Source organism: Neoarius graeffei, chromosome 13 (assembly GCF_027579695.1).
Source record: "Neoarius graeffei isolate fNeoGra1 chromosome 13, fNeoGra1.pri, whole genome shotgun sequence".
NCBI lineage: Eukaryota > Metazoa > Chordata > Actinopteri > Siluriformes > Ariidae > Neoarius > Neoarius graeffei.
The window spans coordinates 4,747,814-4,811,228 of NC_083581.1; the positions used below are offsets into that span (position 1 = coordinate 4,747,814).

Genomic DNA, 63,415 nt, shown 5'->3' on the forward strand with positions numbered 1-63,415 from the left:
TTACGCAGATCCAAATCAAGAGCTTCAGTTAATGTTCAAGCATCAGAATGGAAAAAATTGTGATCTCACAGTGAAGTGTGACTTTCACTGTGGCATGGATGTTGGTTTGAGCCAGAATTTCAGAAACTGCTGATCTCCTGGGGTTCTCACACACCTCTAGGAGTTTATACAGAATGGTGTGAAAAACAAAAAACATCAACTGAATGAGTGAGTAGGGAGTTCTATAGGTTTGGAGAGAGAGAAAAAAAAATGCACACCTTGTTGATAAGAGAAGTCAGAGGAAAATTGAAAAGAGGAAGACTGGTTTGAGCTTTTTTTTTTTTGCTAGGAAGGATATCGTAACTCAATCACTCTACAACCGTGGTGAGCAGAAAAGCATCTCCGCATGCAACAGAACACCACGTTTGGTTCCACTCCTGCAGCCAAGAACAAGTTCCTATTAAAGTGGCCGGGGAATGTGTGTACGTGTGGTGTGTCCATAGATTCAGTCGCCTCTATAAACAAGCAAGCGGTCACTTAAACTTGACATGATTCAATTTGAAAATTTAAACAAGCAGGAAATCTGAGTAAATTAGTCTCCATCATATTTAAACAATCGCCAGAACTGTCTTTTGCACCATAAAGGAAGGAAAGTAAGGATTCAAGGTACTGTAATCACATGATATCTTTTAATGAACACGTTAGCAATGAAAAAATGCTTCATTTACTTCTAAACCAGCTCAACACTACACATTAATAAATCCACATTTATAAAAAAAAAAAAAAAATTCAAAGCAACACTATATTCTAATATTTAAAAAGAAACAGTGCAAATACAGCATCACCAACAAAATATCACATCATGCTACACAAAAAAAAACAAAAAAACAAACAAAAAAAAAACCCAAAACAGTAATTCAATTAAGAAAAAAAAAAATTCCCCAAAGAGAAACAGATCCTTCTTTAAATACAGTACATTACGTTAAATGTCTCTCATCACTCAAGATTTATCTTCAGGCTTCATGAACACACACTGCCATAAAATACCAAAACAAAACCACGAACGTGATCAATAAATAATATTCAAGAAACGTGAGAAGTCAGTCAGCATCCAGCAACATTCCAGAAAAAAACAAAATGACCACCAAGTTAAATAATTTCCATCATATCATATTAAATAACTTCAAAATAACCCAAATAATCAGCTTTGTTCTTTAAAATATAAAAAAAAAAAAAAAAAAATAAAATAAAAAACCCTTGCACGTTCATTTACAAATATAAATACAAGTTTGTCCTCAAAAAAAAAAAACCACAAGAAGCAAACCACACCCTAATATTAATATTTAGTGTATGTAAATATTGGTGGCTGTATTGAAAAGGGGTGGAGCTTAAGTTACATTACTCAGATTTGCAGGTGTGATTATGCGACATCACCGCCATGGAAATAATTTTTTGTAACAAGACGACAAAATTCATATTTTTCCATCATGATACATCAAATGCGCAACACCAGCCGTGATTTTTCTGTCTTCAGATTTTTTTTTTTTTTTACGTCACAAAACACTCGCACGTCATATCATTAGCGCCTTCACTCGCGTTACAGAAGAGAAATGCGTTTGAATTGCAATTTCTCAAAATATTCCACTAGTGAGGTCTTATCAGAGAGTCTGGATGATCATACTGAACTTAAGCTCCTCCCCTTAACAACTCTTCACTTCTGTATTGGGAAAATTCGTACGAGTGTTTATATATTTAAAAAAAAAAAAAAAAAAAGACCGGGGCTCTCCGAGAGCCTGTTCAGACCTGGTGTTAACGCACATCTTATTTTACTGGATTTGATTTGAACTGGAATAGAAACTTGAATCCTGGATTCTGATTAGTTGTGGGGGGGAAGACACCTCCCCCAAAAAAAAAAAAAAAAAAAAAAGTGTTGATTAGTTTTCTAGAGCGGCTGGTTTAGATGAATGGGAAATGTTATTTCTATAGTAACAGCTCATTCAGAGGCACCACGTAAACGGATTTTAAAGAGTGGTGATAAATGTGAAGTCATTTTATAGGTGCTATACTCTACAGGCCAGTGCAGATGCTGGGGGCGGAGCTTCATAAACATGGGCGGGAATCATAATCATGAACCCACCTAACCATAAGAGACCTGATCTGAGGTGTGTGTGTGTGTGTGTGTGTGTGTGTGAGTGAGTGAGTGAGTGAGTGAGAGAGAGAGAAAGACCAATCTTACCTACTGCACCTTTAAAATCATTTCTGTAAGGAAACATTTATGGAAGGAGTCTCCGGTGTCAGGACAGAGGAGTTTACGCTTTTACACAGGAACGAAGATGTTCCACAATATGAAATGTAACTACAAATGGATTTAAAAAAAAAAAAAAATTACGGCATTGTTCTTTGATAAATTTGGTATAGGAGAGAATTAAACACCTCATGAATCATGCGCTAGTTACGTAGTTTTCTTTCCTTTGCTTACTCAAATCATTTGGATACAAACTTTCATTAATATTTATTTTTTAACCTTAAATTTAAATCTTAATATAATCTTACATTTTTTTGATCTTTCACCAACTATACAGGATTTAAAAGGTGCAGTCGGAAAGTTTAGACTCCCCCCAAGATTAGGCGTCTTAATGATTATAATGATTCCCACCCATGTTCACAAAGCTCCGCCCCCAGCATCTACACTGGCCTGGAGTATAGTGTCTAAAATGATCGACAGGAGGCACATCCAAATGCAAACAAGCACCCCGGACAGGAAGTCAATTTTCCAAATGGACTTAATTCACGTTTTTCCAAAGGCCATGCCTTAATCCATGGTGACAGCCTTTATAAAAAAAAAAATTGCCTATTGCAGCTTTAAGTGATCAGATCACCTGAGACAAAAGTAAATACCAGGTCTGAACTGAACTGAACCATAAGCAGCCTGGGCAACATGTAGTTCAGTTACTGCTAGGTGTGAGCATGCCATGTGTGTGCATGGTTTATTCAGTGCCATTCTCCCCCAGTGTCAGTAGTGTACATTCAGCCTATGTTTGCGTTATTGCACACACCGTAGAGTGGAGCGGTGGGGGCGGGGTCATTAGGGCATGGATGTGAACATGGTGAGTGCCGAGGCGTCGACGCTGCGAGGGTCCTTCACTCCGATGATTACGTCGTTGGTTCTCCTGGTTCCTTCCACCAGCGAGATGACCTCCACCCTCTGAACATCGTGGCCTTTCTGCTCCAGCGTCTCCACATCCGCACTCTGAAACTCCGCTAGTGAGAGAGAAAGGAAAATTTCCCCTGACCTCTTTACACAGTATTGAGAAATTTCAAAATCTAAGACGTGGGTGGGGCTCTCGCTCCAGACACGCCCGTACTGCTCGGAAACAAGGGTGATGAAAGTCAGATCTCACCATCTACCAGGAGTGTGTTGGGCTGGAGCTGAGGGTGGAGCCGGCCAATGGTCAGACTGTCGCTCAGATTCTTATGCAGTGACAAGACATTCAGCAAAACCTGGAGAGACGGTAAAGAAATACTGAGGGAGTGCATTGTGCATCGTGAATTTAGCTCTCGGAACAGTTAGCAATTTCCTTACAGTGTTAAAATAAACGATGATGCACACAGGTGCAAAAATTTACATCAATTTCTCAGTGGATTTAAAAAAAAAAAAAAAAAAAAAAAAACCAAAAACAAAACCCAAGAGCGCTCTGAGAGCACAATATCCCCCGCTGGCAACTCAGCCATAACTCTGGTAAAATGCAACTGAACTGAATGAAATTACAGTATGCATATTACTGTCACACAGAATCCTGCCAGGGCGGCACGGTGGTGTAGTGGTTAGCGCTGTCGCCTCACAGCAAGAAGGTCCGGGTTCGAGCCCCGTGGCCGGCGAGGGCCTTTCTGTGCGGAGTTTGCATGTTCTCCCCGTGTCCGCATGGGTTTCCTCCGGGTGCTCCGGTTTCCCCCACAGTCCAAAGACATGCAGGTTAGGTTAACTGGTGACTCTAAATTGAGCGTAGGTGTGAATGTGAGTGTGAATGGTTGTCTGTGTCTATGTGTCAGCCCTGTGATGACCTGGTGACTTGTCCAGGGTGTACCCCGCCTTTCGCCCGTAGTCAGCTGGGATAGGCTCCAGCTTGCCTGCAACCCTGTAGAAGGATAAAGCGGCTAGAGATAATGAGATGAGAATCCTGCCAAGTTTCATGAAATTCCTACAAAAATCGTGAGAGGAGTTGATTTCAGAAGGTGAGTACCTTTCCCGGGGCGGACAGAGACATCGCCATGACAATCCCCCTTTGGGCCTTTCGGCCAGCGGGGGATAAAAATTGTGAGGGAAGTTGATTTCAGAAAGCAAGCACACCTTGATGAACTTGCCAAAGTCCAAGTTTGTTAATAATCAAGGGCATAACTCTGGTAAAATTTGCGCAAATTAAACAAAATTTCAATCTGCGTATAACCATCATACAAGAAAGCCTTTTGCCAAGTTTGGTGAAATTCATCCAAAAATTGTGAGAGGAGCTGATGTCAGAAGGCGAGCACACCTTCAGGAAATTGTCAAAGTACAAGGCTGTTAAATCAAGGGCTGGAACTCTGGGGAAAAAGTGACTGAATTTAACGAAATTACAAATATGCGTATTACCGACAGAGAACAAAGAATCCTGACAAGTTTTGTGAAATTCCTCCAAAAATTGTGAGTTGATTTCAAAAGGTGAGCACCCTTCCTGGGATGGACAGACATCGCCACAACATAAACTCCACCACCCCCCCCCCCCCCCCCCCCGGGCCCTTCAGCCAACAGGGGATAGTTAAAAATAAATAAAATAAAAATAAAAGGGGGGGGGGGGGGGGGGGACTACATACTGCAGCAAGATAAAATTGTTTTTGATTAACACACAAAAAAAAATGAACTAAACGTTTGTGCTGAAAAAAATAAAAAATTTATATACATTAGTGCTCTCAAAAATGTCGCGTTATCATCGCGTTAACTTGACTCAATTTTAAACGGCGATAATTTTATCGCGAGATTAACGCTCTGTGACATGATGTAGGTTTTTCATAAGCTTTTGAAACTGCCAGGAACTTGGAACAGAACAGAGACTTTGCTTAGAAAAACGATAGCAGCTAGACTGTAATGCCACGCCCCGCACAGCCAGAGTCCTCTGCCCTCCCCCCAAAGAACCAGCGCGGGCAGCTCGCGCTGCCGCGCCTCGGGACGAAGAGCCACGGTGCTCGGCTTAGGTTTCGTTTTCCCCATCAGCGGCTTCAGCCCCACTTTGCAGTGGCTGTGACAAGACGTGTTATACGGAGCCGTAGTAACTCGTCCCCTCAGTTTTAATTACCCGAGCGCACGCCTTAACGCAAAGTGTGCGCAGGGGTTATAACTCGTGCGTGCGCATTAATATCTCGTGCACACGCCTTAAGTCGTTCCCACGTTTTGTTATTTTTTTTATTCACCATGTCCCCTCTACGGCTCCGTAGTGTTATGCTCTGCAATTAAAAAAATAAAAAAATAAAATAAATAAATTGGTACAAAGCAAGCCCATTCACTTTATGCTGATAAGAGAATTACAAATGGTTTTTCATGTGACACAAATGTGCGATTAAATTGCGATTAATCGCGAGTTAACTATGACAGTCGCGACATTAATCGTGATTAAATATTTTAATCACTTGACAGCACTAATATATATATAAAAATCCAAAATGTTACAACTAAATCATTTTAATATTTATTAATATAGTTGATATTAAATATATTCACCCAACTATTGGAAGTATCATAATAACAAATATTGAAATTGAATCAGACATTATTTGCCCCCCAAGTTTCAACTTAATCATGGTCTTGTTTTTTTTTTCCCCCTTTAAGAATTAAAAAAAAAAAAAACCCCCACACAAACACCGTTATATTCCTGAGCTAAAAGTTAGAGATGCTCCTTAAATATAAATCATTTTAGAAACACCTTACAGCACGTTTCCTTTCACAGGCTGCTTTCCAGAAGCTACATGAACCGACAGTGAAGTAGTGTGTGTCGTGTAACGAAGCTGCTGAACCTGTGTGATGCCGCTGAGCGCGCGGTCGCCGTTAGAGGAGCCGAGTGCCACGTAAGTGCCACAGACGCCCAGCGAGGGTCTGACGGCGGTGGGCATGAGGAATGAGAGCGGCCTCTTCCCGGGCTGAACGATGTTGTGCTGGAGACGAGCAGAAACACCACACACACACAAAGAAATGTGAAACAGAATATAAAGCATGACCAATAGGAAATACTTGAAAATAAATGGGGTGTGAGACGAGCCAATCTGTAGATTTCACTGATGAATCTTAATTTAACAAAAGATTTACCTTGGCGAGTCATCATGTACAACTGTAAACAAACAAAGTGAATTCTGAGTACCGGATTGGGTGGGGCGAAGCTGTGGCTCTTATTGGGCCAGGAAAAGTCCAGAATTTGGCTGTTCAGGAGGATTCCAGAGGGCGTCACGATACGGCTGCCAAAAGGCTGATTCATGGAGCTAACCCAAACAAAACATGATTGTTAACTTTTTCAAGAATTGTAATGTAAAACATCAGCACTGTGCAATGTGTCATGAAGGAAACCGATCTAAAAGGAAGCATGTTGTTACAGAAAAACAATCCACGATGTGGTGGTGCGAAGGGGATTATTTTCCTAGAACTGCACATCTTGAAGTGCTTTCCGACTACTGCATTTAAACATTTTGTTGAAAATATTTCACGTTTTACGTCGCCATGAATGTTTTTTTCATGCTTTTCTTTTTACAGTCTGGTTTTCTGAAATCAGTTGATGATTAATCTTTGATTATGCAGAGTGTCCTATGTTCCACATACGCACACTTTCCCTCATCCCGTTTACCTCGTAACAGAGACGATGAAGTCATCAGGACCCATGACCATGACCTGGCTGACCCCCGTGCCCTCCTCCAGAGCGTAACTGGGCGAGTAGTGGCCCGGAGGGGAGGAGTGCGAGTCGTTGATCATCTGACGGAACTGAGCAGCCTGACTTTTACTGGAACACACAAACACACGGGTGTTTAACACACACACAGTCATGGAGAACAGTTTATTCCCACATCTCACCTGGATGCTGCAGATTTCTAACTAAGAACTGCTGCAGTAATCATAAAACCCCATCCTGGACTCATCCCAGGCCTCTTACACCACTACACACACGTCTATTTAACAGAAAACCTATGAGTGAGTACCGTATAAAGTGACTGAATGAGCAGATCTCATCCAAATCTTCTGGATAAGTCAGCCTTGGTTGAGTAGTTTACACTTGTACGTATGTGTGTATTATTATTTGACAGCTAATGTTTACAGCAGGGGTGTCAAACATACAGCCCGTGGGCCAAACAAAGATTCCAAACAGCCCGTGAGGTCATACGCGGGTCAGAGGTCGCAACCATGGAGCCACAGCAAACATGGTGGATCGCCCAGATCGAACAAACACTCCTATTTTAAAATAAATAAATAAATAAAACCCCAACGATTTTAAAGGAGAACTGAAGGCAAATTTTTATCATCAAAATTCTATTTCTCATTTTATTAAATATCAGAATGCATGTTTGATTGCTATTTTGTCACTGCTATAGCAAGTTACGAGTGTTTGAAATATATTACAGAGCATATCAGTCCATATGTCAAAGCAATGGGCGTAAATGAGATTCGTTGAGACCTGTGCGAGACATTGTAGGATGGAAGTAAAACGTACAGCAGAAATCAAAGTGACCAACATCTGCCAACGTTCCCTGTCTCCGAAATCGCTCACTCGTTCACTATTCCCTATATAGGGAATTACTCTATAGAGGACTATACAGTGAGCTCATTGGTAAAATTATAAAAACGCTTTCGGACACTCGTCCGTCGCGCTGGTATTTACGTCATTACTGTCGCACAGTTAAAACGTGCCAGATCAGTCGGCTAGTGGGTTTCAAAATAATAAATACATGCGTGTGTTTTTGTGATAAATCCATATTATACTGAGCGCATTTCACACATTAATCAACACAAAGTACCTGCAGCTTTCAGTTCTTTTAAATCAAGCCGGAATACTTTTTCTTCTTTGCCGCTGCATTTTATTAAATCAAATCTGAGACTTTTAATTTGATTTCTTTCAGCGGGACTGCAATGCATGATGGGATATATCGCTTTGGTTAGTGACCATCGTTGTACACTACTTTTCGTGATGCATCGTGGGACACTGGGTGCACTATATAGGGTGTAAATAATCCTCACCAAGGTTTCGGACACCACTACAAAATGGCGTCCTCACTATATAGTGAGTAGGGAGCGATTTCGGACACAGGGGTTGTCAAGACGCGCACGCCCTCTTTCGAATGCTGACGTAATCAAGCCGGAAGTTTGTTTTGTTTTGATAGCAATCAGGAAAGTTTGTTGGCAGTAATCGTCATTTAAACTCGGTTTCTGTGCAATATTTCGTTTGGAAAACAGTTTTCAAAATGGCGGCACTGACACCTGGCTGACGCTTCACGCTTCGAAGTCTCGCACAAGTCTCGTGAAGATCGCGCGGATAAGCGACGCCTGCTGTGGACCAAACGAACTAAATTCAACACGGCTACAAACCGAATACGCCGATAAGTATCATATTTAATTGTGATTAGTTGCCAATACGAGTCACGATATAAGGTTACAAAAACGGAATTGAATAACACGTTAATTAAGAAATAAAGCAAGTTTAAAAATGACTTCAGTTCTCCTTTAAGGATGTATGAGACATCTGCGCCAGAAAAGAGGGGGAAAAAAAAAAAAGTCACGGCAGAAAAGGAGAGTAAATATTGTTGGTCAGCCTTCCCGATGGAGGGCCGAAAACAAATGTGGCAGCTGAATCCAAATCTAAACCCACCTGAGAGCTTGAAGGCTCTCGAGCGCTCGCTTATGTGTCGGAGGCTGCCAGTTACGCCATGTTTGTTGCGACCTCGCTCGTTACAACGAGGATAAACTTTGGCTGTTTCCGTACCCAAGTGTAAATATTAGCACGCAGTGTTTTTCCAGCTCATTCTCCTTCACAGGTGGGTAATACAGCATGTGATTCCAGTACCTCGGGGTTATTCTAGCGCCACAGGGTACTATCCAGCTTTTTAATACGTCGACCTGGGTCACTTAGAACAAACAAAACACACTGGAATATACTTGAATATATTCCACCCTGGTGATGACGGGCGAGATCACACCCTACTGACATACTGAATGTAAATTGCTGACTGCACTCACTCATTTTCTTCATGTTTCGATGTTTTTTAAAAAAAAAAAAAAGTTGGACGTGTACTGAAATTGAACTGAATTAAAGAAACGGGACATTAGCCTTGTCGGAGTTTTACGGATTCCCTATGAAACATGATTTTGCCGTGCAGGTTTCATAGTCACCCTTTTTAAAACGAGGGTTATGTATATAACCGCGGTTCTATGAGTTTCGGATGACCGCCAGAGGCGGTGCTTTCAGCACATGGATATCCATCACACGAACGTGCAGGTCGAGTAATAGTAACAACAAAGTCACGTGTGACCTGGGTGACGTCACCCCGTGACCCCGGCATAAAAGACCGGTAAACCCAGGAAGTGACCTCTTGGCAAATCTTCTCGTGTACACTCCGAGTGACTGCCAAGCTCTGGCGGTCATCCGAAACTCATAGAACCGCGGTTATATACATAACCCTCGTTCTATTTCGTTTCTACTGACCGCCAGAGGCGGTGCTTTCAGCACATGGATGACTAATACCAACCAGGTCATGAGGAGTGCCTACCCGTACCCAGTGCTGCTGCGACGGGCCTGGAATGACAGCCGTCGCCACAGGATTATGTGGGACGACATTAAGACGGTAAAACCTGGTGAAGGTGCAGCTGGAAGCCCAGGAGGCTGCGCTGCATATGTCTGAAAGGGGCACGCCCTTCAGTGATGCCCATGAGGCTACCACGCCCCGTGCAGAGTGCGCCCTGGCAGCCGGAGGAATCGGGAAGCCACTGTGCCTGTAGGCATGTAACATGGCCTCGACTATCCACTTGGATAGCCTCTGCTTAGAGAGCGCCAGACCCCTCGACGGTCCTGTGTGGCACAGAACAGGGCGTCACTCCTACGGAAGCCCTCTGTACGCGACACGTACACCCTGAGGGCGCGAACTGGGCACAAAAGTTCCGACCTCTCACCATGGCCCGCCTCGAACGCCGCAAGGCTAAGGGGCTGGTTGACGAAGGTAGCAGAGAGGGTCTTTGGGAGGAAAGAGGGGTTAGGCCACAGGGTGACCCCACTGTCGCCGGAGTGCCACTGCAGGCACTCCCCACTGACTGACAGCGCGTGTAGTTCCCCGATGCGCCTCATCGATGTAATGGCCAGAAGAAAAGCAGTCTTCAGGAAGAGCCATGAAATGTCTGCCGTGAGCAGGGGCTCAGAACGGTGCGTCGCAGAGAGCCTGCAGCACCAATGAAGGTCCCATGTGGGTACCCGGCTCCGTCAGGGGGGTCTCAACCGGAGAGCACCCTTCAAGAAACGTGCCACCAAGGCGTGGGACCCCACGGTCCTTCCCCCAACTCTGGCATGCTGAGCAGAGATGGCAGCTGCATAGACCTTGATGGTGGCAGGGATAAGACCCTTATCAAAGCAGAGACTGGCGGAACAGTCAAATGGTCGGCAGGGGGCAGCATGTAGGCTCCTCCCCCCGAGTTAAGCACCAGTTGGAGAAAAGCCTCCATCTGTTGGCACAGAGGGCATTGGTGGGGGGTGCCCGAGAGCTTGCAATGGTATTGACCACTGCCGGCTCACAAGGACCTCGCAGGGGGTCCGGCCCTTCAGCGGCCATACCCAGAGCTGCAGACGGGCTGGATCCGGGTGCCAGATCTGCCCTCCCAGCTGTGATAGCAGGTCAGTCCCCACTGGCAGGCACCAGGGGTTGCCGTTCAGAAGTTGCAGCAACTTGGGAACCACACTCTGCCCGGCCACCGGGGGGGGCGACAAGCAGCAGCCCGTGGTGGTCCATCGCAACCCTGTGTAGGGTTGGCACGATCAGCAGCAGAGGGGGGGAGGCATACAGCAGTTGCCTCGGCCAAGCATGCGCCAGCGCATCCTGGCCCAGGGGACTGGGGCCATGGAGGCTGAACCACAGAGGGCAGTATGTCGACTCCTGGCAGGCAAAGAGGTCCACCTCTGCCCTGCCAAAACGTTCCCAGATGGCGAGAACCACCGCTGGGTTGAATCTCTATTCCCCGGGATCGGGGTCCTGGCGGGACAGCAGATCTGCTGCCCTGTTGGCAGTGCCTGGCAAGTACATGGCACACAGGCTCAAGAGATGTCGATGGGCCCACCGCAGAAGTTGGCCAACCACTTCCAAGCACTGGAGGGACTTTGTGCCTCCCTGGTGGTTGATGTGGTACACTACCGTAGCGTTGTCCGTCCGCACCAGAACGTGTCTGCCGGTCAGGCCTAAGAGGAAGTGCTGTAGGCCGAGGAACACAGCCCGTAGCTCCAGCACGTTGGTGTGCTGCGCCCGTGCAGCACCGGGTGGAGGTGGAGACCGTTGAACCACCTCTGAAGCGGCATAAGTCCAGAAGTCCCAGCGGGACCAGAGAGGAGGCTGCCGTAAGCATGCCCAGCAGGCGCTGAAAGGTCTTCAGGGCGAGTGACCTACCCCGTCCGAAGCGGCCAAGCAGTAGGCGGATGTTGTGGATCCTGGTCTGGGAGGGAGTTACCATCAACGACCTCGAATCCAGGTGCATGCCCGAGAAAGTCGTCTCCCGGCTGGGCACCAGCGAGCTCTTCTTGTAATTCACCCTGAGCCCCAGCTCTACGACATGCGAGAGCACAGTCGCGATGTTGGTGCGGGCCTGAGCTGCTGACCGTGAACAGACAAGCCAGTCGTCCAGGTAGGGCAGGACACGCAAACCCCTTGCCTGAAGTAGTGCCGATGCCGCTGCCGCACATCCGGTGAACACACGGGGTGCCAGCGGTATCCCAAAGGGCAGAACATTGAACTCGAAAGCCTGGCCCTCGAAGGCAAACCGCAGGAACTGCCTGTGGTGTGGCACAATGGGAGCATGGAAGTAGGCGTCTTTCAGGTCGAAGGTGACAAACCAGTCGCCCGCCTGGATGTGGTGTAAGACATCCACTGTACGCAGCATGCGGAACCTCATGGTCCTCAAGTGGGAATTGAGGGACCTCAGGTCGAGGATCGGGCGGATACCGCCATCCTTCGGAACCAGAAAATACCTGGAGTAGAACCCACCTTGCTGTCTCTGCCTGTCGACGGGAGAGACTGCTCCTTTCTCCAGGAGGGTGGCAATTCCCTGCCGGGGGACGAGGGACTTCCCCGGATGGCTCACGGTGGTGTTTGACCCCATGAGACGTGGTGGACGGCGGCAGAAATGGATGCGGTAACCCTCGGTGAGGGTCACCAGCACCCAGGGGTCAACGCTCTCCAGCTTTGGAGCTGTTCGCTGGAAAAGTGGCCGACCGCCGGCGCGCTGATATCAGCGCCGTCCAGAGCGCCCCCGTCGGTCACCATGGGGGCGACGAGGAGTGGACTGGGTGTAGGAGGCGGCACCGCAGGTCCGGGAGGTGGTGGGGTGGCGAAAGTCATCAACCCGTCTGGTCTCCTGGCGGGTGCGTGGCCGAGACAGAGTCGGTGTGGGCCCCCTGAAGGACTGGGCAGCATTGCCATGGTGGTGGGCCTGGCGGGGGCCAGCGAACTGCTGTTACGCCTAGATGACCTGGGCACTCCGATCCAGGGCTTGCTGAGTGGCTTCGCCAAACAGCTCCCCGGGGACAACAGGGAGAGAGTGCAGCACACGCCGGTCGGGCTCGGCCAGAGGGGACTGTGCCCGCCATATCTGCTGGCGGCCGAGGGTGAGATACGACATCAGCCGGCCCAGTTCCCGCGACGAGTAGGCAAAGGCCTGGAGCCGCGTCACACAGCTCCCGTGATGCCGCGCTCGTCCCCTCCAGCGTCTGGGGGTCCATGACCCCTGGCTGGCAGAAGGGAACTTAAATAGGGCGAGAACGCTCCAAGTAAGTAGCCCAAAATAAACTATCAGGCGGAAATAAAAAATAAACGACCGGGCGAACACACCCGTGGTCGGGAATATTAACAAGGATGGCGCCGTGCGCTACAGAACTGATAAACAGCGGCGAGAAACACCGCTTTAATTTAAATGAATGAAGACCGCTTACCTGAGCGATAACAAACCGGCCTCCAGCAGCGAGGACACGCCTCGGAGGGCTAGTCAGCTAACTCCACCGAGCGAGAGCACTCAGCTTAACGGAGTAACAAACAATACGAATATAACACACAAGACAGCCGGCCCGTGAGCAGGCCGGACCATAGGTAGGGGTGTCCTGCATTGCCGCCAGGGCCCTGCAGCGGGAACACTGCCCCCTGTGGCGGAGGCTGAAGATTCGCCAGCAGGGCCTTCATCTCCTCCAGCTCGGTGGACATCACCTCCACCTTCTGAGCCAAATCGCCCGAGCGCTTCTTTTTCGCCTTAAAAGCGAAGACGTGTGGGGGAACCCACGGCGCTTGCTGGGCCCCGCTGCTGCAGCCGACACCGTGTCCTGTCCCCCCGAGGCCCGGGGGATGTCAGACGGAGAATCCAGCCGAGCCAGCCCGGCGGTCCGCGCAGCCACGCCCAGGCACATGCAGTCTGCGCAGGCCATGTCCGTCAGCCCCTGCCGCAGGTGATCAATACCCAGGCATGAGGGGCACTCGCGGTGGCCGTCCTCCGGTTCGAGGGGGACCGGCAGTTGGCGCAGCGAGAGAGAGGTCCATGACGCCTGGCTGGCAGAAGGGAACTTAAAAAATAGGGCGAGAACACCCCAAGTAAGCAGCCCAAAATAAACAATCAGGCGGTAATGAAAAACGACCGGGCGAACACACCCGTGGTCGGGAATATTAACAAGGATAGGCGCCGTGCGCCACAGCACTGATAAGCAGCGGCGAGAAACACCGTTTAATTTAGATGAATGAAAACCGCTTACCTGGGCGACAACAAGCCAGCCTCCAGCGGCGAGGACACCGCCCCGGAGGGCTAGTCAGCTAACTCCACCGAGCGAGAGCGCTCAGCTTAACGGAGTAACAATACGAATACAACACACAAGGCCGCCGGCCTGTGAGCAGGCCGGAGACAAGGCTACACAAATAAGGCGGTTAATAATATTAACAAAGATAGGCGCAGTGCGCCACAGAACTGATAAACAGCGGCGAGGAACACCGCTTTAAATTAAATAAATGAAAACCGCTTACCTGAATGAGGACAAGCCGGCCTCCAGCGGTGAGGACACCGCCCCGGAGGACTAATCAGCTAACTCCACCGAGCGAGAGCGCTCGGCTTAACGGAGTAACAAACAATACAACACAAGACCGCCGGCCTGTGAGCAGGCCGGAGACAAGGCTATACAAAATAAGGCGGTTAATAATATTAACAAAGATAGGCGCAGTGCGCCACAGAACTGATAAACAGCGGCGAGAAACACCGCTTTAAATTAAATGAATGAAAACCGCTTACCTGAATGAAGACAAGCCGGCCTCCAGCGGTGAGGACACCGCCCCGGAGGACTAATCAGCTAACTCCACCGAGCGAGAGCGCTCAGCTTAACGGAGTAATAAATCAATACGAATACAACACACAAGACAGCCGGCCTGTGAACAGGCCAGCGGCGAGGCTACACAAAACAAGGTGGTTAATAATATTAACAAGGGTAGGCGCCGAGCGCCGCAGAACTGATAAACAGCGGCGAGAGGAACGCCGCTTTAATTTAAATAATGAAACCCGCTTACCTGAAGCGAAAACAAGCCGGCCTCCAGCGGTGAGGACACCGCCCCGGAGGGCTAATCAGCTAACTCCACCGAGCGAGAGCGCTCAGCTTACGGAGTAATAAATCAATACGAATATAACGACAAGAGTTGGTGGACTTAGCGCAGTTTCTTGGAGGGTGCATAAGCACAGCCCCAACCCTACGGGTAACGAAACTACCTCAGCGCTTTGTCCAAATTTCAACCCAACTCGCAACCTGCAAACGCGAGAAGATGTAAGAGGTCACTTCCTGGGTTTACCGGTCTTTTATGCCGGGGTCACGGGGTGACGTCACCCAGGTCACACGTGACTTTGTTGTTACTATTACTCGACCTGCACGTTCGTGTGATGGATATCCATGTGCTGAAAGCACCGCCTCTGGCGGTCAGTAGAAACGAAATAGAACGGATGTTCAGGGATTATTTGGCCCTCGATGACCTGCAGCGACGTGGCCCTCCGTGAGAATGAGTTCGACACCCCTGGTTTACGGTGTTGTGTGCTGGTGAGCCGTTTTACCTTAACATCCGAGCCACACCTTCAGAGACGGACGGGTCAAACACGGGGTCTCCGAGAGCACTGGCCAGAGACAAGGAGATCTTCAGAGTCTAAAAAGACAAAAAATAAATCAAAATCATGTGAAAAACAATGCTCTTAATTTATCAAGGTGGATACAAAAAAAAAGTGGATAATTCACAGGAGCATTTACACATGAAAATCCAGTTTGTTTCAATACTGTATGTACAGTATAAGGAGAGTCACTGATCAGAACTTTGATGACTGCAATTTTAATAATAGACATTCGTAGTGCACAGGCTGCATGAATAGGATCACCTGCGCATTACAGAACTGACTAGCAGTTATTCCACGAAATCGAGTCGTACATGAGCTGATAGCCGATGAGGCGCGTAGCACCGAGTTGTCTACAATCGATGTACGACAAAATTGAGTGGAAAAACTATTTTCTTCTATCCATATTCACTGGATTTTGAGAAAGAGCATTTTTATTTTTGGCAAATTCGATAAATAAAAACTTCGTAGAAAACGCCCGACAAAATAGTTTCCGCGTAGAATGTAAACAAACCGGCGAAATTACAGGAGCAATTTGTGAAAAACGCAATAACAATTCGACACCCGTTCTCAAGCCCGGCACACATGGGTGATTTTTTCCGTTGCAAGCATATTGCAATTTTTGGACAAAAGTTCCCCCTCTTGTGTACGTTATTTGCAACCAGTAGGCGATTTGGGGAGGGGGATGCAAGTCATGTGGAAATCACATGACTACTTTGTGGGCAGGGATTGGCTTAGCCTTTGGAGGTGATCGCTTCTTTATTGCAAAAGACATGCAGCGATATCTCTGCAACAAGTCTGACTGGCGATTTTCTGGTGCAGAATATCAAACATGTTTGATACCTGCGATCCGTCACAAGCCAAAAAAAAAATAAAAAATCCACACCACAAAACCCGCCGTCGCAAATATCCGCACATGAAGTGATTTTCGCCCGTGTCAAAAAGTTGTGACCACCCGATGGACAATCACCCGTGTGCACCAGGTTTTACCATCAAATAATTTAATTCCATATTTTGTTGCTTTTTTGTATTTTTTTGGGATTTTGTTTCCAAGTTGAGTTTTTACTTCATCCTTGGTTGGTTCAGTAACACACTCCGCCATTTTCTTCTTCTTTAGGGTTTTTTGGTGGCTGGCAAACCAACTTAAAGGTGCATTACTACCACCGACTGGGCTGGAGGGTGGAACAGGAGGGTTTTTTTTTTTGGGGGGGGGGGGGGGGGGCGCCTTCAAAAAAAAAAAAAACCCAAACAGATTCTTTTAGCCATTTGTTTCTTTTAAAATACTTGATAAAATGATGTCTCACGGTATAGTTTAGTAGTCGAGTAGCCAAATCAGAGTGCGTGATTGCTCATAGAATATTTACAACCCCGATTCCAAAAAAGTTGGGACAAAGTACAAATTGTAAATAAAAACTGAAGGCAATAATTTACAAATCTCAAAAACTGACATTGATTTCACAATAGAACATAGACAACATATCAAATGTCGAAAGTGAGACATTTTGAAATTTCATGCCAAATATTGGCTCATTTGAAATTTCATGACAGCAACCACATTTCAAAAAAGTTGGGACAGGGGCAATAAGAGGCTGGAAAAGTTAAAGGTACAAACAAGGAACAGCTGGAGGACCAAATTGCAACTCATTAGGTCAATTGGCAATAGGTCATTAACATGACTGGGTATAAAAAGAGCATCTTGGAGTGGCAGCGGCTCTCAGAAGTAAAGATGGGAAGAGGATCACCAATCCCCCTAATTCTGCACCGACAAATAGTGGAGCAATATCAGAAAGGAGTTCGACAGTGTAAAATTGCAAAGAGTTTGAACATATCATCTACAGTGCATAATATCATCAAAAGATTCAGAGAATCTCTGTGCGTAAGAGTCAAGGCCAGAAAACCATACCGGGTGCCCGTGATCTTCGGGCCCTTAGACGGCACTGCATCACATACAGGCATGCTTCTGTATTGGAAATCACAAAATGGGCTCAGGAATATTTCCAGAGAACATCATCTGTGAACAATTCACCGTGCCATCCGCTGTTGCCAGCTAAAACTCTATAGTTCAAAGAAGAAGCCGTATCTAAACATGATCCAGAAGCGCAGACGTCTTCTCTGGGCCAAGGCTCATTTAAAATGGACTGTGGCAAAGTGGAAAACTGTTCTGTGGTCAGACGAATCAAAATTTGAAGTTCTTTATGGAAATCAGGGACGCCGTGTCATTCGGACTAAAGAGGAGAAGGACGACCCAAGTTATCAGCGCTCAGTTCAGAAGCCTGCATCTCTGATGGTATGGGGTTGCATTAGTGCGTATGGCATGGGCAGCTTACACATCTGGAAAGACACCATCAATGCTGAAAGGTATATCCAGGTTCTAGAGCAACATATGCTCCCATCCAGACGACGTCTCTTTCAGGGAAGACCTTGCATTTTCCAACATGACAATGCCAAACCACATACTGCATCAATTACAGCATCATGGCTGCGTAGAAGAAGGGTCCGGGTACTGAACTGGCCAGCCTGCAGTCCAGATCTTTCACCCATAGAAAACATTTGGCGCATCATAAAACGGAAGCTACGACAAAAAAAAAAAGACCTAAGACAGTTGAGCAACTAGAATCCTACATTAGACAAGAATGGGTTAACATTCCTATCCCTAAACTTGAGCAACTTGTCTCCTCAGTCCCCAGACGTTTACAGACTGTTGTAAAGAGAAAAGGGGATGTCTCACAGTGGGAAACATGGCCTTGTCCCAACTTTGAGATGTGTTGTTGTCATGAAATAATTTAAAATCACCTAATTTTTCTCTTTAAATGATACATTTTCTCACTTTAAACATTTGATGTCATCTATGTTCTATTCTGAATAAAATATGGAATTTTGAAACTTCTACATCATTGCATTCCGTTTTTATTTACACTTCATACATACATAATGAATTAAAAACTAAGAATGTCCAAGGTAGAAATTGAGATAAAACTACAATAAATGATAAAGATAAATTTAAAAAAACATCAAGATTCCAATTAGATATCAATTATAAAAGCTAACAAACAAATACATTTAACACACAGTGTCTACTTTAAAATCACTTTTTGAAACTAAGTTGTTGCCTAATAATGGACTGAAAGAAAGGAATTTAAAATTTTTTTAAAAATAAAATCAGGACTGCAAAGTACGCATTTTAGCCAGAGAAGACCGGTGGTTTGAAAGAGAAGTAAAAGAAGCCATCTTCGTCAACCTGGAACAACCATCACTGAACAGACGAGGTGGCCCGAGACACCACTTATCAGCGACCTACAGTGCAGTCCTTGGCACACTTCGCAGAAAACTGAATACACATCCACACCAAGACTCAGCTGACTTCGACTCACACGATGGCAGAGAGAGACAGCACATGCAAGAGATAGCTAAGGACCCACAGATCACCCTAACGACCCTCTAGGCTGCCAACACTGTTCACACCCGGCCTCCAGTGACCCGAACACCTACAGGATGACTCAATGACCCATGTGACCTCAATGACTTTCCTTACGGTTGCTTTTGGTCCACTATAAGATAAGTATCTGGAACTGCGCACTAGTCAGACAGAACTGAAGCAGCGTTTTGGATGAGAGGTGAAACATCTTCAAGGATTTCGAGCAAGTCCAGTTGCCTTCTTTAGCGCCTATAGTTTCTGGTACCTGATTGCTCTGCAATGGCCACACGATGCAGCTCGTGTGTGTGTGTGTGTGTGTGTGTGTGTATATATAAATAAAAACACACATACACAGTGGTGCTTGAAAGTTTGTGAACCCTTGAGAATTTTCTATATTTCTGCATAAATATGACCTAAAACATCATCAGATTTTCACACAAGTCTTAAAAGTATAAAAAGAGAACCCAGTTAAACAAATGAGACAAAAATATACTTGGTAATATATTTATTGAGGAAAATGATCCAATATTACATATCTGTGAGTGGCAAAAGTATGTGAACCTCTAGGATTAGCAGTTAATTTGAAGGTGAAATTAGAGTCAGGTGTTTTCAATCAATGGGATGACAATCAGGTGTGAGTGGGCACCCTGTTTTATTTAAAGAACAGGGATCTATCAAAGTCTGATCTTCACAACACATGTTTGTGGAAGTGTATCATGGCACGAACAAAGGAGATTCCTGAGGACCTCAGAAAAAAGAAGTGTTGTTGGTGCTCATCAGACTGGAAAAGGTTACAAAACCATCTCTAAAGAGTTTGGACTCCACCAATCCACAGTCAGACAGATTGTGTACAAATGGAGGAAATTCAAGACCATTGTTACCCTCCCCAGGAGTGGTCAACCAACAAAGCTCACTCCAAGAGCAAGACGTGTAATAGTCGACAAGGTCACAAAAGACCCCAGGGTAACTTCTAAGCAACTGAAGGCCTCTCTCACATTGGCTAATGTTAATGTTCATGAGTCCACCATCCAGAGAACACTGAACAACAATGGTGTGCATGGCAGGGTTGCAAGGAGAAAGCCACTGCTCTCCAAAAAGAATGTTGCTGCTCATCTGCAGTTTGCTAAAGATCATGTGGACAAGCCAGAAGGCTATTGGAAAAATGTTTTGTGGACGGATGAGACCAAAAGAGAACTTTTTGGTTTAAATGAGAAGCGTTATGTTTGGAGAAAGGAAAACACTGCATTCCAGCATAAGAACCTTATCCCATCTGTGAAACATGGTGGTGGTAGTATCATGGTTTGGACCTGTTTTGCTGTATCTGGGCCTGGACGTCTTGTCATCATTGGTGGAACAATGAATTCTGAATTATACCAGCGAATTCTAAAGGAAAATGTCAGGACATCTGTCCATGAACTGAATCTCAAGAGAAGGTGGGTCATGCAGCAAGACAACGACCCTAAGCACACAAGTCGTTCTACCAAAGAATGGTTAAAGAGAATAAAGTTAATGTTTTGGAATGGCCAAGTCAAAGTCCTGACCTTAATCCAATCCAAATGTTGTGGAAGGACCTGAAGCGAGCAGTTCATGTGAGGAAACCCACCAACATCCCAGAGTTGAAGCTGTTCTGTACGGAGGAACGGGCTAAAATTCCTCCAAGCCGGTGTGCAGGACTGATCAACAGTTACCGCAAACGTTTAGCTGCAGTTATTGCTGCACAAGGGGGTCACACCAGATACTGAAAGCAAAGGTTCACATACTTTTGCCACTCACAGATATGTAATATTGGATCATTTTCCTCAATAAATAAATGACCGAGTATAATATTTTTGTCTCATTTGTTTAACTGGGTTCTCTTTATCTACTTTTAAGACTTGTGTGAAAATCTGATGATGTTTTAGGTCATATTTCTGCAGAAATATAGAAAATTCTAAAGGGTTCACAAACTTTCAAGCACCACTAAAATAAATAAATTTTTTATATATATATATATATATATATATATATATATATATATATATATATATATATATAAAAAAAATAAAGGACAGTAATTTACAGCTCATTGGCGTTTTCTAATGTACGTACGAAGAAAATCAGAGTTGCACAAACTTTTCAATCTGATGAATGTGTTGTTCAGTTTGACCGAAGAAAACCAACACAACTTGACTACACGAGAAATCAAGACCAACGTGACAATCAATAATGGGAATAAAACTGCCAGCACAGCCTTTACTAAATACTTACAACAAGAAATAACACGCTACCAGCTACGGAGAAAGAAAAAAACCTCCTAGAAAACAAATGGAACTCTTAGTTATAGTAAAATTTTTTGTACTCGCACCATTTATTATTTTCTATATTTTGTTTGATTTTTAGTTGATTAAGCACTTTGAGCCTTGCTTTAAAATGTCCAAAAAGGTGCTGTAGAAATATGTTTACTGTATTTATTATTTTTTTCCCCTTGCAGTACCTCAGTGATCCAGTGGAGGGTGCTGCTCCTTTTAGTCTGGTTGGAGATGTTATAACCTTCCAAGATGTTCAGGGCTGTAAGGAGGGCGGCTCCAGCGTGAGGAGGCGGAGCAGCCATTATCTGATAACCTACACACACACACACACCTTGTGAGGACATTCCATTGACTATTATTGCTAACCTCAGTAATGAAAAACTTTTTTCGCTCTATTTTATTTATAAAACAAACAAACAAAAAAAAAAACAGCAGCAGCAATTTCCTTGTTGGGACCATCCAAATGTCCCCACAAGGTCACAATTGTCAGATTTTTACCATCCTTGTGGAGACATTTGGTCCTCAGGAGTATATATAGAAAACACACACCAGGACATCAGTTGTTCTCAAGTGTGAGTGGCATCCGTCAGGAACACGTATCAAGATTTAATGTGGCTAAACAAACCCACGGATAAGAGCGAACCTTTATTTTAAGTTCGTTTCTTAGACAAGGATATTTTTTAAGTTTGTTACCTTGTTAACAGTTTCGGCGAGAATCTCCCGCCTTCTTCAGAAACAGTCACCAGATGTCGAGTGGTGACGTGCCTTATCAGCTGATGTTGCGTGCAGGAGGCGTGAACGTCCCGCCCAATTTGACAGGTAGTCCACGCCTCCTGCTGTCAGGTCGCTCCTCCAGGATGGCGCTCCAGGTGTGCGACAGTGCATACGCTCCCTCGTCCCGGTTCATCGTCCTCTGCGCCCGCTTGCGTATCTCCACTGCCTCTAAAATCCAACGCTGGAATCTATTCTCTTCAGCGCGAATGACTCTGGCCTCTTCCCAATTCATTATATGATTATGTCGTTTGCAGTGGTCTGAAATGGCTGATTTTAAGTTTTCTTGGTTTGCTTTTTCTTTTTTGGATCTTGTGAGTCTTTTTGTTGTTTCTTTTTCACACTCTATTTCACGTTCACGCCTCCTGCACGCAACATCAGCTGATAAGGCACGTCACCACTCGACATCTGGTGACTGTTTCTGAAGAAGGCGGGAGATTCTCGCCGAAACTGTTAACAAGGTAACAAACTTAAAAAATATCCTTGTCTAAGAAACGAACTTAAAATATTTGTAATAGTTAGACATAATGAACATCCACTACGTAAGAGCGAACCTTGTCTAAAGCTGATGAACTTTCATTTGACATTACAGGCATTTCGCAGATGCTCTTATCCCGAGTGATGTACAACAAGTGCAAGAGTCAAGGATATGAAGTTCTGAACTTCTCGATAAGAACGTTCTAGTACAGAATGTACAAGTGATTGAATACACTGAGTGTAATATTCTGTTGAAGTAACAATCAGCAAACAGCCAAAACAAAAACCAGCTGAGAAAAGTACACATAAATAGAAAAATAAGACTCCAACAGCTAACCCCAGGCTAGACAGTACACAGCCTGGGTTGATCAAGACCGTTACATGGTTACACAGTGGGCGGGGAAGACGTGTAGCCTGAAGAGACGAGTCTTGAAGGCGGTCAGGGAGCCCTTTTGGTGATGAGCCTCAGAGCCCAGCAGGAAAGTGGTGTCAAAGTTAGCATGGGTCATCTTAAAATGCCTTCTCACGTTATATTCTTTACACATGGATTTGCACTCACTGCAGAGTAAACATACGGGCTGAGCACAGACCGCTATAAACAAAGTACTTCTCTGTCCATTTACTGTTGAAGTGCCTGTTTTCTAAAGTCAATTTTTCACATTTTAAAATAGGAAAAAAAAAAAAAAGTCTAACTAGCATGCTAACAAGAACAGAACCATAGTTAGTAGACGGGAGAGCAGTGCACGCCCGTGGGCCAGCCCCAGCCTCAGGACCGCCAGTTGAATAGCCCGGTTCCAAGCTAATATTAACAAGAATGCTCTGAGAGCACAATATCCACCGCTGGCAACTCGGCCATAACTCTGGTAAAATGCAACTGAATTGAATGAAACTGCAATATGTATTACCGACATATAACAAAGAATCCTGTCAAATTTTGTGAAATTCCTCCAAAAACTGTGAGAGGAGTTGATTTCAGAAGGCGAGTACCCTTCCTGGGACGGACGGACAGACGGAAATTGCCACGACATAATCCCCCTTCGGGCCTTTCGGCCAGCAGGGGATAAAAATTGTGAGGGACGTTGATTTCAGAAAGCAAGCACACATTTGTTAATAATCAAGGGCATAACTCTGGTAAAATTTGCCCAAATTAAACGAAACTTCAATCTGCGTATAACTGTCATATAACGAAGCCTTTTGCCAAGTTTGGTGAAATTCCTCCGCAAATTGAGAGAGGAGTTGATTTCAGAAGAACGTACACCCTCATGAAATTGTCAAAGTACAAGTTATTTAAATCAAGGGTCAAAACTCTGGGAAAATTTTCACAAACGAAATTAAATCGCAGTCTGCGTATTAGCGTCATAACACAAGGCCTTTTGCCAAGCTTCGAGAAATTCGTCCAAAAATTGTGAGAGGAGTTGACGTCAGAAGGCGAGCACACCTTCAGGAAATTGTCAAAAGTTTTGTTAATCAAGGGCTGGAACTCTGGTAAAATGTGACCAAATCGAACAAAGTTACAATATGCGAATTACTGTACGCGTATTGCTGCCTAGCTTGATTAGCTTTTCAATTATTTCTAGGCAGCATCATACTATTTGTCTGTTTTATGTTTTTGTTATTTGTAAATTTTAGTGTTTAGTATGGAAAAAATAAAGATCTCTCTCTCTACCGACATATAACAAAGAATAATGACAAGTTTCGTGAAATTCCTCCAAAAATTGAGAGAGGAGTTGATTTCAGAACACGAGCACACTTCCTGAGACAGACAGACACATCGCCATGACAATCCCTGTTTGGGCCTTTCGGCCAGCGGGGAATAAAAATTGTGAGGGACGTTGATTTCAGAAAGCAAGCACATGTTTGTTAATAATCAAGGGCATAACTCTGGTAAAATTTGTCCAAATTAAACAAAATTTCAATCTGCGTATAACTGTCATATAACGAAGCCTTTTGCCAAGTTTGGTGAAATTCCTCCAAAAATTGAGAGAGGAATTGATTTCAGAAGAACGTACACCCTCATGAAACTGTCAAAGTACAAGTTATTTAATCAAGGGTCAAAACTCTGGGAAAATTTTCACAAACGAAATTAAAATCACAGTCTGCGTATTAGCGTCATAACACAAGGCCTTTTGCCAAGCTTCGAGAAATTCGTCCAAAAATTGTGAGACGAGTTGATGTCAGAAGGCGAGCACACCTTCAGGAAATTGTCAAAGTATAAATTTTGTTAATCAAGGGCTGGAACTCTGGCAAAATGTGACCAAATTGAACAAAGTTACAATATGCGTATTACTGACATAACGAAGAATAACGACAAGTTTCGTGAAATTCCTCCAAAAATCGAGAGAGGAGTTGATTTCAGAACGCGAGCACACTTCCTGAGACTGTCTGTCTGTCCGACATCGCCACGACATAATCCCCGTTTGGGCCTTTCGGCCAGCGGGGGATAAAAAGAGGAATTGTTCAGTATAAAAGCAGAGAGACTGTTACCTTGGTAATGGCTCTGTATTGGCTGCTGAAGGACTGTCGTGTAGTTACTGAAATCCGCCTCCATCAGAACACCGCCACTGGCCTGAACCTGAGCAACCCAACAGAAATCAGTAAAGGAGGCGTGGCCTGCGCACACCTGTCAATCACAATAAGCAAGGCCGGATCTGTGTGCCTGTTAAACCCATAGAAAGAGGTGTGGCCTATTTACCTTTCAGACCCACTGAAAGAGGTATGGCTTCCATGCTTCGTCAGACTCCGTGAAAGAGGTGTGGCCTATGTGCTTGTCAATCACAATAAGGAAGGTGTGTTCTCTGTGCATGTCAGTCTCAGTAGAGGAGGTGTGGCCTGTTTTCTTGTTGATTACAATGAGGAAGGCGTGGTCCCTGTGCTGGCCAGTCTTGGTGAAGCAGGTGTGGCATTCTTTACCAATCAACACTAAAGAGGCATCACCTCTTGACTGGTCAGTCCAAATAAAAGAGGCGTGGCCTTTGTGCTTGTGTCTCCCAGCAAAGGAGGCGTGGCTTTGTTATCTGCCACAGCCAATGATGGAAGTTTGGGCTTTGCACTTGTTAGCTGCACTGAAAAAGAAGTGGCCTCTTTACTTCCAAGTCCTAATGAAAGGGGTGTGGTCTCTATACCCACCAGTCACAGTGAAGTAGGTGTGGCCTTCATGTCTCGGTTACACTTTAACTTATGAAAAGTCCTTATGAAACAGGTCTTGGCCTACGCAAGTCAATCACAACAAAGAAGGTGTGGCCACTGTACCCGTCAGTCTCAGTAAAGGAGGTGTGCCATCTGTGCTTACGAACACCAAATGAGGGAGGCGTGGATTCTGTGGTTGTAAATTCAATTAAAGGCGTGGCCTCTGTGCCGGTCAGTCCCATTGAAGGAGGTGTGGCCTTTGGGATCATCAATCCACGTAAGGGAGGGGAGGGGTGTCTAAACTATATTTTAAATATTTCAAATGACAATCCTGAATTACAGACAGACATCGCATCAAATCTTTGGTCATTTTCAATTTTTCTGCCGTTGATCATGTGCACATCATATCAATACAAAAACAACTCTATTGATTAATTCTATTTCCATAAACACTTTCTGTTCAGTGCTATAAAGATTACTGTAACGTTTTAAGGTCGTGTACCGTATTCGCCATTTCCTGTGTCAGATTTCCATCGTAGAACTCTGCGATCCCATTGACTGCCACTCGGTCCAAAATGGCTGCCAAATCCTGCCGGGTCATGAAGAGGCCAGAGAGAGGAGGATGACCGTCTGGAAGGAAGAGCTCTCGGAACGCCTCGGAGACGTTCTCTCCCTTTATCTGGGACAGGGCATCCGCTACAGGAAATAAACAGATTACAGCAACAGGTTTCCAATCAGATTTATAATCGGTGTGAACTACAGGCTGCTCACCAAGGCCATGGGTTACGTTGAAGCCATTCCTGGCGACGTCTGCGGCCATGGTGATCACTTCCTTCCAGGACTTTCTGCACAAACAAAGCTGAATGACACTTCGAGGGAAGGAAGTCCAATCTGCATTAGAGCTATTGTGGTGAAGCTAGTTTTATAGGAAGCATTCACTATACATTCAAGTTTGTATCTTGTAGTTCTCAGGTGCAGAGCCTAATCTAGGAATTTGAAAATAGGGGACGGATCCCTCACTAGTTGTAGAAACAGGGGACAGAAAATATTAACATGGGTAAAAATATCCCTCATTTGTTCCAGTTAGTGGGGACAGAAAAATAAGTAATACATTGGTAGATATTTTCAAGAGTACATCTATAAACAAAACAGTTTTATTAATAAAACTAAAATACATGTAACAAACATTCCTATCAGATGTTAATCATAATTATAGCCCTATACATATCCTTTACATATCTCCTGATATGAAAACCATATCAGCAAACACTTATCCACAGTTTATAGTATTGCACAAACATTATGATCAGATCTGAACTTTAAAAATGTAAAGATTTTAGATCAAAAACTACAACCCCGATTCCAAAAAAGTTGGGACAAAGTACAAATTGTAAATAAAAACGGAATGCAATGATGTGGAAGTTTCAAAATTCCATATTTTATTCAGAATAGAACAGATGACATATCAAATGTTTAAACTGAGAAAATGTATCATTTAAAGAGAAAAATTAGGTGATTTTAAATTTCATGACAACAACACATCTCAAAAAAGTTGGGACAAGGCCATGTTTCCCACTGTGAGACATCCCCTTTTCTCTTTACAACAGTCTGTAAACGTCTGGGGACTGAGGAGACAAGTTGCTCAAGTTTAGGGATAGGAATGTTAACCCATTCTTGTCTAATGTAGGATTCTAGTTGCTCAACTGTCTTAGGTCTTTTTTGTCGCATCTTCCGTTTTATGATGCGCCAAATGTTTTCTATGGGTGAAAGATCTGGACTGCAGGCTGGCCAGTTCAGTACCCGGACCCTTCTTCTACGCAGCCATGATGCTGTAATTGATGCAGTATGTGGTTTGGCATTGTCATGTTGGAAAATGCAAGGTCTTCCCTGAAAGAGACATCGTCTGGATGAGAGCACATGTTGCTCTAGAACCTGGATATACCTTTCAGCATTGATGGTGTCTTTCCAGATGTGTAAGCTGCCCATGCCACACACACTAATGCAACCCCATACCATCAGAGATGCAGGCTTCTGAACTGAGCGCTGATAACTCGGGTCATCCTTCTCCTCTTTAGTCCGAATGACACGGCGTCCCTGATTTCCATAAAGAACTTCAAATTTTGATTCGTCTGACCACAGAACAGTTTTCCACTTTGCCACAGTCCATTTTAAATGAGCCTTGGCCCAGAGAAGACGTCTGCGCTTCTGGATCATGTTTAGATACGGCGGCTTCTTTGAACTATAGAGTTTTAGCTGGCAACGGCGGATGGCACGGTGAATTGTGTTCACAGATAATGTTCTCTGGAAATATTCCTGAGCCCATTTTGTGATTTCCAATACAGAAGCATGCCTGTATGTGATGCAGTGCCGTCTAAGGGCCCGAAGATCACGGGCACCCAGTATGGTTTTCCGGCCTTGACCCTTACGCACAGAGATTCTTCCAGATTCTCTGAATCTTTTGATGATATTATGCACTGTAGATGATGATATGTTCAAACTCTTTGCAATTTTACACTGTCGAACTCCTTTCTGATATTGCTCCACTATTTGTCGGTGCAGAATTAGGGGGATTGGTGATCCTCTTCCCATCTTTACTTCTGAGAGCCGCTGCCACTCCAAGATGCTCTTTTTATACCCAGTCATGTTAATGACCTATTGCCAACTGACCTAATGAGTTGCAATTTGGTCCTCCAGCTGTTCCTTTTTTGTAACTAACTTTTCCAGCCTCTTATTGCCCCTGTCCCAACTTTAAGATGTGTTGCTGTCATGAAATTTCAAATGAGCCAATATTTGGCATGAAATTTCAAAATGTCTCACTTGACATTTGATATGTTGTCTATGTTCTATTGTGAATGCAAGATCAGTTTTTGAGATTTGTAAATTATTGCATTCCGTTTTTATTTACAATTGGTACTTTGTCCCAACTTTTTTGGAATCGGGGTTGTAGATGAAGAATTATATACTGCAAAACCTTACAAATATGACTAGTTTTCGGTTATATGACTAGGTTACTGTTTTACTATAAATCATGTGACTAGCCTATTTTTTACCAATTTGACCACCAGTAGTATAATATTGCATTTCAAATATGACTAGGTTAATATTACATCATTTGATATAGTCAAGTCTAAAATCCATGTAGTCTTGCCACTATTAATTAATATGAAAAATCTGACTTTCTGAATAAAATAAAATCACTTTCAAATATTTAAAAATGCCATCATGTTTGTTTTGTTCAGACCACCTTTCATGAAAGTGAAAAACATTAAACAGTCTACCTATGTTTAAACTAGATTTTGACATAAATGACTGGAGATAATCTCAAAATTCAGACTTCCTAAAAAGTATATAATCTCTCATTTACAATCTTACAGTACCTACAATTACACAAGAACAGATTAAATATATTTCATAATATTTTTAAATAAAACTTACATAATACCAAACATTATCAAACTAATTGTATATTGGCATTAGGAAAATATCAAATTCAAACTTTAAAAACCATTATCAATCAGAATCAAATGACTTGGTACGTCTTCACACCGTCATATAATTACTCTAAGATCATATTTGTACACAAACTTATACATGTCTTATATAATCAACTAAGCACCTTTACTATTTGAATGAGATTAATAACATAATACTCACTTCTGTGTCTTCGTTTTGTTTCTTTTTCATCCAAAGGTCTTTCAACGTGACCACACGTTTTGACATAGTTATGTTTGGATGAGTCAGAACGATCTGCCATGTGCTTTTGGGTATTTTTAAAACACTTCACACGATTGGTTGAGATACACTGTCTTCTGGTTCAGTGACCAATGATGTAATAGTTCACAAAACTGTTTTACCGATAAATAAACCATTCAGAATACTTCGGTCCTTTCCGATATTTTCCGATTGGTGTGTAAACAACGCTACATTTACCGCAGTGCTTGCTAGCTGGTGCTGACAAATTGATACACAAGATTCAGTAAAACGCGATTACACGCTCTACTTATAAATGCGTGACAAAATTAATAGATATCACTCGCGTGCCCAAAAAGTAGATGTGCAACAGAGATAAAAAACGCGTATTACGTGCCCTAGATTAGGCTCCGAGGTGTGTTAAAGGAGTAAATTAGGGGCGAGAACCTCTAGGGCATAGGTGGCCAACCCGCGGCTCGCGAGCCGCATGCGGCTCTTTGCCTGGTGTCATGCGGCTCTCACCTTCACGTCCAAGTTGGTGTTCGTTTGTGGTTTTATGTGCGTTTTCGCTTCACTGCAGTTAATTACGGTTATTTTATTAAAGGTGCTTCGCTTGGTTTCATTACGGTATTTTCACATCATGACAAATGCGCAGGTGCGTGAGATATGCTAAATTCCCCTACAAGTAGCACTTCTGCTGCTGTGTGTGTATATGTGTGTACATTTGAGTATGTGAATGTGTGCTGATGTGAATTCAGATACACTACAGGCCAAAAGTTTGAACATACCTTCTCATTGAAGTAGCGGGTGACCGTTTGTGATGCTAACTGCGTGTGTGAGTATTGTACTATCCCTGCTGCTGAGGCTTGGGATGCGCGCTGGGCGCGCAAGCCTGAGTAGTGGGTGAGTGCTCATTCAGTTTTGATGCCTTGAGTGAGAGTAGAGTATACTGTAAGTGTAAATAGTCATGAGAATACAGAACACATTGAATGAGAAGGTGTGTCCAAACTTTTGGCATGTAGTGTATATACATTATGTATTTGTTCATTTGTTTTCCAGTTATCAATTTGTGTGTGCGCGTGTGTTCTTCTTTCAAAAATTTGAGCATTGTATTATATTTTATCTATATTTGCACTTGCACTGATCACTGTTCCCAGTGCCTATGGAGCTTGTACTGTTTGAGGAAATTAAATTAGCACTTTAATTTCCATTTTCCGACTGACTGTATTTATTTGAATACTTATTTATTTGAATGCAGGTCTTGTGCAGGTCATGCAATTGAGAATTCAAGCTGAATCAAAATGGCTTTTGCATTTTCGATGTTAAACAGGTAACTCCAAAATGCACTAGAACACAGGAAATTGCATCTAAGAAATCCAAAATTTTTCGGGGGAGGCCCCCCGGAACCCCCCCAATGGGGGGAATCCCCACATGTAAACAATGTCTGCCTTTGTGCCCCACCTACAATTTTCTTCACCAGTCACCACTCTTGAAAATGACTGGGCTGTGGTCTTGGTACTGCAGTAAATGTATCATCATGTTGGTGTGGGGCATTGGTTAAGTTGGAGTGTGACATCAATGTGGCTGTGTGTGTGTGTGTGTGTGTCCGCGCGCGCAGAAGGAAGGGTAATTGTGTGCCCATGTTCATGTGCCGATGTGGCTCTTTGCCGTAACACAGTAAGAATTGTGGCTCTTGGGCTCCGACTGGTTGGCCACCCCTGCTCTAGGGGCATGTCGTGAGCATAAACAGTGAACAGGAAGCCATTTGGGATTCAGCCTCGGATCCTGATCCGTGACTTCGTCCTGTACTTACTTTCCGTAGAGCTGGTGAGCTTGATGCAGTCCACTGAGCATGCCCGGTACAGCCACCATGAGGCCTGGCTGAAAGGACAAACAATGATGTTTAACGAACACGTCCTACAGGGCAAACACGCTTATCAGAGTTTACAGTCAGATAAACTCAGGTTTGTTTCAAGAGTCAATTCATTCCTGAGCAAGCGTCCATTATAATGGTGCTCATATTGAATTACACTGTTCCTCAGTCACAGCCGTCTTAGGCTACATCCACATGACAACGGCAACGAGATTTTTTTTTTAGCGGGTAAAAAAAAAAAAAAAAAAATTTATATATATATATATATATATATATATATATATATATATATATATATATATATATATATATATATATATATATATTTTTTCCCCCCACATGGGCAACAGACCGACCAGTAAAATATCAGGTACATATGGCAACGCAACGCTTGCTGAAAACGACGCAATACACATGCCACACCTCTACGTGCACTGTAAGACGGTCGCATCGGAGACATCAGAACAATAGAAGTAGTAGGACGCATGCGCATAACCCCCTTCTTCTACCCGGCGTGAAGCACTCACAGGAACAAGCACACAACAACAAGATAGCGGCTGCGACTACGCGAGGAAATCGTGCCTTCTGTGTGTACAAAGTTTTATTAGTGTGCATAGTGTTATATAACTTGTGTGAACATTTTGAAAAGCATTTTTATATAAATTTATATAACTTTTTATATTGTGTGAACATTTTGAAAAGCAGTCTTATCCAATTAAAAAAAAAAAATTTCAAGAAATGGTTCAGTTACTTGTTTATTTAAAAGAAAAGCTGTATACAAAAGTGAATGCAATGCAGTGGTTCATACAAAACAGCGAGAGTGCTGCTTGTTCTAGTCATGTGGTTGTGACGTCATCGTAAACAAATCCGTTCTACTCATCCAGACGACTTCGCAACGGCGCCGTTGCCAGATTTTTCCACTCTGGAACCCGTTCTCGAAAAATATCGTTTCGGGGTACCCAAAACGCCGGTGCCGTGTGGACGCCAGGCCGAAACGATAAACAATTTTATCAGATTCATCTGAATCCGTTGCCTTGTGGACAGGGCCTTAGAAATAACTTTCGGTGTTGAATTCAACAGCTCAGAAGCTGAACGTAGAGATTCTGAAGATTCTTGCTCAAGGCAACAGTTGTAGAACTCTAAACAGAAAGTCATGGGGTATGAACTCACAACCTTGACTGCATTTCCACAGAGAAAATGCAAAGTGTGCTTGATCAGCTGCGGCAGAGGGTCACTGACAGAAACTGGATCAGATGGGAGACCTCACACTGCAAAATATTTTTCACATGATCTACAGAAAGTGTGTGGCTGTGTGCTAAAATCTGTTTAAAATGGCTCAACTAGCAGCGCGACACGATACTTCACGCTCTAAAAAATTATTTTTATTTACATGATCTACAGCTGGTGCTGGGTAGATTAACAGAGTGTGAGACATGGTTTAAAACAGATTTTAGAGCACACAGCCACACACTGACTACATGCGCTTTGCCACACACACACTTTCTGTAGATCATGTGGAAAAAAAAAAAAAAAAAAAAAAGACTTTGCAGCGCGAGGTCCTGTGTCTGATCCAGTTTGTCGGTGACCCTCTTCCACAGCTGATCAAGCATTTTCTCTGTGGAAATGGAGTCTAGTTTCAGCTTGTGCTGTCTTTTTAGCATCATTGCAGCATTTGTACGCTACACAATGAGGCATGCTTGTTTTAAAACTGATAAATTCAGTAAAATACTTTGAAAACTAGCAAAACTACGATGTAAACAGAATTTAAACAGCAGAGTTGCTCCAAGCGACCGCCACCTGACGTCATTGCATACGTCACTGCTGCAAGAAGCTCATCTGACATTTTAAAGAAAATTCATTTTCCTCGAACACTATTTGGGCTCCGAGAATGAAAGTTTGATTTTTGAAATCTGTGACTACTTTTACTTAAAATAAGCTTGAGAATAAATCTGCTGGAGGATCCGTTCGGTTGGTTTCAAAATTCAGATATGGGTCTGTCTCAGAAACTGGGTACTGTGGGGGGTCCCCCACTAAATATACTCCATCAATAAACTATATGGTTTTGAATGGTGATGTTGGCTTTAATTTGAAATAAAATGAAAGAAATACAGATAAAACTAAATCTTTGATGTGAATATTCAGAATTTGGCAAAAACTCTGCAAATTTGTGGAAAAATGGCGGCTTGATCCGGGACATGATAAATGGTTGACTACATCGCATTCCCTTAAAAAGGTTGTCGTCCACTGAAAAGTCTACAGTTATCACTAATTGTATTTTAAGTTGTAACTTTATCCACCTAAGGATTGGTGCGCTCACAGAATAATCATAACTGCAATAAAACATCACGCAAAATATTTGATCACCGTCGTAACTCCGTTTTCCACATAACCAAAACCAATACGATTGTGTGTTTTGATCTAAACAGAAAGCCTCAGGGCCAAGGTCACGACCTCACCAAAAGTAGCAACTTAAAATCACTATGCCATTTCAAAATTTAGTCATAAATCTGAAAACTAGGTATAGAATCTATGTTTCTTACAGAATATGTTACGATGGTAGCTGGTCTTGTATGAATTTCTGAGCTATAAAATGAGTCGCGGTCTATTTTTTACCGTAGCGTGTTATTTGCGTGCGGGGAAGGACACACATTAACAATTTGCATGTGTCGAATGGAATTTTCCACTCCAGCAGTTAGAAGTTGATCGCGCTTCCATTTGCGGTCTTTCTGTTACGCGGGTGATCTGTTCGGATGTCATCACTGAAAAGGTGAGTTTTGACAGTTTTATTTTGTTTTAGTCTTGCAGTATAAGGCAATAGAATGCTTCTTTTTCATCTTACTTTCATATTAGTGTTTGCATATTTTTGGCCAATATTTTGCAACCACGGTCAATTTAGATCGAACTTTTGATAGACTCTACGGCCAGTCATTTTGCCCCGCCCCCGCCTTGTGCTCCGTCCGGTGCGGTAGTGATGTCCCGTTGCTCTCGCGCCACAGCAGAGACCCGCGCGACCTTCAGCCGGTACAGTCGCTGTTCTTTTACCACCGCCGTTATTCTCATCTTTCCGGTGTGTTCTTGATTTTTCCATTGTGTCCTATTTCGCCGTATCAAATCCCCAAAATGTATCATATTATTCATATTTAAGTGAAAAATCAATTCAGTCATCATAACTTGGCATTTTAACCCAAGCAATCAAAAAGAGGAAATTTATTCAATATGTTCACTCATCTGTGAAGGAGGGGCTTTAATTCTTCATGATGGAGTTATTTTATATGGAAATCAATTTTACAAAAGCATTTGAAATGTAATCAAAAAAAAAAATTTTCCACAGTGGAGGCCAGATAAAGCAAGATACTCTATTCTTATTAAACATGACAAAAGAAACATTGAGTGTTAGGTAAATGCAAAAAAAAAAAAAATTAGAAAATTTATTTTTTGACCATAATGTCCCAAATGAGAGAGCGGTTTCTGAGACGGACCCGTATCCAGTGTTGAGTCCGTGTCTGTTCTGCCGCTCAGCCTGGTTCTTTCGGCAGGTGAGAACCCAGCAGTCACACCTGACTCTGAATCATCTCACCTGCAGAAAGTGAATCAAACATGCCACTTGTTTTGGTTGGCAAACCAAAGGACATTCTTTGGGGGGAAAATATGAGCTGTTAAACCGTAGCAGAAGACAAACTGAACCAAAAGGTACAGAGCTGTAATATTGCAGAACCGTGAGGTGTTGTGGATATTTGGACCGACAAACAAAGTTAACTTAAACTAGCTATTTACATCAATACCTCATCATTTATTTCACAGTCATCTCTATGCTTGGATGATTTTTATGATTACCTTTTTCCAATCACTATTTCTGATCAGCGCAATTTAAAAAAAAAAAAATCTGATTTAATTATGTGCAGTGTGAAACCACACCGAACCAAACCAAAAAATACCATCTGCACTTTGCCTCTGACTCTAAAAACAACAAGTGTGAGGACACCCTTAGATTCAGAGAACATGCTTACCTTCTGCTCTAGATCCTGCAGCATCTCCTCCCGCAAGCCAGAGGGCGCTGTTTCACGGAAATCAATGACGCGGCTCTCGTTTTTTCGAATGTCGTGGACCAACATCACTCCTCCACTGTACAAGCAGAAACGGGACCGCTGTTCACTCGGAACTAAAGACACTCTGCACTTCGTAGCGAATATTCTGATTACACCGATTGAAGCAGTACTGCAAGAGTTGCTGTTACAGAAACAGTGGTGTAGGATTGAGCTGCCTACCCGCCAATGCCAGAGGTGTGGGGGTGGATGATGCCCAAGCAGAGAGCGGCGGCGATGGCAGCATCTACGCTGGAACCCTGTTGACCAAGAATGTCGAAACCCAGAGAGGTGCAGCGAGCCACATCTGTCACCACGGCACCCTGATTAAAGATCTGAGACAACACCAGGAGCCGTTTAGTAATTTGATAACATCTTACTCAAACAAGATTGCATCATCCATTAATATAGGGTTATAACCGTGTCCAAGGCCTCACTGTGTATAACTTCCAGCATTGGTGACTTGTATGATCTCCCAGTGCTTAGTCATGAGAGAAAACCCTTTTGAAGAAATATTCTCTACAATACATTTAAAAACTACATGAGATATAAAGAAAAAAGTGACAGACAAGCGGTCATTTTCTATGTACGCATATGACAAACTACCATGATTTCAGTGACCATGGCAAGCAACAAAGCAACACTGGAACAAAGATTCTCAATTGTAGACAAGTTAGACACAAGGTGAATTTGTGGTCTGACACTTCAGTTCCCTGCTCACAGTTAGCATGTCCACCTCTCAACCAGGAGAACGAGAGTTCAAACTCTGTCAAAAAAAAAAAAAAAAAAAAAGTAGGGAAGGACTCAAACTCTCACGGTTACCAGAGGACTGGCCCCCTACTATAATCCCAGCTATGTAACAGGCAAAAGGCCAAGGGCTATGGAAACAAAGATTGGTGCCACCCAATGCACCAAGTGCTTGGTTAGTACTGGACAGGAGACTGCCTGGGAAGACCAGGTCCTGGCACGGGAAAGGACTTGAACTGTTTAAGTGACCACAAGCTGGCCTAGCGGTTAGCATGTCCGCCTCTTGACCAGGAGACCACAAGTTCTACTCTCAGTCAAAAAAGTAGGGAGTCAAACTCTCACGGTTACCAGAGGACTGGCTTCTCGCTATAATCCCAGCTATGTAATAGGCAAGAGACCGAGAGCTATGGAAACAGATCAGCACCACCCAATGTGTCTCAAGACCCTGATTAGTCCTGGGACAGGAGGAGACTGCCTGGGAAGATCAGGTCCTGGCATAGGAAGGAACTTGAACTGCAAGTGACCACGAGCTGGCCTAGCGGTTAGCATGTCTGCCTCTTGACTGGGAGATCACAAGTTCTACTCTTGGTCAAAAGGAGGGACTCAAACTCCGTTACCAGAAACCCAGCCCCCCACTGTAACCCCAGCTACGTAATAGGCGAGAGACCAAGAGCTATGGAAATGGAGATCAGTGCCACCCAATGCATCTCAAGAGCCTGGCTAGTACTGGGACAAGAGGAGACTGCCTGGGAAGACCAGGTCCTGGCACGGGAAGGGACTTGAACTAAGTGACCACGAGCTGGCCTTGCGGTTAGAGCGTCTGCCTCTCGACCGGGAGATCGCAAGTTCTACTCATCTCATTATCTCTAGCCGCTTTATCCTGTTCTACAGGGTCGCAGGTACACTGGAGCCTATCCCAGCTGACTACGGGCGAAAGGCGGGGTACACCCTGGACAAGTCGCCAGGTCATCAAAGGGCCGACACAGACAACCATTCACACTCACATTCACACCTACGGTCAATTTAGAGTCACCAGTTAACCTAACCCGCATGTCTTTGGACTGTGGGGGAAACCGGAGCACCCGGAGGAAACCCACGCGGACACGGGGAGAACATGCAAACTCCGCACAGAAAGGCCCTCGCTGGCCACGGGGCTCGAACCCGGACCTTCTTGCTGTGAGGCGACAGCGCTAACCACTACACCACCGTGCCGCCCGCAAGTTCTACTATTGGTCAAAAAAAGTAGGGAGTCAAACTCGTGGTTATTAGAGGATCGGCCCCCCACTGTAACCCCAGCTATGTAATAGGCAAGAGGCCAAAGGCAGCAGAGCAATGGAAATGGAGACTGGTGCCGCCCAATGTGCCAAGTGCCTGGTTAGTACTGGGACAGGAGGAGACTGCCTGGGAAGATCAGGTCCTGGCACAGGAGGGACTTCGACTGTTTAAGCACAAAAATGGAAGAGTGCGGTTTCTGGTGAGTGCATGTATCTAGTACAGTTAGCTTGCTTTGTGAATCAGTCCACAAAGCTAGTACAAAGACGAGCACAAAACAGGCAAATTGTACAATTTTTCACACCGATTTCATTTGCTTTATTAGGTCGCTTTAGACCCCATACACACACACTACTCGTAGCTCCTACAGTTTAACTAAAATATTAATATTCAGAATCTTGGTGTTGCTTTTTTACGTTACCTGTGGTTCTCCTAAATAGACCTGCACGATGAGGGCGATGGTGACCCCGGTGGCAAAGGTCAGGCAGGCCGTGATGAGGACGGTGAGGCCGTCTCGTGCACAAGCGCAGTCCTGAGCCAGTGGGTCTCGCCTCGTCTCTTTCAGAGGAGATGAATCTTGACTGGCCAGGTCTGACGCTGACGAGGCCAAACGCTGCAGACGCGCCGACTTCAGGAACAGGTCCGGGTCTGAGGACAAATCATATCAAATACACTTAGTCTGTGTTTGCACTCCCCACCCTTTCTCTATTGGTCCCTAAGAAGACATTTCCATATCGTAACTTCAGGGTGATTTATCCATGGATGATAAACATGTGTATTATACCGCATCTCATCACTGCATGTAAACAGGAAGTGTAGCCGTGTCACAATTATGACCTTTTAGCAAACAGTTCATCGTGCATTACCTTATGAACAGATATTTAAAAAAAAAAAAAAAAAAATTACTTACACTGATCGCATAAATAGGTCATGACCCAAACAACTTGAATAAACTACAATGCATCACACTGTTACTGTCGCCTTTTACTGGGACTCTTCGGGGGGAAAAAAGAAGGTATATTCCAACATGTAGCTAATGCTAACACAAGGCCACAAATCTGCACCACCACTCCAGTCGTTTCAAGGAATTCTGTACGGATCATAACCACTGATTTCTACATACATCTATCCTTTGCTTCTTTCTGACTAAGATTATCCAAGTAATTCAGTCGCAGAGCTTTTTTTAGCTGTAGGTTTTTTTTTTGGGCAACAGACACCAGACATCTTTGCTTGGCTTCAGTATGTAAAGAAAGTTCGCTTGTCCCCCAGGCATAGGGTAGCGATGGTTGCTAAGGTAAATGTGACGTCAGTGCAAGGGTGCTCACCCGCACACTGAAGCGTCATGGCACCAGTGCAGCAGCAAAGTGATTGACGGCGTTTCTTGTGATTGGGGATTTCCGGTCTGCCCGACCGAGTGCATCATGGCAGCAAACTGGCCCAAAACACTGATTTTCCTTCAAAATATGCTCCAAAACATCGCAAGGTAGAAATCTAAGGCCATCCTTAAAAAAAAACGTTTCCTGTCCCCCGGGTGAGCAAAAAAATTCAGTCGGGAGGGATTTTTTTTAAATATATGGATGGATAAGAAATCGCAATGCTGTGTTTGCTTTTTCTTTCAGTACTTTATTACAAAAGCAGACATTTAATAAAATATGACGGTTTAATCAACTGAAACTTGTACAAAAACTTTAAGTTAGCATTTTAAATGCTGACTGCAACATTTGCAAAACTTTTACAAAAGGTACTTAAGATGTCCGACACACGGACTTTTTGTAGTTCTAAATCAAGCGTTAGGCCTAGTTCGGGTGAAATTACACTATTAAAATGATCACTGAATGATTTGTTTTTCTGAATCTTTACTATTTTGTTGTTTGCTAGAATACCATTTTGCGATTTCACACTTAAGCAAATGTTTGAAAACTCCGGATCTCCTTCCTTCATGGTGGCGGACATTTTTTTGTGCCGCACGGCGCATGCGCAGAGCTGATTCAGTTCAGAGTGCGCGCGCACTCGGCGGAGGCAGTAGTGTGTCGGAGGGAACAGAAGCAGAGATGATGCTTATTTTGTCTCCGGTAAACCAGTCTTCTCTCGTTCAATTACGTGCTGGCATCAAAAGACACCGTTGGTTGTAAATGAACCCAAACTGAGTGGTTGGAGTGTATTTTCATACACAAATGGAGAAATGTTGGCTGAGTGTGTAATTGTGTCGCCCCACTGCAGACCGTTGTCACTGTTAATTCATAGCATGCTCAGCTGCGTGAATGTGTCATGCACCGAAAATAAGAGATTTACAAGCCAGGAATGCCTCATGATGCAATACGCAAGAAAAGAAAGAAGATTTACTGCCATTTTACTTTGTATTTGAGTAAAGTGAATAAATAAATGGTCTGTGGAAAATACATTTAATCCTGGGAACTGCGTGCACAGGAGTTTATTTTGTGTTTACTCCCCCCCCGGCTACTTATTTGTCATGGCTGGCTAGTATGAGCCTTAGTGGAAAGCCCTGGGAATGCGGAAATGTCAAGTTCGATTTTAGATTTACGTACCCGAAAAAAAATGTCGAAAAAACGGCGTTTAAAAAAAAAAAAAATTCAACCGCACAAACGGCACTCACCCGGCCGGTGGACCGGAAACAGAACATTTTTTAATAATGGCCTAAACAGGATTTTTTTCAGTGAGCATCAGAGCAAAAAACAAAAAGCGCGTCAGCAAACTTAAACCATGTTGGCCCTGACATGCAAAAGCGCTCTGGGGAGAACACTGCATTGTGTTTCTACATTGGCTATGTTTTTCACTATTCACCTTTACCGCCACCTCCTGGATTTTAAAAATGTATGGCATTGTTGGGCGTAGACGTCCACCAAGACCAAATGCCACATCTCATAACATTAGCGAAAGTGATGACAAATTCGTGGGTCCACCCCAAAATTTAACGGCTTCCTCCTTGGCCCATGCTGCACCCTTCCACCAAGTTTCATGGAAATCGGGTCGGTAGGTATTGCACAATCCTGCTTACAGTCAGACAAACAAACCGCACTGAAGACACAACCTTCTTCACAGAGGCAGGCAACTATATTCTAAATCATTTCCAGCACTATTTAGTTGTCCGTATGTGATGGATGCTAGCTCGCATCCTGATATTCACACACACCAATTATCACTTTTTTTTTTGGTCTACCAGCCATATGCAAATCTCATTAAGCTGGATTTGTGATGTTTACACAATAGACCCCTTCGCAGTAAACGTCATTCATACGTAAGCGGAAATTGCGTGCGCAGCCTGGACCCAAAAAAGACTCAGAAATGCCTAGTTGTTGTGTTGTCGGGTGTCAGAATCGTAGCAGTGATGGGGTTAAAATGTACAGAATTCCAGCAGGATCTCACCCATTCCAAAAAACCCCGACGTCTATGGCTACAAGCCATCAAACGTGTAGACTGGGATGAAAGCACCATCAAAAATGCGCAGGTTTGCAGCGCCCACTTCATCACAGGTAAGATCAGGCTATTTATTAAATCTTTCTTTTTTATTCTTTCTAGTCTTTGTTTATTGATGTAGCAAAATACTTTTGGTAACGTTTGTCTGATTAGCTGGCTCATAGTTACACAATGTAATGAATATTGTTAGCATGTTAACTTAGCTTTGCATGCAGTTTTGTTTGTAGGAGAGGTCTCGCTTGACTCAAGCAGTCCAGATTTTGTGCCATCATTATTTGTGTATGCCGAAAATCACAATTTTAAAGCAAGGATGGAAAGGTAAAATTGTGTGCCCTCACTCTAAATGCCAACTTACGTTGACTGCTCTAATCTAGCTCCCGCCCCGTTCAGTTTCATTTCTGCTCTCTGCCTCTCGCTTTTTACGCAGCTCTGATTTCTCTTAGCTGCACTCTTTACACTATCATTCCTTTCATGCCACTCCCTCCTGCAAATTGCTGTTTAGTGTTGGTATTTGCTGTTGCAGCTAAAGCCACAGTGCCATCACATCACTGGCATCATTTGATTAAAACAAAATGAATATGAATGTCCCATTGTTAATCACGTTGTACATGCCCGCACATAATCATATGCGTCTAAAGACTTGTAGGCACGAAGTTTTTCGTGGGTGTACACTGAAGTCTTGTCAATAAGGTACGAGTATATATCTGGCCATTGTATACCAGGGAACTTACTAACATCGTCCGTCCACTCTTTAATTAAATGCGGATCCGGCAGGCGATGTCCACTTGTTAGAGTTAACTTATTTATGTAGCATTCTCGATCTTGTAACGACAATTGTTTTGCATAATCTGACAGCTCATAATGCCGGTCTATGGGCAGCGCCATTGTTTCTGGGTCCAGGCTGCGCGTGCATCCTGGCAACGCTCGGTTTGTTTACAAACATGCGAAGGGGTCTATAAGACAGGCCTCAACGTTAACTTAACACCTTTTGCCCTGCAGGGAAAATGGCCTCAAATTTTTTGCCCCCCCTTGAATTTCCTTTTGCCCTTAAAGGTCCCATGGCATGAAATTTTCACTTTGAGGTTTTTTAACGTTAAAATGAGTTCCTCTGACCTTCTTAAGTCACCCCAGTGGCTAGAAATTTCATAATGTGTAAACCAAACTATGCCCAACATTTGAGAATGGCGCGTCAAAACGGCACGTTGATAAACTCTTCCCTTTACTATGTCAGCAAGGGAGATGATCCCCACGCCCCCCCACTGTATGGATTGCCCCGCCCAACTCAAAAGTTGCTGTTTGTCCTACCAAGCCTACTGCGCATGCGCGAAGCCTACTGCGCACGCGCAGAACACATGACTACATTTTGTAGTGAGGAGCCCATAGAAGACAACATGGAAGTTGCGCTGTACATGGATGTGACAACACAGAAATGAGTCTGTTTTTACTGCCGACGGGAGAGCCCCTGAAGACGCAGTGGCTTAATTTTATTTACTCCAATAATACGCCGTCGAGTCTACCTAAGACGGTGTATGTTTGTCGGAAGCATTTTCCTGAGGAATGTTTCCACAACTTGGGACAGTACAGGGCAGGTTTTGCACATCAACTGTCACTGAAGCCTGGGTCCGTACCAAGCATCCCTGCCGCATCAGCCACAAACACCAAACAAGTAAGTGTATAACTGGCTGTTTTGCCGTGTTTTAAAATCCGTGCGTTAACCTAGCAATGGCTACGTTAGCTGTGCAGCTAACCGCTTCCTGCAGTTAGCCAGGTACATGGGCTCAAGTTGTACCCTTTTTTTTTTTTTTTTTTTTTTTTTTTTTTTTTTAGACAGGGCGGACGGACCAGGGCATTCGCCCGCCTGGCCGTGCCCGACGAGGAGCGCTCTCGGCTGGCTTGGGAGGCAGACGGCAGCCCCTCCCCCCATGGCACGCCCCCACCGTCTACCCTTCCCCGCCTCCTGCTTCTCATTAGCAAAACGACGCACTGGGAAAAGCGCTGAAATGGGGATTTCTTCCAGGAGGCTATATCTACGTACCGAGGGTTCATTTCGAGAAAGGCTGCGGATATAACATCCGGAAACCTCCACGAGCCCGTTTAAAGCATCAACAAACCACCATGCCATGGGCCCTTTAAATTTTGCAGTATTTTGGCAAGTTTTCAAGTACACGGTTCAAGGCGATACTAATGTTTTCTAGGGGTATAATTGAGTTACTTAGGCCCAATCCCAATTCTAATTTCTACCCCTTCCCCTCCCCCTTCGCCCTTCCCCTTGAAACTGAGCTACAAGGGATAGGGCTTGAAATTCAACCCCTACGTATTGGGATAGCCCTTCAACAATCGCATACGTCATCGTGTACCTCCGTCAGCGTTTACGTTAGCAAAACGCGACCAAATGCGTCATTGGCTGCGACCAGCCGCTACAGTCAGAGCCAGAAATCTCTGCTGGCAGGGTGTGATTTGTTAACTAACACCACTGAATGGGATATCTTTGGCGCTTCGTGCACCACATCCGACAGAATGAGGTGTCAGAACACTCATGTAAACAATAAAAGCGAGAATAACAGAACAAAACGTACGCAGTCAAGCAACCGAAAACAATACTCACTCCCAAAGCTTTTTAGCAGCAGCTTGGATTTCAGAAATCGCTGCTCATTCTCAGCTTGAAAGCGAATCAAGCGGCGTGTTTCCTCTGGATAACAACTTAAAACACGGAAATAATGGAGAAAATACATTTATGACAATCTTTCGCCGTGGGAACCGCCATCTCGCTGAAATCCGCATGAAATCTCGCTGAAATCCGCATGGCATTGTGGGAAATCACTCAAACCCCTTCGTTCGGAGTCAGCTCCAGGAAAATCTCTGTTTGGAGGGGTACAGAAGCCCTACCCCTTCCCCTACCCCTCCGCGTTAACTGGGATTGGGATACCCCTACCCCTTCACGTGAACGCGCAAAATGGAGGGGAAGGGCCAAGGGGTTGGTCCAAGGGGTGAAATGGGATTCGGCCTTAGACAAAAGTACATGTTTTTTTTTAAGAAAAAAAAAAAAAATTTCTTTAACAGAACAAGGCAAGTCCTAAAAACATGAAACATAAATCAATATCATGTGTAAGACTTATGTACAGTAAGAGTACATAATGTGTCTTAATATAGAAGTTTAGGACAAAAACACACATTGTTTTGCCCATCAACAATGACTAGCAATATTGCAAAAGATGAATTATAAAACAGGAGTCTGTACTGCAGTACTGCCTTATTGCATTTAGGAGGAAATTAAACACGTCCTCCTCATCTACATCCGCTTCCTGTGCAGCCTCTGCAAATTGTGGGCACCGTTCACGCCGTCCACCATAAGTGGACTGCCCGCTCAGCATTATATGCATCAAGATCCAGGCCCTGTAGAGCAGGGGTTCTCAACCTTTTCTGCTTTAAGCCCCACCTATTTATACTTGTACTGAGTCGGAGCCCATTTATTATTTAAAAAAAAAGAAAAAAAAAAAAAAAAAAGGATTCCCCAATTATTTTGGCTCATCTATTCTATTAGAATCTAATAATCTATTGTAAAGTGTATTAATGGGATGCAACATCACTCCGTTACAGATGGGAATTTAAATAAACGCAGTAAAAAGTTTTTAGATATTGTATTTAAAACTGTATGGATGTGCCAGAAGCCGAACCATGCACGCAGGTCATTCTCAGCCAAAAGAGATTAATGATCCAAAAGTGGAGTCTGGTCCATTAACACAAGAACTTCTTGCCATGTTTGTGTCCAACAAACAAGCAAGTTATTAAAACCAAATAGTACACTCAAAAGAAGTGGATATAGAAACCACTCACTGGGATTAGAGCCTTACACTAGGGTGCATCAGTTGCCCCCTAAAAATGAAAAGTTCCTCCGATCATGATGCATTTTTGTTTTTATCTTCCTTTTGGTAAGAAAACACACTGGGTGAAATATTTTGACAAAATTCAAAAGTTTAATGGTGGCACCAGGAGCTCAAAGTTATGGAAAAAGCTGCTATTTTATGACAAAATTTCGATCACTTTTCATGAAACATTATGGCACCTTATAGAGTATACCAAATATCTGAGATACACATTTTTAGTACATATTCTAAATATATTATCAAGCACAGTTTGAGTTTTAGCTGTTCATTGAATCATTGTTCAACTACTTTTAAACAATACAAATGTATTATGAATCACATTAATGCTTCTCAATCCCTTGCAAAGGTTCTTAACATGATCTCTGGCTCACAAGAAATCAATAAATGGAGTCCAACATTGTGATTCAAACCTTACGCGAAAACATAAAATAAGTGTTTTTTGGCAAAAAATGAACCTCATGGTGCCACCATTAGACTTTTGAATATGGTCAAAAAAATTTTTACAGGATGTCTTTATTGGTGAAAACAAAAACACCCAAACAAAAATGCATCAGATTTTATGAAAGTGAGGGCAACTGATGCACCCTACCTTACACGCTAACAAAGGAGGATTTTTCTTATGAAAGAAAAAATTTAGCACCTAAATTTGACGTTAGTAGAATAAAATTTGATCCTACTGTAGCTGTAACTAAATACAAAGACAATAGTTATACGTACTATTAAATTAACTTAATGTGAAGATAATTAACAGATTAAGGTTTTTTTTTCTTCAAAAACATTGTGTTTATTTTTATTTTAGTCTTTTGTATTTGTAATTTATTTATATCTGTACATGCACGACCCCACCAGTTCTGCTGATCAACTTATTGTGTTTAAATAAAGCTATTCATTCATTAGGAGTTGGAAAATTATCCATCTGTTGAGTTTCCCCGACATCTCAAACTCCCTGGTGCTGCAGACATCGTTCTCCACGGAGACACAGATGAAAACCTGGAAGATCATGGAGGAGAACAACTTTTTATATGTGGCTGGGTTAAAGATCTGGGGATCAGGACACTACAAGAGAAATCCTGTATCGTTTTTGCCCAATGAAATAAAGAGTTTCTGGGCTTTTTGTCTGCGTCTTTGCAAGGGTTGCTAGGATGCTACAAGTTTTGGTATCGGGTGTAAACAAATGACTGCCGCTCGATTCTCAATCCTCCCTCTCTGCTCTTCTCTTCCAGCAGGCATCACAGATCCATAGAATTACCCACAAACTTCTATCCATCTATTGCCGCTTTTCCACTACAAACGCGGCTGAGTCGGGCTGAGCCGTGCCGTGCTGAGTCGAGCTGAGTGGGGCTGTTGGAGTTGCATTTCGACTACAACCGCGCTGAACCGTGTTGGCTGGAAGTGGGTGGACACATTGGGTGGAGTTAGCGAAAGTGGGTGGACGTCAGGTGATGTCGTTAAGCAGCGCAAGCAGTGACATCAGTGAGCTTTTAAGCGGTTGTCTCACGACCCGGATAGTAAACAATAAACATGGAGGACATGGAGTCGTTAGTGTTGCTGGTCTTGGTGCTGTGGCTTGTTGTCACCGACAACGCGGACAGATACTGGCAAGAGCGTATAGATGAGGCGAGGCGCATAAGGCTTCATAATTCTCGTAATTCGTAATTCTTCTTCTTCCGGGTTTGTGGTGTTTACAGATCCCAGCGCGCTCGCGGGGCGTGTGTGGGCATGTGAGGACACTCCTCCTCACCAATCAGTGCACAGGGGAGTGTCTGCTCACGCCCCCAGCCTCACTCGGCACGGTTTGGCTCGCTTCAGCCCCACTCCAAAACGGTGCAAGTTTTAGGGGCTAAGCAGGGCTGAAGCGAGCTGAGTCGTGCTGGTTTTTGGTAGTCGAAACGCGAGCCGTGTCGGGCTGAAGTGAGCTGAAAAAGGGTAGTGGAAAAGGGCCATTAGTGTGCGCTACTTGATAGCGGGATGGTAAACACTATATGCATCACTTCAAGAACACGCACGTACACCTGAAGCGAGCCAATCAGAATTGGTGTTACAAATCAGGGGAGAGAGGGGAAAATAAATAAATTATATATATATATATATATATATATATATATATATATATATATATATATATATATATATATACAAAAAAAAGTATTTAGTCAGTCACCAATTGTGCAAGTTCTCCCACTTAAAAAGATGAGAGAGGCCTGTAATTTTCATCATAGGTACACTTCAACTATGAGACAGAATGAGGGAAAAAAAAAAAAATCCAGAAAATCATATTGCCTGATTTTTAAAGAATTTATTTGCAAATTATGGTGGAAAATAAGTATTTGGTCAATAACAAAAGTTCAGCTCAATACTTTGTTATATACCCTTTGTTGGCAATGACAGAGGTCAAACGTTTTCTGTAAGTCTTCACAAGGTTTTCACACACTGCTGCTGGTATTCTGGCCCATTCCTCCATGCAGATCTCCTCTAGAGCAGTGATGTTTTGGGGCTGTCGCTGGGCAACACGGACTTTCAACTCCCTCCAAAGATTTTCTATGGGGTTGAGATCTGGAGACTGGCTAGGCCACTCCAGGACCTTGAAATGCTTCTTACGAAGCCACTCCTTCGTTGCCCGGGCGGTGTGTTTGGAATCACTGTCATGCTGAAAGACCCAGCCACGTTTCATCTTCAATGCCCTTGCTGATGGAAGGAGGTTTTCACTCAAAATCTCACGACACATGGCCCCATTCATTCTTTCCTTTACATGGATTATTCATCCTGGTCCCTTTGCAGAAAAACAGCCCCAAAGCATGATGTTTCCACCCCCATGCTTCACAGTAGGTATGGTGTTCTCTGGATGCAACTCAGCATTCTTTCTCCTCCAAATACGACAAGTTGAGTTTTTACCAACAAGTTCTATTTTGGTTTCATATGACCATATGACATTCTCCCAATCCTCTTCTGGATCATCCAAATGCTCTCTAGCAAACTTCAGACGGGCCTGGACATGTACTGGCTTAAGCAGGGGGACACATCTGGCACTGCAGGATTTAAGTCCCAGGCGGCGTAGTGTGTTACTGATGGTAGCCTTTGTCACTTTGGTCCCAGCTCTCTGCAGGTCATTCACTAGGTCCCCCGTGTGGTTCTGGGATTATTGCTCACTGTTCTTGTGATCATTTTGACCCCACAGAGTGAGATCTTGCGTGGAGCCCCAGATCGAGGGAGATTATCAGTGGTCTTTTATGTCTTCCATTTTCTAATAATTACTCCCACAGTTGATTTCTTCACACCAAGCTGCTTACCTATTGCAGATTCAGTCTTCCCAGCCTGGTGCAGGTCTACAGTTTTGTTTCTGGTGTCCTTTGACAGCTCTTTGGTCTTGGCCATAGTGGAGTTTGGAGTGTGACTGTTTGAGGTTCTGGACAGGCGTCTTTTATACTGATAACGAGTTCAAACAGGTGCCATTAATACAGGTAACGAGTGGAGGACAGAGGAGCCTCTTAAAGAAGAAGTTACAGGTCTGTGAGAGCCAGAAATCTTGCTTGTTTGTAGGTGAACAAATACTTATTTTACCGAGGAATTTACCAATTAATTCATTAAAAATCCTACAATGTGATTTCCTGGATTCTTTCCCCCCATTCTGTCTCTCATAGTTGAAGTGTACCTATGATGAAAATTACAGGCCTCTCATCTTTTTAAGTGGGAGAACTTGCACACTTGGTGGCTGACTAAATACTTCTTTGTCCCACTGTGTGTGTGTGTGTGTGTGTGTGTGTGTGTGTGTGTGTATATATATAAAAAATGATCATGGGGAGGCAAGGATGCTGGTTAATGGGTCTTGTTTTTTGTAATGTACTCCCTCGAAAATCATTTTTGTGCTTAAAGAATCCAACCATAGGCGTGCCTGAACAGGCCTAACTCGCTAAAATATTTCTGCCCGAACGTCTTGGTTGGGCAAATCAGGCATTCGGGCAATGCCTGGTGTTGAGGCTAGTAAAAAGAGAGGGTGAATGTAGGGAGCAATTACTTGCACATCAGTAGAAGTGTTTAAAGATTAGTCGCCCGACTTAAATACTGCTAGAGGATTAGGATTAAAGTAAATACACCAACATCGGGCACTCCTTTAAATAAAACAGTTAGCATCATGTTTCTGTTTTGGTCAACAACCAGGTGCGTTATATAATCTCATACCCAGCTGATAAAACCAAAACATGTTCAGAGGAGAACGTGGATACCCTTTCTCAGCTGCTGTTATGGGAAACTAAACAAGAATTCCACATGTATAAAAATATATGAACATGTATCACGAGAATTATGTACAAACGTTCAGAATGTAAGAATTTTCAGGATGTCCGAAATGACCAAACATGGATTTAACGTGGTTCAGCTCAACTGCAAACACCTTGGCGTTTTTGAATGATGTAAAAACACACAACTGTTAATCTAATCGACTCTTTCCCTCTTACAACCAGTTAGCGACCACACGGATGCCTACCGTGCCCCAGTCCAACACGCAGCGATCATATTAGTCAGATGATTTCTGGGGGTCGAGTGTGCTCAGGCCTGGTACGGATTGCCGAGAGAGAACGCGCCCTTATATGCAGTCAATTTTACTCAGTTGATGAATTTGGAGATTTTTAATAACAGAAGTCTTTTTATTGAAATGTGATCTATTGATGTAATAAGTACATGACAAATAAGCCACTTTTTAAACATCAGTGAAGTTGAGTAAAGATCAAGTCAAGACCAAACCCAATGAAAATCCATCCATCCATTATCTGTAGCCACTTATCCTGTTCTACAGGGTCGCAGGCAAGCTGGATCCTATCCCAGCTGACTACGGGTGAAAGGCGGGGTACACCCTGGACAAGTCGCCAGGTCATCACAGGGCTGACACAGACACAGACACCCATTCACACTCACACCTACGGTCAATTTAGAGTCACCAGTTAACCTAACCTGCATGTCTTTGGACTGTGGGGGAAACCGGAGCACCCGGAGGAAACCCACGCGGACATGGGGAGAACATGCAAACTCCGCACAGAAAGGTCCCCGTCGGCCACTGGGCTCGAACCCAGAATGTTTCTGCTGTGAGGCGGCAGTGCTAACTACTACACCACCATGCCACCTGCTACTGAAAACGCATTCCAAATTCCCCAAACATGCTATATAAAATTTACAAAAACACACCGCCACAAATCCCCAAAAGACCAAACAAGTTTTCCCAGATTCCCCAAACATGGTCCCAAATTCCAAAATAAATTTGCAAAATTCTCCCAAATTTCCTGAATGCGGCATGCCAAATACCCAAAGACACTGTCCCAAAAGTTATTAGCATTCTGTCAATTTTTTTTTTTTTTAAACATGGAGATCCCAATTTTCCTAAATGTGCTATCCAAAACACACTGTCCCAAAATTCCCCAAACAGTCACCAACTGCAGTCCCAAATTTTCAAAACCCACATCTAAAATTCACTAAACACAATGTCCCCAACTTTCCAAGTACTCTCCCCCCCAAATTCCCAAACGTCAATCCCCAAAATGCTCTGTGCTGTCTCAATTTTCAGTCCCAAATTCCAAAACGTGTGCCAAAATTCTCCAAATAGTCTGTCCCAAACTTCCTAAATGCTATATGCCAAATTCCCAAACACACTGTTTCAAGATGTCTAAAATACACTGTCCCAAAAGTTCACACCATTCTGTCCCAAAAATCTCCAAACAAACAGTCCCCAACTTTCAAACACACATCTGAAATCCCATAACACACCCTGTCCCCAAATTATCTACCATTTAGTCACCAAAATGCCCTGTGCTGTCTCAATTTTCCCCCAAATGTTCTGTCCCAAATTCCAAAACACGATCTGTGAAAATTCCCAAATAGGCTATCCCAAATTCCCCAGCACACTTTCCTAAAAGTTTTTACCACTCTGTCCCAAACAAACACTGAAACACGTCTGAAATCCCATCACACACCCTGTCCCAAAATCATCTACCGTCTATCAGTCGCCAAAATGCCCTGTGCAGTCCCAATTTTCCTCAAATTCCAAAATGGTATGCCGAATTCCCAAACATCATTAACATGGCTTTCAGTCAGTCAGTTTTCACTAGAGTCGCCACCTTTAATGAGAAAATGACATTTTCATTCGGATGTAAATAATGAAGGTCTTGAAGACTCAGAAAGAAAAAAAAAAAGTCACGTGCTGCGGATTTTTCTCTCATTGGGGCGGAGCTCTGAGTCGGGGCGGAAACGGGGCCAGTGTCGGTTCCGCTCAGGGTTAAAGGGCTTCTGCGCCGGTGTTTACCACAGTATGAATTTACCAACCTGGTATAATTGGGCCTAGTCTGAATTTACCAGCCTAATATGAGATTCATGTTCATACTTGAATTATTTACACTTTATCTTGATGAATATTGATTTGTTTAAGTAAGACTCCTCATGATTATACTATAGTTATTCTCTCAAATTTACCAACTTGGTATAATTAGACTGCTGTCATTGGGCCTAGTCAGAATTTACCAGCCCAATATGACAGGAGATTTATGATCATACTTGATCCACAAATAAATTTTCACTTTATCTTGATGAATGAATGGGGCGGCACGGTGGTGTAGTGGTTAGCGCTGTCGCCTCACAGCAAGAAGGTCCTGGGTTCGAGCCCCGTGGCCGGCGAGGGCCTTTCTGTGTGGAGTTTGCATGTTCTCCCCGTGTCCGTGTGGGTTTCCTCCGGGTGCTCCGGTTTCCCCCACAGTCCAAAGACATGCAGGTTAGGTTAACTGGTGACTCTAAATTGACCGTAGGTGTGAATGTGAGTGTGAATGGTTGTCTGTGTCTATGTGTCAGCCCTGTGATGACCTGGCGACTTGTCCAGGGTGTACCCCGCCTTTCGCCCGTAGTCAGCTGGGATAGGCTCCAGCTCGCCTGCGACCCTGTAGAAGGATGAAGCGGCTACAGATAATGAGATGAGATGAGAATGAATGAATGACCCGTGTTTTAGTTCCAGTTTATGCACCAAGTCGGCTGATCAGGAGCAGCCAGCAATGATCAACTTTATCTTCATGAATATTGATTTGTTTAAGTATATATGAAAGAACAAAGTCAGAATGTAAAGTGTTTTGAACAACTTTATTAACTTCATTTACACATACACTACCGTTCAAAAGTCTGGGGTCACCCAGACAATTTTATGTTTTCCATGAAAAGTCACACTTTTATTTACCACCATAAGTTGTAAAATGAATAGAAAATATAGGTAGTCGAGACATTTTTCTGGCCATTTTGAGCATTTAATCGACCCCACAAATGTGATGCTCCAGAAACTCAATCTGCTCAAAGGAAGGTCAGTTTTATAGCTTCTCTAAAGAGCTCAACTGTTTTCAGCTGTGCTAACATGATTGTACAAGGGTTTTCTAATCATCCATTAGCCTTCTGAGGCAATGAGCAAACACATTGTACCATTAGAACACTGGAGTGAGAGTTGCTGGAAATGGGCCTCTATACACCTATGGAGATATTGCACCAAAAACCAGCTAGAATAGTCATTTACCACATTAGCAATGTATAGAGTGGATTTCTGATTAGTTTAAAGTGATCTTCATTGAAAAGAACAGTGCTTTTCTTTCAAAAATAAGGACATTTCAGAGTGACCCCAAACTTTTGAACGGTAGTGTATACTAATAAAATTCAATCTAAACCATTCTTGTCTACTGATAATCAAATCTCACAATTGAAATGCTCGGTACAAAATCTCAGCAAGAAACGGTAAATTTAGACTTCCCGGAAGAGGACCGGGGGGAAAAATCGGTCTGCGCGTGGTGAATTTATACCAGCGCCCGATCAGCGCGTGACCCCGGTTTAGCACGGAGCGCAGTTTGTGTTCAGCTCGATGAGGAAATAAATGTCGGGTATAAAAGGCGCATGCGCGCACACACACCTGTCTCCTGTTCAGCCAGGAAGTGGTCCTCGTCTCTGCGGGCTTTCAGGCCGCTCTCTCCGGCCAGCGCGTCGTCCTCGGGTAGGCGGGGGAAGCTGGTGATGCTCATGTAGTCCACCGGGGAATAAGCGCTGCCGAGCGCCGTCTCCTGCCCCGCGTCCTTATCGGCCATTTTAGCGCTGCTGTGAGCGGCCAGAGCCTCGGCGGAGGCGGCCGACATCACCGCTTTATAACAACAACACCACCACACCGGTCCACTGCTGCCGGGATATGTCCCGCCCCCTCCCTCACTCACCACGCCCCCGACACCGCGAGAGAAAAGCGCGTTCACAAGAAAAGCTCTATGCGCGCGACACTGAAGAACTACGGAGAGCGCCGAGGCTCAAAAATGACCTTTTTAGCCAATTTTATCGGTAGAATTTCTAGGATTAGACCATTCTAGAAATTAAAGGCAAATTACAACTTATAAATTGATAACGTCCTTTTTTTCTTATTCATTGACCCTACTGATGGCTCCGTTTTCTGTACACACCCCTTGTCCTCAGAGAAAATGTGCTTTTATTACTCAAGGAAATGTAAAAAAAAAGGATAAAAAAAACAATAATGTTAACGCAAGTCGTATGTGAGGAGTTGAGAGCTGGAAATCAGGTGGTGATTAAAATATGAGGGAGAGATTAAAAGATTACGTGTCTGTCTTCTTCTCAGCTTCTTGTCCTTCAGGATTGAAGGGTCTGGGCAGACAGATGATAAAGGTTTTTTTTTTTTCCATCTAGATGATAAAGGTTTTTTTTTCCCCTAACGTTCAATCAGCAGCAGGATGAGCTAATGGGAAAGAAAATAAAAATACTAAATGAGATGGTGATTAGCTTTATTTCCATCCAAAGCTATTGCTGATTTAACTCTTTGGTATCTGGCTATACATTTCTACATTCAGTGATTCCATAATATTCCATAAACCATTTGTATTCCAGATAAATTCAAACTGTATCCCGATGAACTGAACTTCCCGTTTTTGTTTTTTTTGGAGGTTTTTTTGGTTTTTTTTTTTTTTGAGAACCTGTGCGCCCGGCTTTAATCTCCTGATGTGTCAATCAATAAATTATTCAAATAAAACTGAACCACATGAAAATGTTTGAAGGTATCATTTCTGAGTATTTTTTAACATAGTTACTGGCCAGATTTGGTCTCCTAGTCAATGCCAAACCAGCTTCACTGGGAGACCACATTTTAAACCAAGTTATGTCTTATCATTTGGTTCAATCAGTTGCAATTAATTAACCAAGTACCATGTAAGTATACATTTAACAAGGAAAACGAAGATCTATGTTATAAGATATGAGTCATTCTATAATTAGGGGTACATCTCAAGTCCATGTGCTGTATTTGTCAATTTCACTAACTATTAACTTCAGCCAATGATCTTTTGTACATTAGCACACATTTCTCTTTTATATAATACAAAAAGTCAACAAATTACATCATTTTACTCTGCAAAAATGCACTGGAATTTGGTGTTTTTATGCTGTCCGATTTTCCAAATGTCAGGTTTGGTCTTCATATTTACATTTAAAAAAAAGGTTTTTGTTTAAAATTTTTACAAATATTTATTCATGGTAATTATTATAATATGACAAAAGTGTTTAAAAGCCTAAAATGCTTTATATTATAAATTAAATGAAGAATTTTGTGTGAGTCCGAGAAACTTATGTCAACTGTGTTACCCCCCATAAATCGGCAAATGGTTTGGTCCTAAGTCATGTGACCAACATCATGTGATGTCATATCCTCTTTGGTGGGAAATTTGAAGACCGTGTGGTAAGTTTTGAGTTCACCTCTTCAATATTTTCATCAGTACTGTTGTATAGTCCTAGAGAGGGTTAATTGTCTGTCAACTGTGTTGTCAACATATTCATATAAACCTGATTTAGAAATTGTATTTACAAAGTATACAGCTAAAGATAATAAAAATATGAATTGATTAAGGTCTTGTAGTGAAAGCTCTGAGGTCTGCAGTTAGCACAACACTCTAAAAATGGCCGAAATGTCAACCGTGTTACCGTCAACCGTGTTACCCATCAGCTATGACACAGTTGAGGAGGAGTATGTTTTTGTCACTTAACCTTCATATTGACAGACAAACAAACAGAATGATTTAATATGTTCAATTTGTTAAATAAGCTACGTTTCTCTGAAATTGTGTCTAAATGTTGTTTTAACAGTTCACCTGAATTCATCAGCTTATTTGTAATTAAATTTAAAACAATAAAAAGCTCTTTTTATCCTAAAAAGTGTCCTCTTGTTCTTCTGCCCTGTCAACTGTGTTACTCCCGTCAATTGTGTTACATTGCCTGTCAACTGTGTTGCAAGTGTTTTTTGTGCTATAAATCTCTTATGTGTTTGATGAACTGTAAAATAAAAGATTGGGGATTATCTCTGGATAGGGAAGTCTTGTATAAGGAGGGAGAACAACTCTAAATTCGACGTAACAAGGATTTATGTTGAAAAAAGTGTCATTCTGCATCACAGTGAACCATAAAATCCTATTTATGAAGCTCAAAATTCATATTTTCCATAACAGTTGTACAGATTAATTAAAAACGTCTTGTTAATGGACTTAAGCACTTTCAAACAAATGTGTTTTCAAATGTGTAGTCTCATCTCATCTCATTATCTCTAGCCGCTTTATCCTTCTACAGGGTCGCAGGCAAGCTGGAGCCTATCCCAGCTGACTACGGGCGAAAGGCGGGGTACACCCTGGACAAGTCGCCAGGTCATCACAGGGCTGACACATAGACACAGACAACCATTCACACTCACATTCACACCTACGGTCAATTTAGAGTCACCAGTTAACCTAACCTGCATGTCTTTGGACTGTGGGGGAAACCGGAGCACCCGGAGGAAACCCACGTGGACACGGGGAGAACATGCAAACTCCACACAGAAAGGCCCTCACCGGCCACGGGGCTCGAACCCGGACCTTCTTGCTGTGAGGCGACAGCGCTAACCACTACACCACCGTGCCGCCCCAAATGTGTAGTATTTTTATATATGTTTAAGATGACATAACATTTGTCCGTAACACGGTTGACAAAATAAACAATCAAATGTTCATTTTCATTAAAATATTTTAAAAGTAATTTAAGATTAAGCTTGGCAATTAATTTGTTTAGGAACTTGAGGGTATATACCATGGAAACATATAGGTTATTTATTGAAAAAGAATACTGATATTTTGAGATTTTGCTTTACATGAAATGTACCCCTAATTATAGAATGACTCACATACACACAAGATCATGTTGGTGAAGAAAAACAAAACTAAAATTTGGTTACTGAGATGGCTGATGTCAGAATCCGATGTCATTACTGTGTAACTTTGAGTGTCTTTGACATAACATTTGTGCTTGGTAATTGCTCTTGATAGCTGTGTAGTCGTTTGTCTGTATGGTGATTGGTGAACCATTTTGCATCACGGAATATGCCGCAGCGGTGCAGCCGCATGGACTCTGGGGCCTGTGATTGTATTGCCCAGACCAATTGGTCTCCTAGTGGAAAATCCTTAAAAAATGCTCTGGGTCAAAAATGACCCATCCTCACTAAAGATCTGAAATAAACCAATTTAATTTCATTTTAAGTGCCAAATCTATTTTGCAGCAAGAAACAACTTGTCATTCATCAGAAGCTGTGTGAATATCAGAGTTTTCCCTTTTTACAGTGCAGAAACACTGCATTCATTCAGTGGACAGCACTCGTTTTTATTACAACACAGCTGTAATACATGTTTTCTTTACTAAAGCAGATTATTATTATTTTTATTTCTTAAGGTACTGCAAAGGTGGTAAACAATATTTTTTTTGATCAAGATAGTACTTATATAGCCGAAGAAAGTATCACAAATGTGCAGAAAGTAGTTTTGAATGCAATTTACTGAAGGCACTTCCAATGATAGTAAAATGTGAACAATCTTTTGCAACAAGGCAATCTGAGAGGGCAATCATGACCAACACAGGAGAACAAGCGAATAACAGACCACTCCCTAAACACGTCCCCTGTAAAACACACACACACAATCTCAATATCTTGCAGGGACAAGTCAATCAGTGAGCACATGTCGGGCAGTAAGCAACTGTGTGTGCATGGACTTTGCAGATATATTTCTCACACTGGCAGCACACAGTCTGAGAAAATCAGCTCTAAGGCCTGTTCAGCGCTGTAACGTGCACTCATAACGGGCTTCGTCACAGAGAGAACTGAGGGTACTGTTATCTGAAGCACATTAATACCCTGTCCACACTAGGGATTTTGTATCGATACGAAACTACTTTCGTACCGCAACACCTGTCCACACTAGCAACTATACCGGTACTGTAGCGGTATAACTGCATCGGTACGAAACCCACAAATGTATGGGTTTCGTACCGGTACAGTATCGGTACTGTAGCGCTTCGCTGTAGTGTGGACAGATGAAGCGGTTCTGTATCGCTACAAATATAATGCGCATCTGAAAACGAAACGACCGTGGAGCTACATAGAGCAAAGAAAGGGAGAGGGGGAGGAGGGAGGGGGAAAGAAGGAGGAAGAGGGGAAAAGGGAGAGAAAGGGTGGGGAAGAGAAGGAAAGAGGGAGAAAGTGAGGGGGGAGAAAGGGAGATTCGTTTTCTTTGTTTCTTTCTCAACTGCTTCGCGCGTTTTATACAATTCGACTGAATAAATGACCACCAGAAATACAGACTGTACATTGACAACAAAAAGCACACACGCGTTGTTTCATCCGCCATATTCTTGGAAGGAAGTTACTTGGTAACCATGGAAACATTTCGCGCACGCGCATTTCAACTACCATGAAAGAAAACCGCAAACATTTCTCACTAGTGTGGACAGATGCACTAAACTGTACCGGTATACTTTGTATCGATACAGTTATACCACTTTCGTACCGGTATAAGTGTGAACACAGCATTAGAGACTCTGAATGTAGAAGTATCGGTCAACAATGCCTTGATGGTTGTGTCTGAAATCGTCTGAACTTTGATCTTCGAAAGATGTGTATGGGGTCGCGGAAAGGTGGTGGTGCACCTGCACGAGAAAGTTTTAGTTCTGTCTAAGATCAATCACCAGTGTGTGTGTGTGTGTGTGTGTGTTTTTTGTTGTCTGTAACTGACTCTGTGACTGTGTTTTAGGTGCCGGATCAAAAATGACCCGAAGGCAATCTTTGTACCCAAGTTGTGTACGGCTTCTATGGAAATATGAATAAACAAAATATTTCCCTTTTTCTAATATTAGGGTCATTTTAGGAAAAGTCATAAAATTTCAAGTTGAAAAAATAACATTAAAGGGGTTTTCTCTGCTGTTAAACACAGTTTCGGGTCATTTTTGACCCGAAGACATCAGGAGGGTTAAAAGACAATTCATGTCAAAGTAATGATGAATGGGCAGCTCCCGGATTACGAACATGTCCTGAGTTACTGTACGATTGCGCATGCGCACAATCCTCAGGTTCGGCATGAACGTACTGCGCATGCGGAGTGCAATCCACCTGAAACTCCCAGGAGTGGCTTGACTGGAACTTTTATAGGGTTTCACAATAAATATGGATTTTTTTTTTCCTGCAAGGAAGCTTTTTCAACCCGTCGAGACAAATTACATGTATTTTTAATGAAATGTGCAACAACAAAATAATATCCTGTTAAACAATAATTATGAGGATCAGTGACATATGAAATTAAGACTCTAACACAGGGCTTTTCAAAGTGTGGGGCACGCCTCCCCTGGGGGGCGGCAGAGTTCTTCGGGGGGGGCGCAACGTGAGGAAAAATAAACCAGAATAAGTTACTATTGCGGACATTTAGCGAACTTCAGCTAGCCTTTACCAGAGACAAAATGGATCGATTTTTAGTACCTAAAGCTACAGTGAGTGAGGAGACAGAGTCTGGGCCAAGCAAAAAAAAACAGAGCCTCCAGGATTTCGCGATGTTGCGATTTGCAAATTCAACCAATCGCCGCAAATTCAGGGCGGTGTTGCAATTATATCCAATCACCGCAACCTTCCCGCAAATTTGACCAATCGTTGGCGTCGTCTTGAGGTGACGTTGACAAACTACCTTCCGCCTTACTTCCGTGTATACGTTCAAGAGAAGCAGCATGTGTGCAGTGTTGCCAGATTGGGCGGTTTTAAGTGCATTTTGGCGGGTTTTGAACATATTTTGGACTGGAAAACGTCAGCAGTATCTGGCAACACTGCATGTGCGAGTCAGTGTTTATGTAGGCTTAAATTCTGTTACTGACAGTGTGTTATGTTTACAGTGAAGGACTGTGTGCACTTTACATTATTTTTTTTACTTAATACAAGAAATTAATGGATGCCAACATTTTTGCCAAAATGGTATTTTATTTTCCATTGTTTAGGTAGCTTCAGCATCATACTGTGAGATTCTGTTCAAATTGTTTTTTTTCTTCTATGAAGCCTGAGCCATTTATTTTATTAGTTTATAATTATTGTTTAATTTAGTCTTCAGGAGAGACTGCCTGCACACAGTACTAGTATTAATAGTTTTTTTTTTCTTACATGAAAGCTGAGGCATTTATATTATATTTTAAGGTAACTTCATGTTGTGCTGTGAGGTTCTCTGCACTTTAACTTTTGAACCAACAGGTGCATTTGGATAAGTAAAGCCTATTTTTCTGCATGTTTGTAGCCCTGGTAATCTTTTATATTGGTAAAGTTGTTTATAGGACCATTTCTCAGTGTCTTTGTTTTTTTAATCAATAGTTTTTCAGTAATAACTTAATATTTAACATATCACTCAATTTTAATCACAAAAAGAGAAAATTGCAACAATTTCTCGCAACTTTCACTTCCTCCCGCAATGTAATCGCAACAAAAACCTAAAAAACACCGCAACTTTCATCGCAATTTTTTGGAAAACCCCCGCAACAATCACAAAAAAGGCCCGTGGAATCCTGGGGGGACTGAAAAAAGAAGGAAGTATGACCACGATTATTTAAAGTTTGGATTTTCATGGACTGGATCTGAAGATGCTCCACTGCCACAGTGTGTCTGCCAAGAGGTGCTAGCTAACGATGCTATGAGATGTTTAAAATGTGTAAAACAAGATGTTTTAAAAAGCACAGATGTTTAAAATATGTAAAAGAAAAAAATAAAAATGTGTACAACAACCATTTTTTTTAAATACAAATGGAACATTAAGTATAGCAACAACAAAAAATGTGAGGGGGGGGGGGGGGTGCTGTTGTTTATTTGCTCTCTGAGGGGGGGCTGACTCTCCCACACTTTGAAAACCCCGGATCTAACACATCTCGTACTCAGTAGACACACTGTTTTAAACTCAAACATTTAACTCAGTACATTTATTTAGTGTTTTAAACAATAGACAATATCTCAAAGTAGAAATCTGGATTTAAGAGATTTAAATTTATCAGCGGCACGGTGGCGTAGTGGTTAGCACTCTCGCTTCACAGCAAGAAGGTCCTGGGTTCGAGCCTAGCAGCTGGCAAGGGCCTTTCTGTGTGGAGTTTGCGTGTCTGCATGGGTTTCCCCCACAGTCCAAAGACATGCAGGTTAGGATAATTGGTGGCTCTAAATTAACTGTAGGTGTGAATGGTTGTTTGTCTCTGTGTGTCGGCCCTGCGACGATCTGGTGACTTGTCCAGGGTGTACCCCGCCTCTTGCCCATAGCCAGCTGGGATAGGCTCCAGCTTGCCTGCAACCCTGTAGAACAGGATAAGCAGCTACGGATAATGGATGGACAGATGGATGGATTTAAATTTTATCCCCAATCAGCAACCCAGAGCCGAAGGTGGTGAGGAAAAACTCCCTGAGACGACATGAGGAAGAAACCTTGAGAGAAACAACCATCTATTTTTATTCAAAAAACATTTTAATCCAAACTTATCCCAGCTCTTTGGCTGTACACTGTCTAAAAAGAGCTGCACAACAGGTTGTTTTCTTGCCATCAGCTCCTATTTCAGGTTCTCTGGTGTCCAGGGTGGGGACGTTGTTTTCCATCGAACCAAGAGCTTTTGTGTCCACCCCTCTGAAAATCCCGCTAAGTCTGACCAGCTTGCTAAACACAGGCCAAGCTAATGATCTACGCTGGTGGATCATCTTTACAAGCTGATAACTACAGGTGTATTGGAAACTCCATCCATCCATTATCTGTAGCCAGTTATCCTGTCCTACAGGGTCGCAGGAAAGCTGGAGCCTATCCCAGCTGACTACGGGTGAAAGGCGGGGTACACCCTGGACAAGTCGCCAGGTCATCGCAGGGCTGACACATAGACACAGACAACCATTCACACTCACATTCACACCTACGGTCAATTTAGAGTCACCAGTTAACCTAACCTGCATGTCTTTGGACTGTGGGGGAAACCGGAGCACCCGGAGGAAACCCATGCGGACACGGGGAGAACATGCAAACTCCGCACAGAAAGGCCCTCGCCGGCCACGGGGCTCGAACCCGGACCTTCTTGCTGTGAGGCGACAGTGCGAACCACTACACCACCGTGCCACCCTGGATTGGAAACTATTTCTTAATAATCATTACTAATACATCATAGAAATGTTGCTCCAGGCCAAGCTGAATTTTCATCAGGGCAGGCATATCAAAACTGTTAAGGTACAAAGGTTAACGATATTTCTTTTTTTGTGGTGTGTTTCATAGGTCTGTCTTGTGAGTTTTTCAGTATCATTTGGGTGGGGAAACATTTTAATTTAACCATTTACCAGACACTGGTTTAATATAATACAACCCCGATTCCAAAAAAGTTGGGACAAAGTACAAATTGTAAATAAAAACAGAATGCAATAATTTACAAATCTCAAAAACTGATATTGTATTTCCAATAGAACATAGACAACATATCAAATGTCAAAAGTGAGACATTTTGAAATTTCATGCCAAATATTGGCTCATTTGAAATTTCATGACAGCAACACATCTCAAAAAAGTTGGGACAGGGGCAATAAGAGGCTGGAAAAGTTAAAGGTACAAAAAAGGAACAGCTGGAGGACCAAATTGCAACTCATTAGGTCAATTGGCAATAGGTCATTAACATGACTGGGTATAAAAAGAGCATCTTGGAGTGGCAGCGGCTCTCAGAAGTAAAGATGGGAAGAGGATCACCAATCCCCCTAATTCTGCGCCGACAAATAGTGGAGCAATATCAGAAAGGAGTTCGACAGTGTAAAATTGCAAAGAGTTTGAACATATCATCATCTACAGAGCATAATATCATCAAAAGATTCAGAGAATCTGGAAGACTCTCTGTGTGTAAGGGTCAAGGCCGGAAAACCATACTGGGTGCCCGTAATCTTCGGGCCCTTAGACGGCACTGCATTACATACAGGCATGCTTCTGTATTGGAAATCACAAAATGGGTTCAGGAATATTTCCAGAGAACATTATCTGTGAACACAATTCACCGTGCCATCCGCCGTTGCCAGCTAAAACTCTATAGTTCAAAGAAGCCGCCGTATCTAAACATGATCCAGAAGCGCAGACGTCTTCTCTGGGCCAAGGCTCATTTAAAATGGACTGTGGCAAAGTGGAAAACTGCTCTGTGGTCAGACGAATCAAAATTTGAAGTTCTTTATGGAAATCAGGGACGCCGTGTCATTCGGACTAAAGAGGAGAAGGACGACCCGAGTCGTTATCAGCGCTCAGTTCAGAAGCCTGCATCTCTGATGGTATGGGGTTGCATTAGTGCGTGTGGCATGGGCAGCTTACACATCTGGAAAGACACCATCAATGCTGAAAGGTATATTCAGGTTCTAGAGCAACATATGCTCCCATCCAGACGACGTCTCTTTCAGGGAAGACCTTGCATTTTCCAACATGACAATGCCAAACCACATACTGCATCAATTACAGCATCATGGCTGCGTAGAAGAAGGGTCCGGGTACTGAACTGGCCAGCCTGCAGTCCAGATCTTTCACCCATAGAAAACATTTGGCGCATCATAAAACGGAAGATACGACAAAAAAGACCTAAGACAGTTGAGCAACTAGAATCCTACATTAGACAAGAATGGGTTAACATTCCTATCCCTAAACTTGAGCAACTTGTCTCCTCAGTCCCCAGACGTTTACAGACTGTTGTAAAGAGAAAAGGGGATGTCTCACAGTGGGAAACATGGCCTTGTCCCAACTTTTTTGAGATGTGTTGTTGTCATGAAATTTAAAATCACCTAATTTTTCTCTTTAAATGATACATTTTCTCAGTTTAAACATTTGATATGTCATCTATGTTTTATTCTGAATAAAATATGGAATTTTGAAACTTCCACATCATTGCATTCCGTTTTTATTTACAATTTGTACTTTGTCCCAACTTTTTTGGAATCGGGGTTGTATAATCAGTGGTGCCATCATATTGTAATGGTTAAGCTTTGTACCTGGACGTTCTGTATAGGTATAGAATTCCTGGACTGTCTTTTTTGAGCACGTTTTCCTGCGTTGTCCAAATAAGCCCCAGTATTAGCCCGTGTACCAATTTATTCAGAACCCAGGCCTATCTGGAACCCAACAAGCCCACTTATAACCCCTGTGAGTTCCACTAAAGGATACGTCAGACTTAATGATGTGTTTAAAAAAAAAAAGTCACGCATTTACAGCACTCAGCGTAAATGAGTGCACCCCCTTTGAAAAGTGACATTTTAAACAATATCTCAATGAACACAAATGATTTCCAAAATGTTGACAAGACAAAGTTCAATATAACATCTGTTTAACTTATAACGTGAAAGTAAGGTTAATAATATAACTTAGATTACACATTTTTCAGTTTTACTCAAATTAGGGTGGTGCAAAAATGAGCACACCCCACTGAAAGTCTCTGGAGCAAAGCTCAATTGTCGACTACAAATGTCTAATTTAACAAGAACACAATCACAGGTGAGTCTAATTAGTCGTTACACAGGTGTCCAGCAGACAGCTGACTATAAAAGGGTGTTACTTAAAGAAAACCCCTCCCCATTTCATGCTGTCAGCAACGGCACCACATGGAGGAGAAATACCACAAGACCTGAGAAAGAAAATAATTCCTTTCCACCACAAAGGTGAAGGCTACA

General features: G+C 43.1%; 1 protein-coding gene across 1 annotated transcript; it reads right to left on the reverse strand.

Moving 5' to 3' along the window:
- Nucleotides 1-654: 654 nt before the first annotated feature.
- Nucleotides 655-52,576, reverse strand: LOC132896382 (glutathione hydrolase 7). The gene is made up of 15 exons (XM_060937161.1): nt 52,322-52,576; nt 37,509-37,735; nt 35,252-35,403; nt 34,994-35,108; nt 30,927-30,994; nt 26,195-26,268; nt 25,926-26,119; nt 24,782-24,869; nt 21,235-21,362; nt 15,296-15,384; nt 6,840-6,992; nt 6,363-6,480; nt 6,022-6,159; nt 3,381-3,480; nt 655-3,240 (listed from the first exon to the last, which is right to left on the reverse strand). Exons 1-15 carry the CDS (start codon nt 52,539-52,541, stop codon nt 3,065-3,067), a joined length of 2,040 nt encoding a protein of 679 aa, XP_060793144.1. The 5' UTR covers nt 52,542-52,576; the 3' UTR covers nt 655-3,064.
- Between the last annotated feature and the right edge of the window lie 10,839 nt (nt 52,577-63,415).

Coding starts and splice junctions, on each gene's coding strand:
- LOC132896382 (XM_060937161.1), bottom strand. CDS start 52,541: ATGTCGGCCGCCTCCGCCGAGGCTCTGGCCGCTCACAGCAGCGCTAAA. Junction 30,995..34,993: donor TGCAGGATCTAGAGCAGAAG/GTAAGCATGTTC, acceptor TTGTCCTTTCAG/CCAGGCCTCATGGTGGCTGT. Junction 6,481..6,839: donor TTCATCGTCTCTGTTACGAG/GTAAACGGGATG, acceptor TGTTTGGGTTAG/CTCCATGAATCAGCCTTTTG.